The sequence below is a fragment of the Pseudorca crassidens genome, chromosome 8 (assembly GCF_039906515.1).
Source record: "Pseudorca crassidens isolate mPseCra1 chromosome 8, mPseCra1.hap1, whole genome shotgun sequence".
Lineage (NCBI taxonomy): Eukaryota > Metazoa > Chordata > Mammalia > Artiodactyla > Delphinidae > Pseudorca > Pseudorca crassidens.
The window spans coordinates 80574837-80646925 of NC_090303.1; positions in this window are offsets into that span (position 1 = coordinate 80574837).

Genomic DNA, 72089 nt, shown 5'->3' on the forward strand with positions numbered 1-72089 from the left:
TTAAAAACTGTTACTGGCCTTACCTGAAATTATGTGAAAAGGAATTCTCAGAGATGTATGTTTTAAACTAGGTTTTCATATATTTTTCAAACAAGATTTTAAATTATGTAAAACAGATAAAAGCACAGCTGCTCTGGTTAAAGCAGAAGTAGGAACCTCTGGTACTTTCTCTATCAGGCCCTGAGATTCCTCCAGCACCTGACAAGACCGTATAACAGTTTGAAAGTCCCAAAAAACAGGGGACACTTCCAACTCCTAAAATCCCAAATCTATATCAATTTCTTTCAGTAGGAAAAATAACAACATTTGTGAAATATGTTTTTTGATACTTAAAGCAGAAATTTTAACATATAAGTATGTTGACTGAAGGTGTTGACTTTCTGGTAAAATTCTTTAAATTCCAAGAATCATGAAATTTTAATATACTACAATTTGCTAAATATATATTGGACACAATTAAGTAAAGCACACTATTTGGGTCTCCGGAAGACCCAAAGTTAAAGAAATATAAGTGCTGCACTCAAGGAACTTAATTATTCTAGTAGGTTAAAGGAAATCAGTAATAGTAATCAAAGCCATGTTATCTTTCTTGATTTCCTTATTAGAATCTCCCTATTGTTGCACTCTGCCAATATTAATATGCATTTTGTTTTTCCTTGAGTTTTTATGCCAAGGAAAATGCTACAAAAGCCGCTATAACTTTAGGGGAAAAAAAGGTCTTTCTGAAGGTGCCCATCTGTGCTTGAGCCTACCTTATGGCTGGTACCACCTAAGCTGTCCGACCTGTGCTTTTATCACGTATTCCATACAAAGAGGAAGCCCACTCATCAGCACGGCAGAGAGAATAAGAGATCCTAGTATACCATCCACAGATGTTAGCTCTTAAGAACCTTCCTGAAACTTTTATGCTTTACATTAAATTTATACTTGTACTAAAACCCAAAGTTTCTGTCAGTTTTTGTTGGCAAGATAGAATAGTTCTTAAAAAGCTATTTTATGACTTTTTTGTTGTTAAATTCCAGCTTACAGACGCTTGTCTTTAGAGAGACTGTAGCAGTGTCAGTGTACGAAATCCTTTTTTTTTTCCTTTCTCTTTGCCTCAGTCTATATTGATCTAGTCATGGCACACAGGCATTCGACAGGTCACATTTTCCATACGATTTAACCATAGGCTTTTATTATTTATTTTCTCAGCATATTAATACGGGTTTGCTGTCAGATCATTTAATAAATAGATTTTTTGCATCTGTCCATAGGTAATGGAGTGAGGTAGGCCTACACTTGGCAAAGACTGAAATAGGACAGAATGATAAATCTCTCTGCAGCTGGCCCATCTTCTATAGCAAGGTGTTACAGTTCAGTCTACCCTCTAATTCCCCTGTGCTATGGGCAATTTGCATGTATTAAATGGTCCTGATGATTTCCTGTAATTAAGGTGTTGCCATACAATTGAGGAGACATTTTTTGAGGTAACATATGGCTAATTAATGTCTTATTGGTAAGTTCCACTCAGATAATAAAGAACTGAAAGATTTGAATTGTGTGCCTTTGGCTGAATTTACCCCATGAAAAATAACTGATAACGTGTCAATATAGATGCTGGAGAAAATAAATCATACCTTAATGTGATAAATGTGCACAAGATTCCATTTTTTTCAAACAGATACCATGAGTTTTCCTAAAAGTCTTCCTGAGTGTTAGTGAAGTAGACTGCGGACATGGGCGATAGACATTGCCCAGTGAGTGGACTATGGTCTCTAGGTCACCACTGATGAAAACACACAGCAGAACTCCAACCCATGGTACCATCATGGAAAGAGGAAGACAAATAATTTCTGAGTGTGCTTTGCAGAAGACTCTTGGGAATGCTTTTGTGTGACCCTCGCTACACGCAGATACAGCAATGTTCATCAAGGCCAAATATTTTATAATGTCAGCAGGCCACACTAGAGTCAATTCCTATGTGTGTAGGTATAAATAAATAAATATTCAAGTAGTATATCTCTATGTATATACACATATCTAATATGCTTATAATTATTCAAATAGATGCCTGGATCTATAAAATACAATAAAGATGACAGACGCAAGAACTGTTCAGTCCCTCACTAAAAGCCAATTCAACAAAGTCAAACCTCTTTAAAAGAATAATTTATCTTATCACAGTATACAAAATTCATCTTAAAGACTTACATTTTTTCTAAAAGTTGTTTTTGAATAGTATAACTTCTATCTCCATAGAAAGTACAGTTTATTCATTCAATGACATTACTTACTGTGCAGAGAGCACTTTCACATGCAATACGGGATCATAGTAGCCTTTATAAAGAACACAGAGAAGCAAGGCTTTAAAAATAATGCCCCTTACATGTGTGTACTGGGTTGTAATGTAAATTGCAGGTCACAATTAAAAAAAAAAGTTTGGAAGCCAAAAAAATAAATAAATAAAATAAAAATAAAACTAATGCCCCTATAGCTTTGATAAATTGCTTTTCACAACAAACAACCTTGCTGTAATATAAAAGACAAAAATGTTAAAGGTAATATATATTTTTGAATAGCAAGACTTGGCTTAAAGTCTTGCTTGCTTTCATTTTTACATAAAAAGTCTCTAAAAGGGAGTAAAGCATAGGGCTCTGGGACCATGCAGGCTTTCCCGTGAAAGGCCTAGTGCAGCAGGCTTGACCTCAGCCCTGCAAGGGACTTCCTCCTTTCCTCCCTTCCTGCCTCCTAGGTTCAGTGATCTCACCAGCTGTCTTAGGCTCTTTCTGAAACCAGCCGTCTGTCCTCTGTCACTCTCCAGCAGCTGACATGCTACACATATCCAGCAGATATGCTACACAAAGGAAATCAAGGTCATCAGGAACAAGGGTTCCAAAATTAACAAAATCCAACCCCCCCGGGGTGAACAACCCTTAGACATTACCTGAATTGTTTCCTTTATTGAACTTCTCTGTCCTTGACCTTCAATCCTATGTTTACACGCAGGCAATTTTAATATAACTTTTTCAGGTCAACTTAGAATTCTACACGCGTCTTCCAGTGTGAGATTTCAAATATATGTATACACAATTCAAATATGCAATTCAGTTTAATCACTTTTTTTCTCTTTCATCCTAAGACTAAGGCTAAGAATTCATCAAACACATACCCTTGGGACGTTGCTGATGCTGATTCATGTCCCTTTGTGTTCATCCTATACTGTTTTTCAGCGGTCTTAGCAAACAAAATTTTTTAGAAACTGTAAAGGCAGAATTCTAATCCTTTTATTCTAGGCCCTTAGACAACTTATACGCTACTCTATCACACAAAAAAGCACTTCTTGTCTATATTTTCTTTTTCTGGATTCACTCCTCTTTCTTTTCAGCATTCTCAGGATTCCTAGGTCTGAGGAAGCTGTAACTCAGCGCTTGTTCCTCTCACTATTTGGATCGTCTTTATTTTTATTTTTAAATTTTTATTGGATCCTCTTAAGTATGAACTTCCATCAGCTTTTCAGTTAACCCACAGCCCTCATGACCCCCCAGCAGCTTCTCCTGCCTTATATACTCTAGGCTGTTGGGCATTACTCAGCTAAATTATTGTCTATTCTCACTTGTTTTCATTTGATTAATCCCTTTTTATTAGGCCACTTTTCAGAACTGGGAAGGACTCAGGACTAAAGTAGCTGTCAGAGTTGGGTATAGGGCTGGGGAGTGATTAGGGGCAAGGGTAACTCCCTTCTGCATACTCCAGGTGTTGAATTAGAGAGACTAAAGTCGCTCCTGATTAAAATTAGGCTCACCTCCACATCTGCGAACAGGTCTCATCTGCCCATAGATTTCAAATGGCCCTACCTGGGGACCAAAAAAAGGGAAAGGGACAGGAAATGGAGGAGAGCTTGACCTCTGTAATACTAAGTATGTCAAGGGTTTGAGTAAATATGACTTATTATATTATCGAGTGTGAATATGCAAACAAAATCTTGATTGCAGGGCTTCCCTGGTGGCGCAGTGGTTGAGAGTCCGCCTGCTGATGCAGGGGACACGGGTTCGTGCCACGGTCTGGGAAGATCCCACATGCCGCGGAGCGGCTGGGCCCGTGAGCCATGGCCGCTGAGCCTGCGCGTCCCGAGCCTGTGCTCCGCAACGGGGGAGGCCACAGCAGTGAGAGGCCCGCGTACCGCAAAAAAAAAAAAACAAAAATCTTGATTGCATTGAATCAAACAAATATTCTTAAACAAAAACTATCTTAAAACTGTTTCAAAATAAACTGTGTCATTCTCCCTCTGCTTCCAAAAGGGAGAGGAGAAAACAGTAGCGGCCTCATCCAGAAGAATGAATCTTATCTTCCATAATGATGGAGGACACAGGGAAGACAATTTGCTTTGAAATCACTGTTTTAGAGTGTGGATTTTTTTTTTTTTTTTTTTTTTTTTTTTTTTGCGCGGTACGCGGGCCTCTCACTGTTGTGGCCTCTCCCGTTGCGGAGCACAGGGTCCGGACGCGCAGGCTCAGCGGCCATGGCTCACGGGCCCAGCCGCTCCGCGGCATGTGGGATCTTCCCAGACCAGGGCACGAACCCGTGTCCCCTGCATCAGCAGGCGGACTCTCAACCACTGCATCACCAGGGAAGCCCTAGAGTGTGGATTTTTATGATTATTTATGTTTGGTGATGCAAACAGATCAGGATACAATTGCCATTGAAAAGATAGTTTGTTATATTCACAGATCCCAAGAGATGGGGGTGTTGACCTGAAGCAAATAGACTGCCAGGTATTTCTCCAGAAAAAAATGGGTTTATTTGGGATCAGCAGAGAATTGCAATTCAGGGTCTGCAACTATGGCAAGCCATGTGCAAGTCCCCGCACAGCAAAGAAAGGAGAATTCTTTACAGGGAGGAAAAGGAAGTTGGGAGGACTCTAGTAAACAAAGATGGCTTTCCAATGGCTGAGTCCTTGCCAGGAGAGAAGAGGAGTCTTTGTTCTCGTTGGGCTCTGTTATCTCTGCACGGCATGAGAGCTCCGTCTTCTGGTCTCCCAACTCTACTTAATTGAGTTTTCTGTCTGTTAAGTTTTCACAGGGGCATGGCACACCATGGAGGTCGGGGTGCCGGGCACTTGAGGAAACACCAGGCTTACTCAGGAGGCAAAAGAAGTGAGCGGAAAACGTGGGCAAGAGCCTTTATTGTGGTTTCTGTGGGAAGGAATAGGCAAGACAGGGTAATCAAGTTTAGGATTGGCTAATTTGAATAATTTCATTGGGTTTGGGAGCATAGAGCTATCCCTAGTTGTCTGGTACCTGGCCTCAGAGTCAATAGGGAAAGGGGATAGTGGTCTGAAGTATAAGAGGTAGACAGGCACTGGACTGGTTGGTTTGCATCTGGAAGGCACACTTGCAGGCAAGTCCTTTATTATCTCTAGGAATAGCTAATCCTGGGAGGAGCAGCCTCTCCAGAGTCAGCAAGGCCCCAAGATGACAAAGCATCAAAAATACAGAATAAGGGCTTCCCTGGTGGCGCAGTGGTTGAGAGTTCGCCTGCCGATGCAGGGGACACGGGTTCGTGCCCCGGTCCGGGAAGATCCCACATGCCGCGGAGCGGCTGGGCCCGTGAGTCATGGCCGCTGAGCCTGCGCGTCCGGAGCCTGTGCTCTGCGACGGGAGAGGCCACAGCAGTGAGAGGCCAGCATACCACAAAAAAAAAAAAAAAAAAAAAAGCATAAAAAGACATGATGAATACAATCACCCACGGGTCCCGCTGGTCTTTATTTTCCCGAAATCACTTCTGAGCCAAGAGCTTGCTCTGTCTACACCATCCTGGGTAGAGCTTAGGATCTGCTCCTGTTGCTTCTTGTTTTGATGAAAGTTTCTTCAAACTGGACCTCTGTCCTGTGATATTGAGGAGTGGGACCCAGTTTACCATTTCTTGCATCCCACTCCTTCCTCTAAGTGAGTAAACAGACAGATCTTCTAAAACATGTTCTTTCTTTCTGATTAGTGGGAACAGAAGGAAACAAAATAATAAATAAGGGCAAATTACAAGTTCACCAGAAAACTTAAAAACACTTTTCTAATCACTATTGCTGGACTCCATTGGGTTAAGACTAGAAATAGACTTGACCTTTCTCAGCACCTTTTCCTGAGAAACATTTCTTAGTGTTTCTTCTATGTATCAGCCCTGTTTAATTCCTCTAACTCCCATTTTATCCCAGGGTGACTACTCCAGATTTTCTCCTCCACATTCGCTGAGTTGAGTCTATTGAAGCCTCTTTAGGAAGTGAGATAAAGGGAAGCTGTCACTATTGGGGGATACAGTGACCTTCCTAAACAACTCAAAGATATGTATTTGTAGTCCAGAATTATCAGTAAATTCATCTTCCACCTCAATATCTTACATGCTATAGGAAAATTCTTAGAACTCAGGAACCCATGCCTTGTCTTTTGACATCAATGAATCTGACTTATTTCCAAATCAGGGAACTCTCTATGAACCATTTCTGGCAAGAGCTGTGGATCCACTGAAAGCTTCAAAAGGACCAACAGAGCTCCTGGAATGATTCCATGAGCTGTAGGTAGGGGTTGGAGATGCTCCTGAGGGCAGTGCAAGACCACGTCCCCCCTGGTGGAGAAGCAGAAAAGCATTCTCGGGGCTGTGAACACACGTATTGGAGTTTGGGGGTGTTTCTGGTATGTAATGGAAGTTAACCAGCTGTTTGATAGGTTGGGAGCTCTAAGCCTTGAGGAATGGTCAAAAGGACATTGTCTGAAAGCCTAAGTTCAAGAAGCCATTAATTAAGCAGACCTTAATTAAATATCTCCGATTCATCTTTATATCCCCAGTATTCAGATGATGGCTGATGCATCCTGACATGGTTGCATTAAAATGCACAGGAATCCCAGAGGAGAGGGGCTGAGCAAGCTGAGGTATTTCAAAAACGTTCCATCTGACTCCCAGCCGGGTTCCTGTGTATGTATCTTGCTTGTGATTTTTCTGGCTGTACCTATGTGATGCTCCCAAATCTTAGTGACATGACAAAAACAGAAGGGTCATGATTAGGGATCTGTGACTGAAGTTACGTATTGAATGACCTGAAAAAATGATTTGACAGAATATTTCTCCTGAAGAGGGCAAGGCCATTGCTAGGGACAGGACTGCAGTCCCCACAGAATACCTTTTTCTGAAGTTTTCTTGATGGGACATTTCAAAATATACCACTTGCATAATTAACAGATGCCCAGGAATCAATACCGGAGTCATCAGGTTGTTGACTATTTCAGGCAAACCATCATTCTCCTATGTTAGAAAGGCATGCATACTTTTCCATTCCACTGTGTCATTTGCTATGTAGATGTTTGCAAAGGGAGGAGTGAGAGTGCTGTGAAAGTGCTGGGATGGAGTTTGGAAACAACTAATATAGAACAATAATAACCCTTCAAGCCTCAGCTCAAACCCTATAGTTTCTAGGAAACCTTTTATTTCTTTAATTCTTAGAACACTCTCTATGCTCTAAAATACAAGATAATATGTTCTACTTGTAAAACATTGTTCATCTCTTAATTATTTATTTGGGTCCATGACAGAGTTCTGTTCTGTTTGGCACAAGGCTCTCTCCCCCTCTGACCACAAACACATAAATGATCCCGCCACCGCAAAACATACAGGTGTGTTGCTATCATCTGCATTCCTTCCCCACGCTCCACACACACACCTCACATTCCTTACACAGCTCTCTGAACTGTAGGCAATCACCTAGTGGAGAAGCCAATGCTGATTGATTGCTAGGGTTGCCTAGAGTTTCTGTGAAATATGCAATTTTACCGCCACATTTTGTGTCAAAACTAATCATCAGCTAACTTGAATGTTTTTTTTTTTTTTACAAACAACATTGAGTAGTCATATCCTACATGGTCCTGCTGCAATCAGCTCTATCTCATTCTTATTCTGTATTCTCTTGGAGAAAAAGAAAAGAAAAAAATTGTGCTGTCTTTACGTAGAAATAGCTTCTTTTAAGATTATATCATCAGGTATGCCTTGGTTTTTATTTTTAAGGTTAGAACTCAAATTGCTAACACTAATTGGGGCAAGATAGAAATAATCCCCTCACTTTTACTGAAGAATGAAAAACCTTAAAACACAGCAATCTATTCAAGTCTACAAGACTGTAAGCTTCAGAGGCAGCAAGGTAACTCCATGTACAAAGCAAAAATCAAGGTGGGATTCCACAGTAAGGTGACCTGAGGCAGTCAGGGGCCAATATGTGTGAGCATGTATGTAGGAGAGCGAGAGGGGAGCCAGTGTGTGTGTGTGTGTGTGTGTGTGTGTGTGTGTGTGTGTGTGTGTGTGTGTGTGTGTGTGTGTGTGTGTGTGTTGGGGGAAAGTGGAGGCTAAGTAAGAGAATAACCTACTGGTTAGGCGTATAGACTCTGGAGCCAACCTGACAGGGTTTAAATAGCAGTTTGGTCATTTACTATGTGACTTTGGGCTAAACAGAGACAAAATGGTAACTGCTTCCTAAGGCCGGTTTAGGATTGAATGAGTTAGTGTCTGGAAAGCACTTAGAACAGTGCCTGGCAAATGGCAAGCACTCAATAAATGTTAGTCACTGTCCCAAGTACACACATCAGAGGAATACTGTGCATCGAACTCAAACTTCATCTTTTTCAAAGGTAAAAGCGATATTCACCTGCAGTTTGGAGCGTGACTGATAAAGAATGAAGAAACATATTAAAACTAAGCATTACGAAAATGAGAGTTTCTCTAAACTATTGGAAAGGGCTGGCAGTGGACGGTCAGGTTTTTCAGATGCGCTCGGCAGATTGCTCAGTTTCACCCAAACCTCCACCTATTTGAGTTTGCACATCACTAGATGGCAGTGTAAAATGCCCAATAATCTCTAAATAAATTAATTCCATCAGGCATCCAAATACTTCAAAGAGAAAAAATATCCAAAGAATCACATGAAAAATGCTTAAAACCTTTTTATCATTAACGTCTCTGATTAATGATAAATCCATTTAGAGAGGAAGAAGTATTGACTGTTTAAAGACAAAGTATATTTACAAATTTTAAAGATATATCTACATATCTACGCACATTAGAAATTGTAAGTGTGTTTACAAAATGATTTTCATTTAGTTTTTAAATTCAGTCTACGGTTTACTATATTTAGACAATAAAATTCTATCAGCGTTATACATGACATATGAATTCAAAAATAACTTTTTAGTAGCAGCCCTTGAAATGTGTGAGTGGGGCAATGCTGATGAATGGACCCTCTGAGAGTAATAACGACAAGCCTCACACTCTTTTCATAAGGAATATTGCAAATGAATCTTATAAAGTAGGCCCACAAACATGACAACAATCCAGAAGGAGGAGCAATAAAGGCTTACTCCCAACAATGTACAGTATTAAAATAGAAATAGAAACCATTCAGACTTGGGAGAGCATATACTTTGTAATCAAATTCATATTGATCAAATATTGAGGAAAAATGACTTCTGAGGTTTTACTAAGATATTTCCACACTCAAATATAGCCATATCACTAGGGTAATTTTGCATCACACGCTCAGCTGTAGGGTTCCAGACTTAGATGGAAATGATCGTTTCTATAATGATAAACTTCCTTTGGGAGTGTGGATCTAATTTGTTTGCTGATGGTCAGCTCTCCCATCACTTTACCCTAAACTGGACAATATGGTTAGAGCAGGAGCTGTAAACTATTATTGCTTGTCTCCACCACCACCAGATAACGTTTATAACAGGAGAACCCAACATCATGTCAGATAACATGGCATGCCTTCTTCAGCCTTTAATTACCAAAGTGAAACAAGAGTAGAGAAAAGGATTGCCTCCTTGGGTTTTAGAATTACTTTCTTCTCTGAGTTTCTAGGTGCCGATGGGAAAAAATAGCGCTGTGAAATTATAACCGATCATTACAACTAGTCTTTTATCTGATGGATATCCCAACACTGTTTTTCTCCTTTTGTTCTCATGGCAACTGGGAAAGGGTCTATAGTAGAATGTCCTTCTTTTGGGATTTGTCTGATGTTTTCTCTCTTTTTTTTTTTTTTGCGGTACGCGGGCCTCTCACTGTTGTGGCCTCTCCCGTTGCGGAACACAGGCTCCGAACGCGCAGGCTCAGCGGCCATGGCTCACGGGCCCAGCCGCTCCGCGGCATGTGGGATCTTCCCGGACCAGGGCACGAACCCACGTCCCCTGCATTGGCAGGCGGACTCTCAACAACTGCGCCACCAGGGAAGCCCTGATGTTTTCTCTTAATTAGACTGGGCCATTGGTTTGAGGAGGAAGACCACAAAAATAAACTGTCTTAACCATTATATCATATCAGATGCACAAACTACCAACATAATTTATCATTGTTGATGTTAACCTCGATTACCTGGCTGAGGCTATGTTTGTCAGATTTCTCCGCTATAAAGTTACTCTTTTCCCCCTATTTTCTGTATGGTAAGTTTTGGAAGGAAGTCACCATGTGTAACCTGTACTTAAAATGTGGGAAGTTGAGACTTCCCAGGTGGTCCAGTGGTTAAGAATCTGCCTTCCAATGTAGAGGACACAGGTTCAATCCCTGGTCAGGGAAGTAAGATCCCACATGCCGTGGGGCACTAAGCCTGCGTGCTGTAACTACTGACTCCATGCACTCTAGAGCCTGCATGCCACAGCTAGAGAGAAGCCCGCGTGCCACAACGAAAGATCCTGCATGCTGCAGCAAAGATCCCAACTGACACAGCCAAATAAATAAATAAATCTATTTTTAGAAAGGTGGGGAGTTATGCTCCACCTCCTTGAGGGTAGACTTAGCTATATAAATTAGCTGGGACTCTTCTGCCTCATTTATTATTAATTAATTAACTTATTCATTCATTCATTCATTCAACCAATCAATCATTCATGTACATCACTATGGATCCTTATTTTATACTTTGGGTTATAATCCAGTATTCATTTATTTTGTAGCCCAAATTGTTCCAGCTTTGGTCATTTGGGGGTTCTTTCAGTTGGCTGTCCATGACCCCTCAAAAAGTCATCAAAAACCAGGAGAGTCTGAGAAACTATCACCCCCAAGAGAAACCTAAGGAGACATGACTAAATATAATGTGGTATCTTGGATGGAATCTTGGACCAGAAAAAGAGACATTCAGGTACCCTAACTAAGGGGAAAAAAACTAAAGAAATCTGAATAAAGTGTAGACTTTATTTAATAATAATGAATCAGTAATGTTTCATGAATTGTGATAAATGTACCATACTAATGTAAGATATTAATAATAGGAGAATAGATGGTGCTGGGAAAACTGGGTAGCCACATGCAAAAGAATGAAAGTATACCCCATCTTACGGCATACACAAAAACCAACTCAAAATGGATTAAAGATTTGAACGTAAGATGTGAAGCCATAAAACTCCTAGAAGAAAATATAGGGGGTAAGCTCCTTGACACTGGTCTTGGCAATGATTTTTTGGATACGACCCCAAAAAACAAAGGCAACAAAAGAAACAATAAGCAAGTGGGGCTAAATCAAACAAGAAACAAAAGAGAAACAATCAATAAAATAAAATGGCAACCCATGAAATGGGAGAAAATATTTGCAAACCACATATTTGATAAGGCATTAATGTCAAAAATATACAAGGAACTCATAAAATTCAATTGCAAAAACCCCCAAATAACCCACTCAAAAAATGGGCAAAGGACTTGAGTAGACATTTTTTCCAAAGAAGACCTACTAATGGCCAACACATATAGGAAAAGGAGCTCAACATCACTAATCATCAAGGAAATGCTAATCAAAACCACAAGGAGATATCACCTCATACCTCTTAGAAGTCTGTTATCAAAAATATGAGAGATAGCAAATACAGGCAAGGACGTAGAGAAAAGGGAACCTTGTACCCTGTTCGTAGGAATGTAAACTGGTACAGCTACTATGGAGGTTCCTCAAGAACTAAAAATAGAGCTACCATATGATCCAGCAATCCCAGTTCTGGGTATATATCCAAAAGAAACAAAATCACTATCTTGAAGAGATATCTGTACTCCCACATTCACTGCATTATTCACAATAGCCAAAGTAGGGAAACAACCTAATTGTTCATCACTGGATGGATGGATAAAGAAAACGTATTAAATACATTCAATGAAATATTATTCAGCCTTTAAAAAGAAGGAAATCCTGTCATTTGTGACAAGAATGAAACTGGAGGGCAATATGCTAGACAGAGAAATAAGCCAGACAGAGAAAAACAAATACTACATGGTATCACTTATATGGACTCTAAAACAAACAAAGAAAAAACCCCATCAGACTCAGAAACAGAGAGTAGAATGATGGTTGCCAGGTACTGCAGGGTGGGGAAAATAGGGAAATGTTAGTATAAGGGTACAAACTTTACTTATAAGATGAATAAGGTCTGAAGATCTAACATATAACATGGTGACTACAGTTAATAATACTGTATTGTATCATTAAAATTTGCTAAAATTATTGTCACAAAAAATAATAATAAATATCTGAGATGATGGGTGTGTTAATTAACTTCATTTGGGAATTCTTTTACAATTTATATAAAATTATGACATTATACACTGTAAATATATTACAATTTTATTTGTCAATTATACCACATTACGGCAAGGAAGGAAGGAAGGAAGGAAGGAAGGAAGGAAGGGAAAAATAACTTATCCCAAAAGGGCCTGACCTAATCAGGTGAGCCTTTAAAAGGAACTGAGCTGTTCATGAAGAAAGGTTCAAAGCATGAGAGAAATTCTGCTCCTTTGAAGTAAATTGCTATGATGTGAGAGGGCCAGTGAAGGGTGTCAGGCAGCAAGAACCGGAGAGCAGTGTTCAGGAACTGAAATGATTAGGGATGTGATTTGCCATGCCTCCTGTATCTTGTATCTAGATTCCATATATGCTTGAGTCTGTCTCTGGGCTCTTAATTTTGTTCAATTGCTCTATTTCCTTCTCCTTGCACAAATACCACACTTTCTAAATTGTTATAGATTTAAAGCAAGTCTCTGTATCTGTTAGGACAAGTCTATTATTCTTGAATTTTTGCTCTTTTACATGAATTTTAGAATTTGTGTAAACAAATTCACTTTCCACAGTAACTGAGTTTTAGGGAAATTATGTTGGCTATACTGCTGACAATTTTCACCATAGCCATTCTTTTCAATACTTGTAATAAGTGCTTTGTTCCCTACATATGTATCAAATGCAAAAGCAGCTCATTGATTTTTCTACGGATTGCAGATCAGGGTGGCAGAAGCACCAAAACCAGACAAAACCCTTTTTTTCAAGGGTGAGAAAAAATGTAAAATTTTATTTCAAGCGCACCTCCAAAAGGTATGCTTTAGAAACTGTCAGAGATGAAATGAAATGATTTTGCTGATTTTATCCTTTACCTATGAAAAGTTTTTCCAGTTTTGTAATCTTTGGCCCCTGATACTCATTACTCTGCCAAATTGTATGGAAATCACTCATATAAAGGAGATATCAGACCTGACTCCACACCATTTATTCTTGTCTCACAAGATAACTGCCAAGGGGATCACGAGAGTGAGAAAAGATGATAATCTGTGTCCGGAAAAGCACTCCACCTGCTGGTCCAGGGCCCAGGGAAGCAGCTCTGAAAACCCATGACCTTGTTTCTTCATCAACTGTTCACTCCCAAAGGGATTTAAATATTTCTGGCTCTGAAAATACCACAATACAAATGTGTACTCTCTTCCCCTCAATGAGGAAATGCTGAGAGACATAATTAGAGTCCTTACAACTAATTTAAAAATTGCCATATCTAAGTAAGTTTTTCAACAAACGTGCAGCTTTTTTTTTTTTTTTTTTCGGCAGTACACGGGCTTCTCACTGTTGTGGCCTCTCCCGTTGTGGAGCACAGACTCCGGACGCGCAGGCTCAGTGGCCATGGCTCACGGGCCTAGCCGCTCTGCGGCATATGGGGTCTTCCCGGATCGGGGCACAAACCCGTGTCCCCTGTATCGGCAGGCGGACTCTCAACCACTGCGCCACCAGGGAAGCCCAAACATGCATAGTAACTTGACAGTCATTCTTCCCCCGTTTTTCTTCCTTACACCTTGAAGCAAGCATCAACCCTCCCATAACTTGAGAGGGTTAGAATAGTATTTGTTTTGAAGTAACACTGAACATAAGCCGCTAAGCTTCCTAAAATTTAAATGTGGTCCAGGCCACTGGTGGCAGTTTTCCAAATACAGAGAACACTTAGTACTATAACTTTAAACAAAAACTTTAAAATTTTTTCAGCAGATTGTGTTTCAAATTAATTAAACCTTTATCAGCATATGGAAGTTACAAGTTACAGATTCCTTTTCCTTCCGATTCCTTTTCTTATTCATTCTGTTCACACATATTCTTGATGTGAGAGGTGTTAATTTACAATGGTTCTTCATAAATTATCTTTTAGTTATCATTATTTTGAGCCTTGATTACAGCATTTAAATGTTTATTTGATTTTAACAATGTAATACAAAATAGTTCTTTCAAACAGGTTAAAGGGAGTTGCTAGAAATGAGAACTGGTGTCTCCTCTAGGTCAAATGAATTCCCTTGCTGCTGGTACATGTTTAAAACAATAAATCAGTATGCATCAGAGATACAGATTATTCATCCTGTGGTTCTTCTTATTCTGTTTTCATCTTTCATCTAAACCAGCACATTTATGAGATTCTTCTTCACTGGAAACCTTGACATTAGTCAAAATGTTTCAAATAATTTATTTATGGCTGCACTGTGTCTTCGTTGCTGTGCGCGGACTTTCTCTAGTTGCGGCGAGCAGGGGCTACTCTTCATTGCAGTGCGTGGGCTATTCTTTTTGCGGTGTGAGGGTTTCTCATTGCGGTGGCTTCTCTTGTTGCAGAGCACGGGCTCTAGGCGCATGGGCTTCAGTAGTTGTGGCACGCGGGCTTCAGTAGTTGTGGCTCACGGGCTTAGTTGCTCCACAGCCTGTGGGATCTTCCAGGAACAGGGCTCGAACCCATGTCCCCTGCATTGGCAGGCGGATTCTTAACCATTGCGCCACCAGGGAAGTCCCTCAAATCATTTTTTTTTAAAGAAGATAAAATGCTTCTGACTTGTGACAAAGCAATTTTTTTTTTTAAATTGGAAGCTAACTTGCAGTACATTTTTTTTTTTTTTTTTTTTTTTTTTTGCGGTACGCGGGCCTCTCACTGTTGTGGCCTCTCCCGTTGCGGAGCACAGGCTCCAGACGCGCAGGCTCAGCGCCCGTGGCTCACGGGCCCAGCCTCTCCGCGGCATGTGGGATCTTCCTGGACCGGGGCACGAACCCGTGTCCCCTGCATCGGCAGGCGGACTCTCAACCACTGCGCCACCAGGGAAGCCCAGCAGTACATTTTAATGCTACCCCTCTCCCCTCAACTTATCTTGGGCATTATTTTTGTTTCTCTTCAAAATAAGAACTGATTATAGACTTAAGAAAGAATGATTTTGTTATTTACAATAGCCCGGAGATGGAAACAACCTAAGTGTCCATCATCGGATGAATGCATAAAGAAGATGTGGCACATATATACAATGGAATATTACTCAGCCATAAAAAGAAACAAAGTTGAACTATTTGTAATGAGGTGGATGGACCTAGAGTCTGTCATACAGAGTGAAGTAAGTCAGAAAGAGGAAGACAAATACCATATACTAACACATATATATGGAATTTAAGGGGGAAAAATGTCATGAAGAACCTAGGGGTAAGACAGGAATAAAGACACAGACCTACTAGAGAATGGACTTGAGGATATGGGGAGGGGGAAGGGTAAGCTGTGACAAAGCGAGAGAGAGGCATGGATATATAAACACTACCAAATATAAGGTAGATAGCTAGTAGGAAGCAGCTGCATAGCACAGGGAGATCAGCTCGGGGCTTTGTGACTGCCTGGAGGGGTGATATAGGGAGGGTGGGAGGGAGGGAGACGCAAGAGGGAAGAGATATGGGAACATATGTATATGTATAACTGATTCACTTTGTTATAAAGCAGAAACTAACACACCATTGTAAAGCAATTATACTCCAATAAAGATAAAAAAAAAAAAGAAAATGATTTTGCTTTGCTGTGATCTGGTTAAGCGAGTAAGTTTGGTGTAACCTAGTATAGTATTACCTGAACTACTAGGAAGAATAGTTGTTGTTCTTAATTTCAGGAGAAAGACCCTTAGAGACATTCCTCTAATAGAGGCATTGCTTATAATTTGGAATAGGTCATTATTTTTAGAGCAATGGTGCTAAATACAGCCAAACAGTATACCTAGATATTTATTCACTTATTTATTTCATAAGCATTTGCTGACTATCTACAATATTCCAGGCACTTCCTCCTGAAGTTACAAGTTTGAGTATTATAGAGTCTCTGCCCTAAATTTATGAAACAGTACAGGATACTGTGTCCTGGTGAGAGCTCACCAAACTGATATGGAGGAAAGTGTTCTTTTGTAAAATTACCTGTATATAATCATTTTTGTTACTTTGTTTTTATGCATACAAAAATGCTTGAAAACAGTGCAAGTTCCATATATCATTGTGTTTTACATATATAGGGAAATGTTACCAGGTTGTTTTGAATATGATGAAGATATTGTCTTTTTTTTTTTTAACCACAAAAAGTCTAAGCTTTTTGCATGGTTCTGGATGATAAAGTCTTCACATAATCCCTTTCTGGAATTTCATCAATGTCAGCAACATTGTTCTAATACAAGACAAGTTTGGGGTTTTTCTGTACAGCACATCAGTGGGTATAGGATAAAAAATAGAATATTACTTTCTAAAGTTGTCTGGGAATATAAATGTTTTAAAGCAATGATTCAGAAGAAACTTTAAAGCAGCTAATGTAGACACACTTCATGGGAATAACAAAGACTCAACACTGATGTAGCTGTTTTACGGAGAAAGTTATGCTTGTTATCATAGAGAAGAAATGAAGGTCTGGAGGGGATTGGGGCAGAGTCAATAAACATTTACTGATAATACAGTTTTTACTTGATTCTATGTAGCTCAGGGAAGCTCATCTTCCAAAGCAGAAGCCAAATCAGGATGTTACTCACTTGAAAGAGTTAAATCATTTGGTCTCTGTGTCCGCTCCCCTGCAGGAACAATGAGACCTGTCATCTTCCTATGATCGAAGGAGCCCGTGCAGGCTTTAGTGACACCTTGTACATCATAAAATGTTGGCCCACTATGTCCAGATGCAAAATCAACAAGGGATCTTCAGATGAGCCAAGACCGCGTACACGCCATTGGTCGCCAAAGAATGCATGTGTCAAGGTGTCAAACATTTCTGGGTTAGAATCTGGTAGGGCATCATTCTGTGCATGATTTGAAGATGCAAGACGACCATAAGCAGCTTTGAACTTCTGATCCGCTCCTAACAATTTAGCGAGGTGATGGACTAGGGGAACAAAAACAGCCATAACTAACACAATGAAAACATATGCCAGGCACTGCTCTAAGAGCTTTCTGTATCTTAACTGATCTAATCTTTTTTTTTTTTTTTTTTTTTTTTTTTGCGGTACGCGGGCCTCTCACTGTTGTGGCCTCTCCCGTTGCGGAGCACAGGCTCTGGACGCGCAGGCTCAGCGGCCATGGCTCACGGGCCCAGTTGCTCCACAGCATGTGGGATCTTCCTGGACTGGGGCAGGAACCTGTGTCCCCTGCATCGGCAGGCAGACTCTCAACAACTGCGCCACCAGGGAAGCCCATTAACTGATTTAATCTTTAACACAATCCTGTGAGGTTGGTACTATAATTATATCCATTTTATAGATGAGGACACTGAGGCAAAGAAAGGCCTAACTTATGCAAGTCTTGCCTGTGTTACCCAGCTAATAAGTGGGGAAACAGGGAAGCAAACTTAGACAGCCTGCCTCCGGAGTGTGTGTGGTTAACCGCTATACAATGCTGCCTGTTGCACAAAATACCGCTAACATCAATCTGCTTCAAATCTAAAAGTAAACTGTTTACAATTATGGTTTCAGGGAGTAAGGAACAAAAATAGCGGTTGAACAAAAGTATTAGGAAGAGGTAAGGAAGAGAGAGAAGAAGACAGAGAATGAATGAACAAATATATTCTAAAGCCCGGGGCGGGGAGGATACTTTAAACTGTAGAATAATTTTGTTTAACCCTAGAATCCTAGCAAAAAGATGACACATAATGTTTTAAAAAAGGTCATTGAGGCAGGACTTTGAGAAGATAGAGTGTCACAAAAATCAGTGATATGGCATTATAGCTCCAAAAGTTCAGGAATTCTTTATGTTTGGGAACTATATATTTATCTTCTCAATATTTCTTTAAAAGTTAGTACATCTTAAAGTGGATGAGGAAACAAGTTTGCGGCAGAGCGCTTGACTCTAGTGGAGCTGCACTCAGGATCTGTCTTCCCAGTATGCTTGTGAAATTTCCTGCTCTCTTTACTACTGTGTGAACTTTATAATCCAGAGGAAGAAATCAGACCCTCAAATTGTCTTTCTTCATCTGGTGACCTTTTGCTGTGGCCAAATAAAAGCATTTGACTTCTTTGTGATTCCGATTCTCCCTATGTTAAAATGAGGTCAAAGGATCATTCTGTACTTTCTTACCAAAACAACAACAACAACAAAAACCACCTGATGCTTTGAAACATATATTTTGAGACTTTTAAAAGAAAGAGGATAAGAAACCCATGAAAATAACATGATTACTTAGAGATCTTAGAATGATTTAGAGTTGGGAAGTTATTTAAATAATTTTAAGCTTTGAGTTTTATTTCATTAAGTTATATTTTGACACCATTCAACGTATGATGTAATAGAAACTGACATTAAAAAATATGATGTTTTCCAACCCTTCTGCATGAATTAACTTTTGGGGACTGTTTTCACTCTTGGTGACCTGTCTGGGATCTTCCTCTGCTTCTTCAGGGCATTTATACCCTATTCATGCAGTCGAGCCTTTCAAGAGAAACACAAGTCACTTCCTTCAAAGTGGACATATTTCTAATGCCTTGCTTATTCCAGATGTGCTACTGAGGACTTTTCAGAAAGTCATAATGTAGCTTCTCATCCATCCTCCTATTCTCAAGAGTAAAGTTCCTGACAAAACCCCTGCTATATATTGTACATCAGGCTTGAGTGAAAGAAAAAGACCTACACACAACTCTGGCACTTTCAGGTGATAAATGGAGGTGAAATGCATTGCTAGTGAGGAAGACAACCTTTCTCCCTAGATGGGGACCACAGTCCTGCAAGTCCTGTCAGTGAAATCAGGAGTCGTCTCCTTGAGTAAAGGGACAGGGAACTGAGATCAGATTATTCTAGTATGGAAACTATTGACTTAGGGGATGTTGAGAGGTATGGGGAGAATGGATTTATTCAGAACATTCAGACTTTATCAAAGTCAGCAAGCAAAAGGCGAGTCTTCTAGGTAATTCCCTGGTGGTCCAGTGGTTACTACTCTGCACTTCCACCGCAGGGGGCACGGGTTCAATATCTGGTCGGGGAACTAAGATCCCGCATGCTGCGGGTCGCAGCCAAAAAAAAAGCAAAGCAAAAAAAAAAAAAAAAAAAAAAAAAAACGACACAGGGAGTCTTCTAGTGATTTTATTTATTCTGTACTCTTCTTCCTAAATCTTTCTGTTTAACCCCCCACCCTGCGCAGTATATTTTCACTGAACCCACCCACTCCCAAATGCATCAGATACTACAAAGTCCCATGCAGGTTTATTTGTTTTTTAATCTGCTATGATTCTGAGTTTATTTGTTTTTCCTGGAGCTTTCTGTTAACATTTATCTTCATCCTATACTATTTTGCTATTTATATGCAGTCATTTAACCAACTCATGAAGCTTATTCTTTTTCAGTAGATCTCTTCCTCCTTCCTTCTCTTCTTCCTTTCCCCTTTTCTCCTTCCTTTCTTTTCTTCCTTCCTTCCTCCTCTTCTTCCTCCTGTTCCTTTTGAACAAGTGAATTAAACTAAATATCCTTTAGTGAATTAAACCAAATGCCCTTTTGAACAAGTGAATTAAACTAAATATCCTTATCTGTCTGAATGCTTTTCTGAAGTTTTTGTTTCATATACATCACACAAGTTATAGCTTTTTTTGGAATGTAAAAAACAAAGAGTGTTTCTAGGAGGTTAAGACTCAATACTTTTTTGTGGAATAAATAAACCGTGGAAATCACTATATTTCATAGCCGTATCTAAATAACATTCTTTTTAAAATATACTTTTAATTTTTATCTCGTAAGCTTTCATTTGCATTTTTAAAAATTAAATTTAATTAATTAATTAATTTTTATGGCTGCATCAGGTCTTAGTTGCAGCACGCAGGATCGTCGTTGCGGCACACGGGATCTTTTGTTGCGGCGTGCAGGCTTCTTTCTAGTTGTGGTGTGCAGGCTCCAGAGCGTGTGGGCTCTGTAGTTTGTGGCATGCTGGCTCTCTAGTTGAGGGGCACGAGCTCAGTAGATGTGGTGAGCGGGCTTAGTTGCCCTGCAGCATGTGGGATCTTAGTTCCCTGATCAGGGATCAAACCTGCATCCCCTGCATTGGAAGGTGGATTCTTTACCACTGGACCACCAGAGAAATCCCCTAAATACCATACTTGAAAAGGACATCTTTAATTATTTTTAACTTTGTGTATTCGTTAAAAACACTACCTGATTGGAGTTTGAACAGACATGATCAGGGCTGAGATAGTGTAGTCTAGGGATTGAAAGCAGAGGTTTTCAAGTCAGAAAGCCCGAAGTGTAGATCCCTGCCTCTTCATGGATAGCTTGTGTGATCTTTGGTGGATTATTTATCTAATCCCCTGGTTCCTCATCTGTAAATTGAGGATAATAATTCCTGCTTGATAAATTATGCTGGTTAAATAATGCTGGTTAAATAATGTGGGTATTTATGCTGGTTAAATAATGTGGGTAAATTTTTTTGCAGAGTGTCCAGCATGTTACTGTTTATTGTTACACTGTCTTTTTTTTCTTTCTTTTTTTTTTTAGTTACCAACAACAACAAAAAATTAAGATAGTTCTTGTGTTCCCATATACTGGAATGGAGATGGTAGGAATAAATAAACTACAGAACCTATTGAAAGATTTAAAACTTGATGGTTTTCGTGATGGTATTTAAACACTACTATTTAAACACTACAGATGAAGATAGAAGAGAGATGTTAAAGACACAAACCTTACAGGAGTTCAGAAATCATTAAATACTGTAAGATTAGGTGCATAAAGAAAAAGACCTAGGAGTAAAATCCACAATGGTTTTATAAGAAATATTATAAGGAAGGCAAATTAAAAACATAAAAGATTGAAAAAATATGACCTTGTAAGAGTGTGTACGCGTGCATAAATGTAGGGAACAGAGGAAATGATATAAGTAGAGAGGGAGGCTATTAAGGAAATGAAGCAATGGCTATTTAACAATGCTGTAGGAACTATTTGTTTTTCATTTATACGTACAGCCCAGATAACCTTATACACTGAAAAAAAAGTGAAATTTTTTTCATGTGATTTCCCTTTTTAAAAGTTTATCCCACCTTCATATCATCTGTTAGTTTATTTCTAAATGGTCCTGGTCTTGCAGGCTTCTCCCCTATATTCTCATCACTACAACTGACTAACTAGCCCCGCCACATGCCCTCACTTTCGCTCTTCTGGCATCCCAGCCGTTCTGTGAATCTATCATACTTGACAGAACACGTATTCCTTTGCTAAAGGTACTTTCACATAGAATTCCTTCCTTCCACCTAATATTCATATCTAAGTCAACTATGTCTTCTCTGGGATATCCTCTTTAAAAAACGTGTAATTGTACAATTCACTTGTTAGAATCTGTTGTGTATTTATGATTTCTACTTTTATGCTTATCAAATTCCTTTAATTGAATTTTAGGCTTTTTAAGGTAAAGAATCTTATTTGCTGCTTCATTTGTATCTTCTACAGTAAATAGAAGTGGCTCAATAAATTGTTGATTGACCAGCATTTCCCAGTTGCTAACGTCTCCTATTTAGCACTAGTTTTTTAATGATTTACACATAATTATTTGTATTCATACAGCAATTTACCAACACAAAAATATAACCAATACTACTCATATGTACCATATTTTTATTTGCATTAAAAAATCTTTCTTCTAGAGAGGTTTTTTTTTTTTCCTCCAATTTTGGCATTCTTACTCATAGGTCTTCCATTAATGCAAAAGATAATATTTCCTTTTCAACCATGAACACATCCTTTTGCTCATCTAATTAGGTCCTCTTGATTATCCTTTGAGACCTATCATCCATGTCAGGAGTTAAAGAATATTTTGTTCTCATTTATTCTACCAGGATCTCCTTCATTAGTTTAATTTTGGATGTATTCTTGCAGTGAAGCTCTTTGATCTTTGGTCATGACTCATTAAATAGCTCTTCTGAAATGCATCCCTCTTCATCTTATAAGATGACAGCCATTCCAAATCTTACTTATTTTGCAAGATACATTTCAAATGCTCCTTACTTCATGATACAATTCACAATTCGTTGCTCTCTCTCTTGAATTCTTCATCACTCTGATTTCACCTGTACCATTGGACATCACATTTTGCTTTTTATTCATTCAAATTCATTGAGAACCTTTCATTTCTTGGGCACTATATTCTGTCACAAAGACACAAAAATGAATAAAATAGGGTCTCTGGCTTCCAGGATGTTGCAAATGAGTGGGGGGAGATAAAAAATTTTGTGGACAGTTTGGTAATGGTACTACACACAAAATAGTAAAGGAAGCCAGCAGAGGGAAACTTTTTCGGTACTTGGGCCCCAGAAAAGTCTATCCAAGAAGCTGATGTCTAAGCCAAGTCTTTAAAAATGATTGTGGAGTTGGAGAAGGTGAGTAGAAGTATTTTGGATAGTGGATGCTGAGTTGTAACTGGTTGGAGCATAGAGTGAAGAGAATTACATACACTTTGAAGGGTTATTTTTTGTTTTAGTTTTTGTTATTTTGGGTTTTTTTCCCCCCGATTATAGAGTGTGTGTTGAGAGTGGAAAGAAAAAGACTGAAATATACAGGACCTATTTTTTAGAGGGTTTTGTGTGCCAGCAAAGGGGTTGGGTACTACCTGTGGGTAGTGAGGGTTATTGAGTTGTTTTTTTCAGCAGAGAAACGAGACGGTCAGAATTGAATTATGAATCAATTATTATTGAAAATTTGCAAAGAGCAGTATGAGGACACAGTACTGTAGACAGAAGGACTGATTAGGAGGCAGTTGCAGGAGCCCTGTGATGGAGGAGTATTGCCCAGATTATGGTACTGGTAGCTGTAAGGGAGGGAATGAGTTGAGAGATGGAGGATTTAGAATCTGAAGGACTTGTTGATTTATTGTACTGGAGGTGAAAGTTAGGAGGAAATCAAGGATGACTCCCAGGTTTTGAGATTTATAGTCGGTCTTCAATTTGCTAGACCAACATAGAGGATGGTGGAGGGGGGGCAAATGGAGGGAAAGAGAGAGAGATAAAGGATGAAATAGAGACTGTTAACCACAGAATGCTCAGGAGAGTGGATGACAGAAATGCAAAAGAAATAATGAAGAGGCCAGTTCACCAATGAGAGACTTTCTGTTCCCAGGCCCTGGAGAAGGGCCCTTTTGATGTAATACGGTCATATGTTCAGTATAATTTGCAAAGGTGAGATGTTCTAACTGTAATGGATTTAAATTGTTGCTTCTTTCAACTCTCACTTCCCTTTCATCGTATGTCTCCTTTTGTTGAGTGGTGTTGGAGTAGTAGGCACAGAAATGTGAAATTCATTTAGGAAAACATTTAATGTGAGTTTACTGGGATATATTTATATAGCTTACAGTTATTTCCATGTATAACTGAGTTATAGGTTTCCTGGTGCAGGGACGGGTTCCAGGAACACTCCCATCACACACAGTGGACCCATGCATCTTCCTGGCATGGTGACATTGACAGCAAATTACCTTGCTAAGTGTCTTCAGTTCAAAATATATTTCAGATGAGTCATTGTGCAAGAAGACTAACAGCGCATGCACAAAAGAAAATTGATAAAAGTTTTCCCAAAATGGAAAACAATCCTGCATTATGCATATGATATTAACAAAATGAATTATGAAGCTGAAAGGAACTTTCCTATGTTTTCAGTATTAAAAAAAAATACAAACTTCCACCAAATTTGTCCGAGGAAAAACTAAATTATTCTATTTACAGAAAATGTTACAAAGTCACTGAGTTAGGAACAGGTAATCAGAATATGCAACTGTAAAAGTAGAAAAACTAATTATAAAAAGTTTATTAAGCATTTAGTTAATAAAAAATATAAAGTTTCTTTATTTTATGATAGAGTTTTACATAGCTTTTTAAAATTGGTAATTTGTTGTGATTTCTCATCTAAAGAATACTAAATCTGGATCTGCTTTTAAGGTTACTGAAACCAATCAAGGGACTCTGAAATGAAAGTGAGAGACTAGTCTCAACAGGAAAGTTGAAGAAACCCAAAGGTTTGGTTAGACTTACGGTAGTCTGAGATCCAGACTCCCAAATCTTAAATGGACATTGGCCATGAACAAGAGGTACTTTATAGAGATTATGAAGGGACAGATTGGAGTTGCTGAAGGCCTGGGCCACAAAGAATTACACATCCTGTTTGCTTGTGTACGTTCTCATTGCTGGTCTGTGTATTTCCTAGCAAAGGGTAGTACTCTTTTTTGTCTATTCATTGTACCCAACACAGTGCATTACACATAGTAATACATGTTTTTGACTTGACTTCAAAGACATTTTATTTTGTAGTTAGAACTTCATTGCCTCTAAGTAAACATTTTATTGTGCCTTTTTTTTTATATATCATTTAACAACTGAAGCATTTTCCTTTTGAGCACAGAATTCATTTTTGATCTTTCTTTTCTCCTTTTTTTTACAGCTTTTAATTGCTATTTTACTATTTTATTTTTCATATTTGAATAGTTACTTTGTTTTCTAGAATTTGACCTTATACATATAACATGGCCTCACTATACACATGGAGTTTCTTATTTTAATTTTAATATTTTTGAGCCACAACTGAGAACTTGGCACAGAATAAAGTAGAGAGAAAGGTCTAGTTCCTGCCCTTGGGGCTTTGAACTTCATTAAACTGTGTTCACTGCACTGAAGTGGAGTCTGGGCCTCACCTCTGCTGCTTAATACCAGGCCAGGTACGGCTTCTTTCTTCCCCAAGAACGGATGGAGCTCTGTCTATCTTGCAACATCACTGCTAATAACACTGGCCTCTTTCTTTGTTTTTTTTCCCTCACTAACCCTTCTTTTTTTGGGGGTACATCTAGTTAAATAGGTAAAGGTCTGAAAAAAATCATACTAAAGGAGATTAGAGAGAAACAGTTCTGAGTGATAACAGGTCTGAGATATTGTCTGGAGTAAGTAGCTAATGTACAGAAAAGGTGCGTTTGTATTTTGGTCTAAGAATGGTGAAGTCTGCTTACTCAGAATGATAGCAAGGCTTAAGGTAGAAAAGGAGCCCACTATGGTATACAATTAGCTTGAAATTTAATTTTTTTTTAAATAAAGAGCCCCTAAAATTGGGGGTAGGACTTGCATTCATTTTATAGTATAACATAATATGCTTAGAATCACTGTATGGAATGAAGCTTAGGGAGCTTTTAGTAATAATTTAGTAATAAATAGATTTCTGTTATTATGCTGTGTTTGCACATATTGTTTAATCGAATTGACTAATCAATATATTGGGGTGGAGCCAATAAAAGGTTATATTGCCCATTTCCCTCATTTTTTTAAACTCTTGGTAAGTATTTAATTACATTAGATGCTTTGAAATAGTAAAATTATGAGAAACACTCTCAGATACCCGGCTGCTTTGTCTTATTGGTAGCTGTGTGCTGTCACAAATTGAGAGGAATAATTTCTTCCTCTTATTGCACTTGTCCTACTGTGAGGAACATACATCATCAAGTTTCTAATGAAAATAATTTATCTAAGGAAGCATAAATACTAAATTCTAAAAAGTAAAAAGCACCAAACTTTATTTGAAAGCCCAAGTTCACTGCAAATAGCCATTGCTGGTTGTTTAATAAACTCTGCATTGTCTTCTTTGTATAGAAAATTCTGCCTCAAAAAACAAAAATTTTATAGTGACAAAAACTGTGTGGAATTCATATGATGTCAATTAAGTTCACGGGCTGAAATTTTCGTAGGATTATAAGATTTTATAAACTGCAATAAGTAAAACCTTAAAATAAAAAGTCATTATTATCTGACTTATGTACCCAAATTTTGTAAATGACACTATTGCCTAATTAAATCTCTGAGTCTAACCCATGGATCCATTCACCTATTTTAATTTGAACCATCAATGAACACATATACATTTTAAAATTCATTATTCTATGTGTCCTACTGAATCTTTTATAATCAAGTAAACTATGTATAAGAAAATTAACAAATATACCTCAATATAGGAGTATTTTATGTTCTATCTCTCTTCAGATTTCTACCTAGAGAAATATCAAAAAACTCTTTAAATTCAAACCCGTTATATAGCTCAGTGGTTATCAGATCAACTTCCCTATTTTGTTTAATATATTGTGAATTGTTTGATAATATAACGAGTATCACACCTATGTCTGAATAAGTTTAAAAGGAATAAATATATTAGATGAAAACAAATCAAGGAGATGATATGTAAAATAACCATGGAGGCCTGTAGTCAGGGTTAAAAATATCACACTCAGATATTGCACTTAAGGAAGATCTACTCTGATAGAAGTTATTGTAAAGAAGACTTTAGTTGTCTATAAGCTCAGTGTGAACAAAAAATTGTGATTGGATGCTAAAACAAGGTAGTAAACATCAATTTGCTTTCAAGTCACAGTGGTAGGAGGGCAGTATTTGGATCAAAGAAGACAATAGCCCCGTTTTCCTGTCATTCACTGTCACTGTGAACTTATGGACTATTATGTTCAGATGGAGAAGTCTCATCTTGTATTTAAAAGATGGTAAAAAACCTAGAAATTATGAAACATGAGAAATGTTTGAGGGAATTTGGGATGTTCAACCTGGAAAAAATGATAAAAATTTTTAAAGAGGAATTATCTGTATCACTTGTTATTTAGAGGCAAATAGAATCAAAGGACTGATGTCACAAAGACACACATTTCAGCTTCATGCGTAGGTTTACCCAAAGTTAGGGTAAGGAACGGATCTTATAAAGAGGTCGGTTCTCAATCACTAAAAAGCTTTTAAGAATCTAGATGAAGTTCTAGTAAGGATTTCCTTGTGATGAGATTGGACCAGATGACCAGTAACATTGCCATCACTGTTCAGGTTTGGGGACAGTGACTTCCGTAAGCAAATAAGCTGTATTCCTGATCTTCTAATGCAGATTTTCTGAGGTTGTACCCTTGGATTTGTCCTCACCTCAAAGGCAGTAAAATGTGACAGACTTTGTTATAAGAACATTAATTCCATTGAAGTCATTATATTTTAACTTTCTTACCACTTAATTGCCTTAAAGAAGTTTAGGTAACTTGCCTTAAATCACATAGCTAGTAAGTAGCACAGAAATGGGTTTCCATGCAAATCAGTAGAAGAATAAGCTTGTAAGTGATGTAGCGTTACAACTGAAGGTTAGCATGGCTGGGGTTCATCGTTGTTTGAAGACGCCAAAGACTTCCTCTTTCAGTACTCAGAGGTAGCCAGACAGATTTACATTTCACTGAGGCCAACTCCAGAAAGCCAAATTATCAATAAACAATCAGGTGTATGACTGTATATACTTTCTGAAAACATTCACATTAATACTCCCTACTCTTAAGCACTTTGGAAAAAGTTCATTGGTAGCCGTTTTATTTATTTACCAAGAAAAGTCACGGTCATGAGATATGGAAATACAGGAGAATCAATACATTGTCTCTTGCTACACTGTTAGTTCTATATGGTGAATGAGTAAATAAAGAACTGAAGATAGACCAACAAGGAAATCATGGAAGTCCTTGGAGATCATGGAATCTGAAGGAGAGTTAGATAAGTCACACTTTTAATGGCATTACTCTAAGATAGCTGTGCTTTCATTCTGATTGACAAACTGTCTTATATGTATTATCACACTGAAGTTACTTACCAGAAACTCTTGTGGCCAAGTTTCCAATCTTTTCCTTTTAAGTCGTTGACAACCTATGTTCTAACCCATAGTGTTGATAAATTTTAAAGCTCAGAGGACAAATGTATAACCCTAATTTTCTAGTTAGTGAATCTTCCAAGTACTTACCAGAGAATCAAAGTTTGTCTGGCTCCAAAGCCCAATGAAAGTCATGTAAGTCAGGAATAATGTCATTATAAACTATTTGTGATGATTTAAAGACTATTTGCTTTGGGTACAACTATCAATTCTCAAACTAACAATTTCAAGGGGAAAATAGAAACCTCTAAATTGCTAATGTGGCAGTAAGAATAAACTTGGATGATCAGTCCAGGGAATTTAAAAAAAAAAAAAAAAAAGCAGGTCTTTGGGAAGCACCATGAATTATGCTGTTAAATTGTGGCTGGATTCTAATGCAAATCCAGGTTACCCAGGCATAAAAGGCAGTGGCAGTTGGCAAACACTGTGTTATTTATTTTCTAGATAAGCCATCTAACAAACTCTTCTCTCCTCACTGAAATGCACTCACACACCATGGAGAAAAAGAAGTTGGTAGGGATCGAGTGTAACCGTGGGAACTTCTTCTTTGAACTTTAGTAGAATCAAGCAAAAATCAAAGTCCTGTGTAAATTAACAGTTTGCTTGTTTGTCTAAACCAAACAAGAGAGAGATATTCATCTGGTTGCTACGCAGAGAAAGTGGTTACTGAAATGTTTCATGCCCTGCTTGACGAGCCTGTCAGGTGCCTTCTCTGAATCCACTGCCACGAAACACACCAATTTAAACCTCAAAGTTACAGAAATGGAAACATCCTGAAAGTTGTCAGTTATTCCAAATCTCAAAAAGAAAATAAATGGATGGAGAAACCATATTTTACAGGTACATGAGCCAATTAATCAATAGTAGGAATTTTTCCAAAGGCTGGAGGAGAGGAATTTAGAAATATTATCATTTCAAGTCAAAGAACTTCTGCTTTGTATGCTATTCCAAAAAAGAAGAGGGTATTTCTTTTTGCGGTACGCGGGCCTCTCACTGTTGTGGCCTTCCTCGTTGCGGAGCACAGGCTCGGGACGCGCAGGCTCAGAGGCCATGGCTCACGGGCCCAGCCACTCCGCGGCATGTGGGATCTTCCCGGACCGGGACACGAACCCGTGTCCCCTGCATCGGCAGGCGGACTCTCAACCACTGCGCCACCAGGGAAGCCCAAGAGGGTATTTCTTCATCATGGTTTTATTTGTTTAGTAATTAACAGAAGACTTAGGAGGAGTAGTGAGTATAAATCGTAATCCACACTCTTGAAGATGCAAGAAATACCCTATTATTTTCTGTAAATCAAATTAAATCAGATACAAACCTCTATCCAGCCATTTGATGGGAATTTAAGTGAATTGGGGGTTATTCCCCTCTCCTTTCCCCGCTCATAACATAGGGATCCAGAATTATCTGGTACCAGGAGAATAGGCAAATGCCCTTCACATGAGTCTATGACCCAAGTCCACAAGGTCACCAGGAGGTTATAACTGTTCAAGGTCTTTATCACACGGCTAAGCCTGGTATCCAGAATCTTGGTTGGAGCTAAGAATTCCAGTGTCCAGCATTCACCCTTGAGGAAAGGGTGCATAGTCACTCCTTGTAAAGGTTACAGATACTGAAGAAAAACACCACCTGATATATCAAAAAACCAGCAAAAACCAAACACAAATAAATGTATCAGAGCATTATTCTTACAACAGAAGTCTTGCCTAAAATGTCTGCTTGAGGCCGGAATTTTTTAAACTGTTTTTTAACTTTCATTTTGAAATAATTTTAGGTATCAGAGAAGTTGCTACTATATATAAAATAGAAAACTAATAACGTACAGTATAGCACAGGGAACTCTATTCAATACTCTGTAATGGCCTATATGGGAAAAGAATCTAAAAAAGAGTGGATATATGTATAGCTAATTCACATTGCTATACACCTGAAACTAACACAACATTGTAAATCAACTATCTTCCAATAAAATTTTTTTTTAAGTTGTAAAATAGTAATTTTCATATATCCTTCACCCAGCGCCCCCTAATGTTAACATCTTACATATGCACAGTAAAAAGATCAAAACCAGGAAATTAACATTGGTATACTAATATTAACTACAATACAGACCTTATTCAAATACCACCAGGTTTCCACTAATGACCCTTCCCCACCCAGATTCCACATTGCATTTAGTTGTCTTCCTCTCGCCTTAGTCTCTTCCAATCTATGACCATTCTTCAGTCTTTCTTTGTCTTTCAAGACCTTGCAATTTGGAAGAGTATCAGTCAGTTAATTTCTAGAATATCTCTCATCTGTTTTTTTCTGATGTAATTTCATGGGGTTATACATGTTCAGAAAGATCACAGAAGTGATTTTGTGCCCTTCAGAGGGTAATAATGTCAATGTCTTACTACTAGTGACAGGACTAGTGATTTCTTGGCTAAGGTCCTATATGTGTGTCTTGAATTTCTTCCCTGTAAGTTACTGTTTCTTGGGGAGAATATTTGAGGCTACTCAAATATTCAGTTCCCCCTCAAAATTTTATGTACTAATTTAGCATCCATTGGTGGATCATGCCTGCAACAATTATTATTATTTTGCTGTTTGCCTAATGGTAATTTTGTTTTCCTCTTATTCTTTCAACATTTATTAATTGGAATTCTTCAATAGGGAAAAAGATGTCCCTTCTCATTGATTTATTTATTCAATTTATATCAGTATGGACTCGTAGATATTTACATTATTCTATGGGTTATAATCCAATAACATCAGAGGTTCAGAATTTTAAACTGTAATAATACCCTATTTCTTTTTTCTTTGTTTCACAGATTCTCTTTCCTACAATGACTATAGTTGTGTCTAGTTCATTGTAACATGTCTGTTTATTCCATTCTTCTTTTATTGTTTCTGTTGATTTTTCTTCTCAGTCTTAACCATGACTTCTCCTTTTAAAAATTCTGTCTCTAATATTGTGTCATCCTTTATTAAAAACTTGTTATCTTTTCTCTCCTCCCCTCCCCCAGTGTTGTCATTTCCCCCCATCGCCTTCCCTTATTTCTCTTTACTTTTTGTATAGGGGCTGATGGGCAGAGATATTTTGTCCAGTGTGAACAAAGATAAATTGCCTCTTCCCATCTTTTGAAAATAGTCCATTCGGTCTTTTGACTTTCAAGATGAATGTGAGCAAATTAAAGGAGTCATTCTCTATTTTGCCATCAATTTTCAGCAGGCACTGAGTAAGGTGTCTGCTAATGACACAGTAATGGGTTCTACTTCTTTTTGTTGTGTTATTGTGATTGACTTCAGAGAAGGAGTGACAATATTTTTTGAACAATTACTGATTCCATCAGTCTTTGAACTAAAAATAATTTAGAACAACACATATCTTACTGCAAGAAAATTAAAGTAAAATTTTTTCTTTTGTATCTCTGTATGACAGTTGCTTAAATCGCCCTTATACTCTTATAGTTAGATCTACATCAAATATATATATATTCCCTATTCTAACCAGAGGTTATAAATCTGACTTTCTTTTTCGGGTACATCAAAATATATGTCCATGACACATATTTTATTGTGGCTGTAGAAGAGAACTCTTTTTAGGAAAAGAACAGAACCATAAACTCTTTCTGTGTTCCTTGGAAATTTCTAACAAAAGCTTATTCAGAACATTTTTTGTTACTTTGAATTGCTAAAAATATCTTTACAAGGATAGACAATGGGAACTATACTTCAGTGAGACAGCAAGCAGTGAAACATACCTAATTGTACCTATATACTTTAGAGAATGGGCTTAGATCTTTGAAATTCTGAATGGTTCATTATAACCAACAATAACAAGTAGAAAGCAGAGACCTTTCAAACTAAAGATTTTGCAAATTCAGCAGTGGAAAACTTTAAAACTTTGTGTGTCATTTAAAAGTACCTAGATTATTAAATAAAGATAAAACATATACATGCGTCTCAAAAGTATAAATTAATATTTATGTTATTAAACATTAATTAAAATTCCCTACACGTAAAAATCCCGAGGCCATCCATTTAAATACTAACAACCCAGAAAATAAGTGTTCTGAGATTCTTTCTTATTCAAAGAATCATTAATTAAAATTAAAAACAATTTTCATTCCCAAGAGCAGAAATAGGAATATCAAATAATAACCTAAGAAAGAAATGGGAAGGAGGCAAGTTTTAGCTTATGAATATTAATGAAACTCTTTAATAAACATGTGGATGTCATAATCCTGTATAGGAAGACAATATGGCAAAGTTGTGATAGCTACCTCAAGGTAATCTATGCATTTAAACCCATTCCAAGACAAATCTTAAAAGATACTGCTTGAACTTGACAGCTTTCAAATAGCCTACGTAGTATAGATGAGTGATGTTCATTCTTTTAAGTGTAGCTGGAATGCTTTTTCACGTCACCCAAGTTTTTCAATGTATCTTGGTTAAAACTCAGGGGTAAAATTTCAACATAATTTATTTCAAATTTGGTACACCTTACTCAGTAAGATATTTAGAATCATTTTGTAAAGTAGAAGGAGATATTTATACCAATAATGATGATCCTAATTTTATTTTATGTTATAAAATGTTTAATGTTTTCTATCTCCTACTAACAAAAAATAAAACTACATGGCAGTTTCCAGACCGATTACATTTTAGCAGTATAGGATTTTCTCTTTCTCCTTTTTTCAGCATACAGGAAATGTTAGATCATGGTAGCTAATGAACTCAATTGAATTATGTCTGATATTTATATTTGATTCACTTTTAATTACTTCCAAGAGCTGAAGCCCAAAGTTCATTACCCAGGCAGTGGTAGACTGAATTAGTCTGAATGGCATCCATTCTCCATTCCTTCCTGTATCCGTGTCCTTAACCACGCAACTATACCATGTGCTCTCCCTGTGACCCAGCACGATTTCCCACTCCTAGGTTTGGCCCTGCGACCTACTTTGGCCAATAAAATAAGAAAATAGTATGCCAACTTCTAGCCTAAGCCACAAGAGGCTTACGTGTTTGGAAACACTTGCTCTTTTTTGATTCTGCCATCGCCTTGTGAAGGACATGCCCAGGTTAGCCTGCTCATCTTAGAAAAACAAGAGACATGTGCAGAAAAGCTAAGCCACCAACCCTCTGAGCCCAGCCTAGATCAGCCGACTACCAGGAAAATGAAGGAACCTAGTTAAGAAGAGAAGACGAACCCAGTCCAGGCTAGCCTAGATCAGCTGATACTAGAAACAAATGCGAGAAATAAATGTTTATTGTCCTAGGACACTGATGTTGTATGCCTGGTTGCTTTGCTACGGTACTGTACCCTTAGGTAACTGATAAACCGACACAGGTACTGAAGGATTGCCAAGATTTATATTATCCCTTCTGCTTTATAAAGAACTCATAGTTTATAACTAAATATTTCACTAAACTATGACAAATTAAGTAATAAGAAACAGCTTACTGATTTATTATTTTCATAACACATTAATTATTCGTGATTGACATCATTTTAATCCTAATGACTGCCTTTGGCAATCTCCTTATATATAATTTATTTCCTCGAGCCTTTTTATAATAACACTTGAGAAGTGTATTAATACGTTTGTTTGAATTGAAACACGAAGGCAGAATTTTTCTGACAGAATGTGAGTCTGATTAGCTTGGGGATGCTTGGCTGATTAGGCTGTGGGGCAGACATTCCCCACAAATTCAATAGGTTAATTCTGCAATACCAAAATATTGACAAAAATATATTTAAAGCATATAATAAGATCAAAAAGAATTTAATACAAAAATATTGTATTAAAAAGAGTGTAATGAAATAGCATTTTGATTTGTTCTAACCCTTTTGGGTATATTGGGTTAAATAATTCACCACTAAATAAAAGAATAATAGGTATAATTTATAGTCATTTGGTATGTGTTTGTAAAGTTTTTGTTTGTTTGTTTTTTGGTTTACATCCCAGATATTGAGAAAGCATGGACAATGATGACTGGGCAATAAATCATATTTCAAATTATGTACTTTCTAGTTCTTTGCTATTGCCAAGTCAAAATGGGACTTAATTAAAAATTGCTAAAAATAATTTTTGGTGATATATCACTGGGATTTTGGACTTCAAATATGTGTCAAGCAGACTATAATTAAAAATAATTTTTGATGATAGATCACTGTGATTTCTGATATTTAAGGAATTGAGTGACACATCTATGAAAAAGAAATAAAACTTCCTCCCATTCCCCTCTGCTGATTTTTTTGAAAATAATTTCTCGGTGTTCACATCTATAAAATCAAAACAAATCAAAATACAATCCACGCAGGACTCTGTCCCACTCTGCAATTTCTTACACATTCACAGAGATAAGAACTAATTGAAAAAAATACCACTAATCTCAATAAGAAATGTATTTCTAATAAAATTCTACTTTTGACAGTCAGAAATTATATAGCGATATCAATACTATATTTATGATGCACAGTAATAATTGTAATGACTCAAGCCAGAAAAAAATTTAATATTTATAACCCTTTAAAGAATTTTCCACTTTTCATATGTATCTTTTCTTTGCAAAGAATAAAGGAAAGATTATCAATAAAAGTCTTTCAAGAACGAAAAATAAATTATATTAAGATAAAATTTTATTGTTAAACAATGGAATGGAAATATGAGTTCAAGGGGAAATAAAAACCAAAGATGTGAAATTCCTAAATGTCAAAGAACAAATTGTTGATGTATTGTTTTGAATTGTGATATTTGAATTTCACTAGATATTTAGAAGAGTATTATAACCCTATTTTAAAATCAAATGCCATAAATTATATCTATTTAAACTCATTAAGGAAAATCTTAGATGTCAAGTAAAAAATGTTCAAGAGGATACAAAAGTTATTTTAGGCTCTGGGAAGCTCTGCCACTCTGTAAACAAGCATGAGTATGGATAACGCATATGAGATGAATAGGCCAATACTTACAGATAAAACCCTGACACATTATATTTATGGATCGTGGCTAATTTTTTCTGGGCATTTATCATGTTGCAAGTGCTATTCTATCTACATTCAACAACTCATTTAATCTTCACATTACATCATGAGGTAGACACAACTGTTAGCCAATTTTACAGATTAAAACTGGGACTCAGAAGGGCTAATTAATGCACCCATGGTTATATAGTGAGTGAGATTGGCATAAAAACACAGACGGTCTGATTTAGTATCCCACTAAGTTTGGAAACTGCCCCAGCCTTTCCCCTTTTCGCTTTCCTGGTAACCCTTCCTCTTTTCCCGCAAAACTTTCATTAATGCCTTCTACCACTCACTCCACTCTGTACACATAAATAAAAAATAGGAAAGATATATGCTAAAGATTAACACTGATGAGGGGTTATCCAGTGATTTTTATTTTTTTCTTTCTTAATTACTGACATTTTCTAAATTATGAGAAAAAAAATTGTCAGGTTAGCTCATCATTCAGGTTCAGCAAATAGTCATTTCATTTCCCCCAACTCCATGGAGAAGCAAGCATCCCTATCCCATCAGAGCTGGGCTTGGCCAGGGAACTTGCTTAGGCCAGAGGAATGTGGGAAGAACTGATTGAGTGCCAGTCCTAACCCAAGGCTTCAAGAGGCATCTCTCATGTATACCCACTCACCTAGGCGCTCTGACCTCTGCCAGGAGAAGATGTCTCAGGTAACTGTACCCTCCAGCTTGGGTCCACCCACAGAGCGTAGCCAGAAGCAGAGATACCCTGGTCTACCTGTAGAAATGTGAGAAAGAAAGACATGCCAGCTGTATCTTGGGGTCGGATTTTGCACCACAAAACTGGCAGAGAATATGCCTACTGCATTTTAAACTCTCTACTTTATCATGCATCATACACAGTTTCTTTCCTCCCAAAATAACAAACTTATGAACTGCCCCTTTCAGTACTTCGGAGTTTTCAATCATTGACATTACTCATGAATCCCCACTGTTTTTGTTCTGTGAACATCGAATTCATTCATAGGTGTTTATTTATCCACGTAAATTAGATGTTGATACAACAAAGAAGAACTAGAGCTAGAAGTCATTTCCTAAAGCACTTACATTCTGCACTCTTCCTCTGCACAGCCTTGCTGTACCCCATATGGAGAAAGCTGGCTGTGCAACTCCATTCTGTCTGCACTTAAAACAGCCATGGGTTGCGAGGAGAAATCCTGCTGGCAGCAAACAGTGAGGTGCGATTTCAACTTTCTGGCAGTTACATGCACTTGGTTAATGACCTTGCACACTGTGGTTCTGTTTTTCAGTGTGCCTCTAGTAGGAGGGAAATCCAGGCTTTTTTTTTTTAATTTTGATTTGTGATTATAAAACTTTGGAGATTTATCACTTCTCCAACTAGTGTCAGGTGGTCATTTTCCTAAGTGAGACGCAATCCAGATCAGCCTGTCTTTTGTAAGAGTGAGGCATGGCTGTGTGTTTGGGAATGAGAATCAAACTGTAACTGAAGGTTTTTTGTTGTTTGTTTACTCATTATCCTGGCCTGTTTATACAGGGAGTTTCAAAAAAAAAAAAAAAGAACCGAGACACAATGCATCTGAGTTAACCAAAGAAGCCACCCGCAATTCAGACACCAGCAGTCAACTGACTGAGATAGAGGGTGGGGATGACGCAAGGTTGCTAACAGATGGCTTCCTAACAGAGGACTGGCAGGCTGGGCTATGTTCAAGCTTAAGCTCTTAGTCTGTTATTACTCTCATGACGTCCCAGTTTGCTTGACGAAACACCATTGGAGATCATCAATCACTGAGAGAGTCCAGGATAAAGCTTCTAGGAAGTTGCCTCCTGCTCTTCAAAGAGAAGACATTTACCAGGGATTGTTGATTAGAAGGCATTTCAATGGAAAATATTCCTTCTGCAAAGGGAGGCTGTGCCTTTAATTATCTCACTTGGTAGGCAGTCTCTACAGTTAAAAGGTGTGTGTATATATATATATACATATATATATACACACACATATACATGATATATCTGTATCATTAGTGGGGCAAAATTCTAAAGTCAGATTAAAAATAATGATTACAGATTAAAGGAGTAGTTAATGATCATTTACGAGTTCTATAATTTATTATTTTTGACAGAAACAACTTCTTTGAAAGGAAATAACATTAATAAAGCCTTTCAGGTTTGACCTTTTAATGGCAATAAAATTGAGTTATATAAATTCTATTAATGGTAATGGATGATTTCCAGCTAAATCGCTCTCTGACATGATGGAAAACTGCTCATTTCCAGAATCACTTTCTGTAAAGGAATTGTTGAAAATGGTTTAGTTCAGTGAAGTCAGTTAACTGAGATTATCTGTTTTTAAGCTACAACAAAAATAAGTAGAAAAATTGTGATACCGGTCCTGTATTTTGTGATGTAAAAGAACTTCTGAGCAAGGTAATTAACTTCCAAAGGCAAAGGTGTTTTTTTGCAATTCATGTACAGCACAGTGCCTGACAAAAACATTTTCAACAATGTCTTCTTAAACGAAATCTACTAGACCTCTTTAATTTTTCTGTTTATTAGAGAAGTTATTAATTTGATAGCTGATCTCATCCTGTTCTTTATAATTTTTTCTTGAATTTCTAATTTAGAAAGGAAAGAGCATCCATTTTAAAAAAGGAAGGAATTTCTAATATTTAGTGAGGAGTAATCAGATATAAACATCAAGCACAATTCAACTGAGTCCAGAGGCTACCACGATCTCACATTCCCTGTATTCCGAAAATAGGAGAAAAGAGAAAATCATATACTGCTAAAATTTAATCAATCTGGCAACTGGCATGTAGTTTTATTTTTGGTTGGCAGAAGACAGAAAACTTTAAACATTTTATAACATGAAATAACATTAGGATCACCATTAATTGGTATAAATATCTCCTTTTACTTTTCAAAATGGTTCTGAATATCTTGTAGAATAAGGTGTACCAAATTTGAAATAAATTATGTTGAATTTTACCTCTGAGTTTTAACCAAGACACATTGAAAGAGTTGGTGACATGAAAAAAAAGGAAGGAATTTCTAATACTTAGTAGGGAGAGTTACTGTTATATTAAGTAGACATTTGCCTTGGAGGTGAGAAGTTTGCATGAAAGGGGCTGAAACAGAATCACAGCCAAAGCTGTTTGCCCAGATATGAACTCTTGCGGCTGTGAAGAGGGCATAGAGGTCAAAGGCTCAGTCTCCAGACCTGCTCTGTTTTTATTAGATCTATGATGCTGGGCTTATTATTTAAACTTTTAGTTTCAGTTTCTCTGAGCTACCTAAGTCACAGAGTTTTTGTGGAAATGAATTAAGTAATGTTTGTGAAGTGCTTAATGCCATGCTTCAAATAGAGTAATGTTACCCTCTACTGTTTCTAGGGAGGATTCAGAAGTTAACTTTAGATACCAATCTACTGGATATTTCACCTGCAGAATTTAACCTAAGGCCACGAGGTTTGCTACTACTGTTCATCAGCTCATTGCAACAGATGTGTCACTGGTCAGACCCAGTAGGAGATTCTTGACTTGAAAGGGACATGAGGTATTGGACTAAGGTGGGCATTTCCAGGTCTGAGACTTACTCAAAGGTGCTACGAGCTATAAAAATGGCATAGATGATAAATGGGCAACATATTTTGTCTAACTTTGGTTTTATCCTTGTACCTAACATGATGCATATATATATTCTTCTTAGGTGAGAATCTTACAATTACCTGTGCAAACACCTACCAGTCTGATGTCAAGGTTTTTTGTTTTTGTTTTTTTTTTTACATCTTTATTGGAGTATAATTGCTTTACAGTGGTGTGTTAGTAGCTTCCCTCTACTCAAACCAGATTAAAAGCTTTGCCCTCTAGGGCAGGGAACTGGGATACAGACAGGTGTTATAGAACTGCTGTAGGGCTTTTTCAGATTCTGGGACCAAGGTTTCATATTGTGCATGTATTAGGTTCCTCAATACACAGGGGGTTGAAATAGTTAAAAACTAATTGTACAGAAGCAAAAGTAGAGGTTAGAGATTTTAATCGCCTGTCTTTGGTCACTCCCTAAGTGTCTGTCAGTCAGTCAACATTTACTGAGGACTTTCACATATGAGACTTTTCCTGTGGTAGAAAGATAGTATAGATCAAGGCTTCTAGAACTCAGGATCTGTTTCTGGCAGATATCAGAGGTAAATATGATAATTACAGGAAGAAAACTTCCTGGATGTTAGGTTCTCCTGAAAGGGAGCAGGACCCTGTGGTCCTTGCCCTCCCCCACCCCATGTCCTCAGCCTGCCTTTTGTCTGTGGAAAAACTTTAGCGGAAGAATAAGTTTAATCAGAGAAGTGAGAAAATGCAGAAACAAGGGAAAACAGTCAAAGGAGACCAAATAATAATCATCATTAAGCATAGTCAAGGACCTTTAGTTCCTCCTTAAGGATTATAGATAATATTCTGAGCCATCTCCTGTGAGCTGTTCTGCAGATACTGAAGCCCCACCAGGTGAGGATGACTACATGAGGACCAAACTGAAGCCATGACATAAGCTACTCCACTTCACACAATTCCGAGAACTGGCCGCAAAGAAATGGGAACAAACCCTGGAACTAAAGATTGACTGTACTTAAAACAGCCAAGGTGACACTGATCAGACCACCACGTGACTGGTTTCAAGATGACTGTCTGACTGTGCTGTTTTGCTCTCTCCCTCCGCCTACAACCCCGAAACTCTCCTTTAAAAGCCCCTGTCCCCTGAGTAGCCATCGGGAGTTGGTTCTCAGACGGGAGCCCACCCTCTCCCCCAGTAGCCAGCCTCCGACATAAAGTAAGCTTTCCATTCCTACCAACACTTGTCTCTTGAATTGGCTCTCAAGAGGCGAGCAGCTGGACCTGGGTTTGGTAACACTCCCAGTTCTATCCTTCAATCCTGATCACCTTCATTGTTCCGTTAATTATTCTTCATCTATATTGCTGTAGTGCTGTAGGATAACGACATTATCAGTCATTTATTTCTCTTCCTGTGAGCAATTTTTTTTTTTTTTTTTGCGGTACGCGGGCCTCTCACTGTTGTGGCCTCTCCCATTGCGGAGCACAGGCTCCGGACGCGCAGGCTCAGTAGTTGTGGCTCACGGGCCCAGCCGCTCCGCGGCATGTGGGATCCTCCCGGACCGGGGCACGAATCCGTGTCCCCTGCATCGGCAGGCGGACTCTCAACCACTGAGCCACCAGGGAAGCCCCCCTGTGAGCAATTTTTGATAGTAAAGACAATGGGAAGAGTCAGGAAAGCTATGAGGTACCTCGGAGAGAGGAGAGAGGAAAGAGCCTATCACCAAGAGAGGAGAAACAGGCAGTAACACCAGTCAGGGCAGTAGTGTGGCTTATGCCGGGAGATCCAGCGGGTTCTAGTTAATTCCAACTCTGATATGGGGCAAGGTGTTTTCTTTACAACTCCCACTGCTTGTGGGATGGCGTAATGGTACAACCTTTGAAAAATATTTTGGCAGTTTTGCACAAAGTCAAATATACAGTTTCCACATGGCCCAGCCATTCCACTCCTAGGTATTTACATAAGGGAAACGGAAGCATTTGTCTACACGAAGACTTATACATGAATGTTCACAGCAGCTTTTTTTGTAGTAACTAAACACTGAAATGTCCATTTACAGTGAATGGACAAACAAGCTGTGGTACATCCATACCTTGGAATACCACTCAACAATAAAAAGGAATAAAACATTGACAATGAACATCATGAATGAACTACAAAATAATTACGCTGTGTGAAAGAATTCAGACAAACAGAATATTCTATGTGATTTCATTTGTAGAATATTCTATAAAATGCAAACTACCTGTAGTGGCAAAAATATATCAGTGTTTACCTTAAGACGGGAGGACTGGAGAAAGGGTTTACAAAGGGGCGTGAGGAAATGTTTGGATATGATGGATGTGTTCAGTGTCTTGACTGTGACGATGATGATGATGATGTGTATGCGTATTAAAATTTATCAAATTTTGTATATTAAATATATGTCATTTATTATATCTATTCTACCTCAATGGGGCTGTTAAAATATGCTTAAAAAATCTTCAGTGGAACACTTTAATATGGCTGTCATGCCTGCCACCCCACATTTTGCCCTCTAAATTCCAGCTACACTGAAACTCTTTCAGTGACTCATACTGAGGCTCTCAAAACCCAGTGTTTTCTCTCCGTGGAGTGTACCTGCTGCCCACAACCTAGGTCATCCTACTTACCTTCTACTTCTCAGCAAGAGATCATTGCCTTCAGATACTCTTCCCTAGCTCCACAATAATGGATTTGGCCCTCCCTTCTTGGATTTCTCCTTTTATAGCATGTTATTACAATTCATTTAAAATACTGTTTCTTTTCTTTAACACGCCACCAGAATGTAATCTCCAGAGCCAGGTATCACATCTGTTTGATTTACCGCCGTATCCCCCAGCAATTAATCCTATGCCTGACACAGTAGAAACTTGAAAAATATTTGGTGAATGAAGGGACTTATGTATGAAGGGAACGATGTTTTTATAATGAGGACAAGTGTTCTAGGGCACTGGCGGTGGTGCAGGTGGGGACCCAAGACCCTGAGTCCCTGAGGTCCGCACACAGGAGCTTCACTGGGGAGTGTTCTTGGGAACAACACTTGTGAGGAAACAGGGAAACGGGACTGGGCAGAGGGAGAAGTTTAACGGGGACACGTTTGTAGCAGTAACCTCCCTGGTCCCATCGGGCACTTCAGTTGGGGGATGGATCTTCCAGTTGCCCAAAGAGAGGCAAGGGGGCTGGGCCTCTGTATCTCCCATGTCAGTACTCCATGGATTAAGTGAAACCTTCATGAGGCAACTTACTTCTGTCAGGGAAATTTCCAGAAAAGGCTCAGCTGTGAGCCCTCCGCCTCCAACACACACATGCTCTGGGGGATGAGAGTCTTGAATCTGGAAGGGGAACTGGGCCACAGAGGGATGCACCACAGAGGTGACGGGGCAACACACTTCAACAGGAGACAAAGGCTTAGACTTGGCTTATGGGGGCAAACCTCGTGATGGCTTTGGAATCCAAGCGAGTAAAATGTCATGTTCCGAACACTTTTCCTTTTATGAAGCTGCTGCTCTCAGAACTGGTTCTAAAATGCAGCGTAGAAAGCATTAAGTTAACCTTTTCAGCTAAAGAAGATAAACTAGAAGTGTCAAATGACTTGTGATTTAGAGTCTTCTGACAGAAATAAGCATTGGCTTCATAGAGAAGAAAATTCAAGAGATGGCTGTTGAGCTAAGAGGGATGGCATTCAACTGCTACAGGATTTTGTCACTACACAAATAAATTTTAGGAGGTAAAACCTCTGCAGTGGTGACTTAAATGGGAGTATATTTTCCCCCTCGCCTGCAATGCATTTGGATCCTCTGCTTTCTTCTGTGACATCAAGATCACTTCCTAGGAAAAACGTGACTACTTCTACCAGTTTCCACATCCTTCTGTTAAAAACAAAACTTTTTCACAGTTCAGAGCAAAATTTGCTCCATAAATTATTTTCAATTTTTTTTTTTTGTAATTGAAACTGAATTTTTCACAGATGGCAATAAAAATAACCCATTTAAAAAATCTCTTCTTCTAAAAGGGAATACTGGGACACTGTTACCAGTGAAATGGTTTCTGTTTATTTTATTCTGGTTTCATCTCCTTCTGCTATTCGACTCTCAATCTGGCCTTTGCATGGAGAACAGAGGATGCAAAATATGACAGAAGGACAAAGAGTGATCAAATTGTCATTATGATTAAGACAGAAAATTGTAAATCAAACACTTAAGTTTTTTAAAATGAAAGACAATTTTCAATAAGACTTGAATAATAGATTTGTTTGTTCAAAGGTTTTATACTGATTTAAAAACTAGCAGTACATCACAGAGGTTGAGGATAAGTATCTGACAAACCTTATTTACATCCTAGCTCTGCCACTTAGTAATTTTGTGACTTTGGGCAAATACTTAAATTATCTGTCTCAAATTCCTCATCTATAAAAGAGAAAGTAACAGTATTTTTATCGGGTCCTTGCAGGAATAAATTTGGTACTATATATGGAAATAAATTGTAAACTACCGAGAACTATTCATATATAAGGGACCTAGAGACCTAGAAAGGAATCCTGTTCTCTAGATCAGTTACAACCATTCATATCATTTTTAAAAAAACATGTTAAATTATATTTTGTGTACTTAACATTATAAATATAATTAAAGTATTACATATCAATAACATATGAAAATAATGTTTTTCCAAATATTGGTAGGGACATACCCATTAAAAAAGATTTTCTTAGGCAATGAGATTACCATCAGACCTAGCAATAAAGTGCTAACGTGGGCTGTGATATGCATAGACCCTCATTTTATTAAACCAGATATGCATTTGTTAGGGGTACACTCTAATTACTATTCAGGGGTTCTTAACCAGGAGAAGATATTAGAATCACCTCTTGGGCCAATGTAAACATACACAGATCTGGGTCTCCACACCAAGATGCTGTTCAGTGGTTCTTCTGGGTCTTATAAATTGGTCTCCTTAAAAGTCTTCCACCAACTATTCAGATGAGAAATCTTATGCAGGAATGATCACAAAGGAATCATACCTCCTTTTTGCCTTTTACTTCACTCCTGAACTGGAGTTGAGATATTTATCAAACCCAGAATGCCGTGCAGCCATGAGATTCAGGAGAAGTTGGCCACTCCCGTGTCTGTGTGATGGGTTCTCTTTGAACGTCACTTGGGACTCCCTCTTTTAAGGACCCCTACTACTCTCTCTTTCTCCCCCATTTGGTTAATATAGTCTGAAGCATTTTCCTCGCTTGACCTTAAAACTTGATGCTCAAAGTGACGGTCATTAGCATCATCTGGGTGCTTGCTGGAGATGCAGAACTTCAGTCCTACTAGAGAGTGAAGCCAACTTGGAATCTGAAATTTAACAAGATCCTCGGTTGGTTTGTGTGCACATTAAAGTTTGAGAGGCGCTGTGATACAAAGCCAAGTAGAACCCAGAGGAAAGATCATGGAGTGCATGTTATTGAGCAAGAAACTATGTTATTTTGACTCTTTTCATGGAGTGTTTTTCCCCCCAAGGTTTGTTTAATTGGTTGGTTGATTGATTTGGCATCAGAACTAAAAATAGAAGAAAGGGGTTGAAGTTAGGTGAGGCCTTAGGCCAGAGGAGGTAAAGAAGCTCTTGAAACCTGTCATTCATCCCTGGTCTTGAAGGATAGGAGTTTGGAACAGGGCACTTAGTAATGCAGAGTGGGCCGCTGGCTTTGTCCTCTATGTAAGCATCTCCGGGAGCCCTGGTGGGGAGGCGTCAGCTGGCGGACGATTTAGTGATTCACGGTTTCAGCCGTCAGAGGCAGAACCAACGGTAAAAATGGGACTCTGCCTGCATTTGCATTCTTTTTTTATCATTGAGAATGTATTAAACAATAAATCATTTTGCTGTTTTTAATGACAAAAACATTATCACTCTTATCATTAATAAAATGTCCTCTGACATCAGTGATATAGGGGTGTTTCACGGCTCTCCCTTTAACATCAGTGGGTGGGAAGAGAAGAGAGTGTGTCACAGAATCATGTTTAACTGTTTCTAAACTCTTTTTATTTCATTATTTTTAATTCTCAGTTCCTACGCTGTTTAAGGAAATGAAGCAATCCAATATGGTCCTTCTATAGCACCGTTATATGAGTGGATATGTGTACATTTTACCATGTGTAAGTTCCAAGCTAGCTTAAATAAAACCAAATTCTGAAGACAGAATGAGATTAATCCATCTTGGGTCAGATATCTAGTTCTGATCTAATCAGCTATGAGCTGAAGATAGGGGATATATAGTATAAATAAAGATGAGGAAGTCTCACTTCTGTGGGCAGGGTGGCGGTTCCAAAGAAGAGGGGCTGGGAAGATAATCAGTGGGTACCATATATCTACCATCCATCTATCATTATAGATCATCCTAACTAGATTTGGCATCAACAACCACACCAAACAAATGAAGGCTAAATGTAAGTTCATATTGTGAGTCCTGTAACAAGCATGATGAACCTCGTCAAAGGTAGATTTGTACTTATATCCTTTATATGATTCCTGTGAAGGCATTTCTGCTTTGTGGCTATTTGTAGCAGAGCAACCAAAGAAGCTTTATTTTTCTGAAACAATCGTTACACCTTTTGGCCACCATTCTTCTGTAGCTTACTAGTTGCTATGTGAACCTTTCTGCTGCTCAAGAATCCCAGCTGCAAAGATTTCCAATAGTATCCTGCTATGATGTCTCAGGGCTGCATCAGACCCTTTTAAATGTTTGCAGCTGTTCCTTTTCCAAGTGACTACTTCGGAAAAAATACCACATTTGCCCCATATTGGGCCATTTTAACAGAATAGACTGCCTTTTAAAAAAGTCTGTTACCAGATTACTGACATTCTTACATAAAAATGATCATTTTTCTAAATACTTTAGAAATTGACATGCCTATATTTTAATGCCTGTAGCCCTGTTCTCCCAGATGATTCCTACAAAATAGTTGCTGCCCTGTGTGCAATAACATGGCTCTTTGAGATGGGCATGTACTTTGTTTTGCCCCATCTACCTCCACGTTGGAAAAAAGGTTTACACTAATGACCCACATCTTTCACCCTCACTTTCTGGCTAACAACAAAGATTGGCTAAAAATCTAGCTGGATTTAAGGGCTGAGGCTTTTAGCCATGGAGCCAGTAAAGTGACTGACTTCGGCAGTAATTAGAGATGCAACATTCTTGGACAGTAATGTCAGGTGGTTATGACAAGGGTCTCTCCAGGTATTGCAGAGAGTTTAGTCAACAGCCCAATTGGAAATTCTGCCAACTTGGCTACAACAATGCTACAGACATCTTGTCTTCTCGTCGGAAGCCAGAGTTTCCAAGGCTCAGAATGATTCACAAGGACACTCAAATCTAGCTTCTTCTTAGGATCCCTGCTGCTGTTCAGAGTGCAGCATTGTTATTCACCCATCCATTTACTTATTTACCATATTGGGAAAAACATGTAGAATGACATCAGTGATCATAACAGATGAGGATGGAGGGAGAGAGAATAACCCCCAAAGTATATGCTCCCCGACCCCTGTGCTTATTACCCCATGGGCTTCAGAGCTAGTTCTCTGAAGTTACATATACTTAACTTATATTCTAAGAATTGGTCAAATAATATGGCTGATAAATCATCAAGGCAATCAGAGCAAAAGATTCTGAGGAAACGACCAAAATCTCTATTTTTTCATCTGAATTACCAGTTCTCATATATATGAGAAATTTAAGACTGTCACTGATGGTCAAGATCTTTGTTGAAATGCAGATTCCTGAGACAGGAGCTTCTGATTCTGAAGTATCAGGAGTGGGCCCAAGAATCTGTATTTATTGTAAAGTTCCCAAGATGATTCCTATGCAGCCAGACCTACAAACATCCTTTGACTGAAGTTTGGGAATGAGACTATCTAAAATTAATCTGGTTAATTCAGGGTGGCAGAGGGGAAATCAATCAAACAAGTTGTTTAACGAAAGTTTGTACTTCAGGAGATACACTGATTGAATGAATTTCCTTTTTTTAAAATCATCAGTTTTGTTGGCACCATACAAACAAAAAGGAGGGCTTTAAAAAAAAATCTCCTTAAATAAAAATGAGTGAAAAGGCAAATTTGATCAACTGAGTTACGAATGTCAACAACATTTGAAGAAACCCTAAGAATTGTGTCAGACAAAAACAATGATTCTTGCTGTTCCTTCTTTCTGCCTGTTACCTCTAAATAGAAATAAGATTTACTTTATGTCTGCCTTGCTGGAACATAATGGTTACCTTCCTGGATAAGCATCAGAATATACAATCAGTGGCTCAGTGAGACTAATCTTTACAGCAAACTGTCCTTCCCACCAACCTCATGGGATGTTGAAAGAGCAATGTCACAGCTTTGCATATTCCATGGCTCGAGTTGTCAGGGGGTGAGCCGTTAACTGAGGCAGCCAACTGCCTGTGAGTTCGGAGCACTCCTTCTCTCTTTCAGTCTTACCTTTCAAATTTAAAATGTTTGGGTTTTCTCCAGGGAGACGTTTCACTTGACAATATGCCCCAGGAAATCAAAGAAACATGGAGGAAAAGAAGGCAAGCATGAGAGAGTAGACCTTTCCTTCCCTGTCACCCTGGGGTTCTCTAGTGCACGTGATTTTCCCCACCTATGAGAGCTCACCCCCTAGAACTGAAGGGATGGAAGGGATCCTTAAAGAAAGTCACAATGACAATTATGAGTTTTCTTTTAGAGCCATATATGTGTTTAGGATAGATGAGGTGTCAGGAGAGAAACTTGATTTCAGTAGAGCTTCTCAGGAAGATCTCAGTGTATTTTTATCTGGAATGGGGACTAAAATACTGCATGAAGAAAACTAAAGTATAAGAATTTTATCAGGGCTTCCCTCGTGGTGCAGTGGTTGAGAGTCCGCCTGCCGATGCAGGGGACACGGGTTCGTGCCCCGGTCCGGGAAGATCCCACATGCCGCGGAGCGGCTGGGCCCGTGAGCCATGGCCGCTGAGCCTGCGCGTCCAGAGCCTGTGCTCTGCAATGGGAGAGGCCACAACAGTGAGAGGCCCACGTACCGCAAAAAAAAAAAAAAAAAAAAAAAAAAAAGAGTTTTATCAGATAAGGATTTTCACTGGCTTACTGTGAGTACTGTTTCTACTACTTTTATCACTACTACTGGAGGCTAACATTTACTGAGTGACAACCGTCTGCCAAGCAAGGGGCCAGGCGCCAAAAATTTCTCCCCACACCGTCTGACTCTATAAAAATTAGGAAATGAAATCTCATGCAGTGTAAACCCATCAGTGGTTCTTCATATAGCCAGTGGAGGAGTCTGAATTTGAACCCAGATCCATCTTGGCTCCAAAGGCTAAAATCTTCTTGCTTGCCACATACTACTATTTTTCCAAATATAATGATACAGTAAGTGTTATCATTTACTGAATAGCCACCAAGGGCCACACACTTTGCATATATTATTTTATCCTCATCACAAGGAGGAAATTAAAACATAAGTAACTGACTTAAGGCCACATAGGCTGTTATTTGCAGAGATGGGATTTCAATTTCTGTCTATGTACCTCATTTTCTTTTTTCCAACACAGGCTAGGTGTGCTGGAAGCAGAGGTGGGTGTTTGGATTGCTTGCTTTGGAAAATATGTTTCATCAATAACATAAAGTTCATGAAAAAGAAAAACACTCGTCTTTCTATCCTTTCCTTTTGCATCCCTTCTACAATCATATCAAAAAAGACTCTTGTTCTCTCCGATTAACTCTTCTATTTTTGTTAGGAGATGAAGGCAAACTAGTGATGGAAGGGAAAAATAAGAGAGTTTTTGTTTAGCCACAGAAAGGCCAATTTTGTCTTAAAGATATTTAAGCCACCAAACCCCTCCCTTCATGAGCTGAGAATATTAATTTGAATTCCTGCAGAGGAAAAATTAATCGTTTTGTCTATGGGGAGAATGTGGTGTTTCTTGGAACATGTGAATCCTTCCATTAATTTAATGGAAACTCAAAGTGAGGGAAGTATCTGGAAGACACATTCTATGATAGTCATCATAAATCTTGTAAGAAACCAAAGTATAAACTGGACACAAGCACAACTCAAAGTTCTAAGCAGAGTCGAATGATTATTGTCAAGAAAGTGTGGAGACTTCCCTGGTGGCGCAGTGGTTAAGAATCTGCATGCCAATGCAGGGGACACGGGTTCGAGCCCTGGTCCAGGAAGATCCCACATGCCGAGGAGCAACTAAGCCCGTGTGCCACAACTGCTGAGCCTGCACTCTAGAGCCGGCAAGCCACAACTAATGAGCCCGCGTGCCACAACTACTGAAGCCCGTGAGCCTACAGCCCGTGCTCCGCAACAAAAGCCAACGCAATGAGAAGCCCGTGCACCACAGCAAAGACCCAATGCAGCCAAAAATAAATAAATAAATTTAAAAGTAAAAAGAAATTGTGAATTTTGCCTTTTGCTTTGTAGAACTAATTGCGTACTCTGCCTCCGTTAACAAACTGACACAAGGTGGGTTCATCAAAGTGGGTTGCAAAGCAGTGTGTAAATTAACTATGGGGTCTTTCAACATCCAGTGCATTAAAGAAGAAATCTGTGGGAAAATGTTAAAAACTTGTTCAGAAAGTTAACTGAGGCAGCCAACAGTTTAGAGATATCTGCCTGTGGAAAACAAGACGACCATCTGCAGCTTAGTAAATGTGTGGTGGGTGAATTCCAGAGTGATGCTGGGTGAGATTTGCAGGCTGTTCCGTACATATCACCAGTCATAGCTGTGATAGTATTTTTTTCTGTTATAGCAATTCCTTTTTTGATACTCACAGGGCTTATGTCAAGAAAGAAAATGTTCTTCCTTCCTATAGCTCCTCATTAACCTATCTTGTCAGCACATCCTGCTTTCTTGAGATTAAAAAAAAGAATCTAGGGCTTCCCTGGTGGCGCAGTGGTTGGGAGTCCGCCTGCCGATGCAGGGGACACGGGTTCGTGCCCTGGTCCGGGAAGATCCCACATGCCACGGAGCGGCTGGGCCCGTGAGCCATGGCCGCTGAGCCTGCACGTCTGGAGCCTGTGCTCCGCAACGGGAGAGGCCACAACAGTGAGAGGCCCACGTATCGCAAAAAAAAAAAAAAAAAAAAGAATCTAGTAAATTTTTTAAAATGCTAATTTTTGTTTTCCATCCCTATGAAAGAAGAGGAATACAAATTCTTGGCTCTGCTAGGTTTGTTGCCCTGATTATCAAACCACACTTCACATTCCTGTTAACAAAATGACACACTTGGTAAGGGGACCACCTAGCAGCTTCTATTTTGTCCTTGAAATTCCTAAACTCTTAGGAAGAAAAGAAAACACAGCTCCAAACTCAGTTAGGACTGGCTTAGCTTTAAATTCAGTGAATAATTACATTTCTATGTTAGTGGTCTCTTTCTGCCTTCCTCTCTACCCACCCCTCCCTCTACTATATATGTGTGGATGTGTGTGTGTTTGTGGATGTCTGTCTACTCGATGTGGAAGAAGGGGCCATCAATTTTAAAAAAGCTCAAAACCTACCCTTCCTGCTGTCTCCAGGGAGCAATCAAAAAGCAATGGTTCATTTTATCACTCGATAAAAATGTCAGTATATCATACAGGGCACTATATTAAAATATATTGGAATTTCCCATTTTAAAATATGGAGCACATAGTTATTATTCCAGTTTGGAAATTATCCCGTCGTGCGGCCTGGGACACGTCACATACGTATAACATCTACATGCATGCTTGTGTTTGCACCTCCAATGTTCCTCTCTGTGAAGGAGATTGGGCTACTGTTTAAAGCCTGAGTAGAATCACTTATTGTTCAGCTGTAGCCACTCCCCCACCCACTTCTTTGCGAGGAGCATGCTTGTTCTCTTTGTGACCTGCTCCAGCCAATGGAGTTTGAGAGAAGTAACCGTGTGTGCGTTCTGGCAGGAGAGCCTAAATATTAAGAAACATTGTATGTTTTTATTCATGTATCTGGGGTCTTCCAAACTTTGTCATTAGAAGAACATCCCGAAGTAGCTGCAGGCCTAGAATGAGACTCATAAAGCAGACCTGGAAGGACCCACAGCGTGAGGCAGAGGCTCAGAAGTCCCACTGCCAGCAAACAGGCAAAGCCATGCTAGGTGATCTGTAAACAAGAGAACAATGGGAACATATGTATATGTATAACTGATTCACTTTGTTATAAAGCAGAAACGAACACGCCATTGTAAAGCAATTGTACTCCAATAAAGATGTAAAAAAAAAAATTAAAAATTAAAAAACAAATTCTGAAATCCAATGTTAAGGCAGTTATGGCCAATTAAAAATAAATTATATAGACCAAAGATTAACCCCAAACTTTATGTTTTTTGCTCTTAGGTAATTTGTCAGGAATGGAGTAAACTGTGACTGTGTCTAATATCCTCAAATGTAAAATGGGGAGAATAGCAGTACCATTTTATAGTGTTGTTCTCATAGGAATTAAATTAATAATAAAAATGGATGTAAAAGTGTCCTCAAAAAACCAAGAGAACAAATGGTTATCATTTTATGCCACGGGGTTTTGGGGTGTTTTGTTGCCCAGTGTTTAAAGTGGCAGTACAGGAGCAACATACCAGCATAGCTTATAGCATTAATATTCTGTGACTCTAATTCTATGCTTTACTGTGGATTATGCCTATCAACTACTTACTCATCTTAAAAAGGTGTAAGGTTTGCACGTGAATAATAATATGACTTCTTGGTAACTATCAGAGGTTTTGTTTTCCATGTATTTTTCTGTGTGTGCTTATGTAGTCTAGGCTTAATTCAGGGATTTGATATTAATAAACCAACTTCTCTGACAAGCACGTATTAGGAAGTCAGATGAGAAGTTATTTTGGGGGTGGTATCCTCAGCTCTAAAACTCTTTCCATCATGTTCTGACCAAGTTACTTGACTTCTTTAAAAAACTGGAACACATCCTATTTAAATATCTCCATTTTTCCCCTCTGACCTAGCATAGGCACGAAGGACTTGGAAATTTTGACAAATACACTAGTAGCCTCTGAAAAATCATGGTGGCGATTAGAATGGACATATCCACGTTACATCTTTTGCTAGTTTATTTTGTGCATTTAGATGGTTGATGCGGCAGATGATTTTGATGTGAGTAGCTCTCTAGATGACTATCTTGGGGGTACTGACATCTTCTGATTTATGTAGCTGGAAGTGGACCTGCAAGGTAGTAAATTCCACATTAGCATGAGCAAAAGGCAAATTGAGTGATAATCCCTGAACAATGCTGAGAAACTCTCAAATTCTTGCCTTCCGCTGTTAACGCCTCCTGTTCACAGGTCACTTCTTGCACTGCACTGAAAAGTGGCTCTTAAAGCCATATATTTGCACCTGCCTCAAGGAATTAACTTAGCTGCTCTCCTTGTTAGCATACTTTGTACACTTCATTACTTCAGAGACCTTGCTAAAAATGTGACCCTGTGTAGCTGTTGTTGCCTTCTTTGTGAATCGAAAGCTAACCAAGCCTAAGAGCTAGATTAAGTGGCATGGAAATTTAAGAAGACAGCTGGTGCCCTACTCTGAAATGGAAATACTACACTTAGATCTCATGTTTCATTCTTATGCAGTAGAGATATATTAAGCCCCAAGAGGAACAACACAACAGAATTCTTTCAGGCATCAATAATCTTTTTCTTCTATTCTTTAGTCATTGGAAACCTGGCCATAGATTGCAATTGGCCATTATGATAGGTAGGACAAGAAGGAAAATTATCTAACAAGCTACCTCTATCTATCTATCATCTATCTATCTACCTATCTCCTTCCCTCCCAATCTTGCTATCTAGAAACATGGAGGGGGGGGGTAGCTTGTTTATTTTCTGAGATTAGGAACCCCTAATTTAAAAATCAGTCTAGGCTATTATGAATTGAAGATCAGATTTTTCTCTTATTAGTGCTGCTAGTAGGAAAATGCTTTATAGGTTTTTTCTTTGCAAACTGATTATGCTGTGCAGGAAAATAAATTCTTTAAGACTCATCCTCCATGAGCCTAAACCACAGATGACTTTTAAAATGACAAAAATTAGCACAAATGAAAGTGGGCTTTCATACTGGCTATTTTAAATATTCATGAAAAAGGCTGCTAATTTACTTTCGACTACTGTCCACATTTTCTGACATGGATATTTTCTGTCTGAATGCATATTTTACTTCTCAAGAAAGAGAACAGACAGTGGAAGGGAAATAGCATTATCGACTACCTACACCAAGAATTTTGCTCTGAGAACGATGTAGAATTTCTTCATTTAATTTTTTAAGGATTAACATTGCTATCAATCAGGATAATAATTTTATTTACCATTATTACACAACCTTCAAATAGAGAATTTGCATAGCTTTTACTCATCTATATTATATCACTGTAAAACTGGAATGGTGTTATTATTTATTATTTCAAGAAGGAAGACACAGGGTTTTAGGTATCATATCCAAGGCCATATAATATTCAGTGATCGAGACAGGCTTAATACGGTGTCTAGATGTCCCAAGCCATGCTTGGTATGTGGTACCTAAAGAGCTGACTTATTTCCCTATCTAGGAAAATGCTTAGTTTTCTGCTAACTTTCACTTATCGTAGATCTCAGCAGCAATCAGAGTTTAAACTCCATTATATCTCATAATAAAAATAACTGTCATCTCCTTTGCAGTATAACAAAAGTTCTTAGAGCAAAAACAATAATAATAATTTAGGTCTATTCTTCAGGCAAGTTTGAATTTGATTGCCAAAAATATTTCGCCCAACTCCACTGAAGCTATTAACTAGGCCACCCCTATTCTTATGTTTCATAGCACACTTTGTTACTTTTTCATGACTTTAATTTATTATTTGTATATCTAATCAATGTTTATATTCTCTACTGGAAACATAATGAGGTCAGGTATTATCTACCTTAAATAATAAATCCAGTAAATAGCAAAATTTTGTATATATAAAATGTCTTTAAAATGAATAAATCCCATCTTCTGCTAATCTTGGGCCTCTTGTTATTTGTGTATTTGCTTAACAAAACCAGCTGGTCATGTAGGAAGATTCACACTAACAAATATAACCCAAACTGAAATAATGAAAGTCCATGGATTTGATGTAGTTTTCCTGGAAATTCTAGCAGAGCTGGTGCTTAACTCCATTTATGGTGTATTGACATCTGTATTTAATGACCATTAAGTCTCCACCAAATTGATATGGGGGAATGTACCATATAGCCATTGTTACATTTTCCTTCTTGCCTTTGCAAATTTATGACAGTTAACATTCCCTTGGTTTTCTCGGGAAAGACCAAGTTCAAGTCATCACTGCCTTTTCTCATGCATCTGTGAAAGTGTATGTATGTGTGCGACAGGAATAGCTCTCGTCCTGTCCTCAACATTAGTTACAGCCTAGACAAATGCTTCTGATGACTGGGATTTACCTAGATAACCTTCTGAGACCTTAATTTACTCTGTCTATAAGATAGCCTCTTTTGCCAATCAAATAGCAGTCTTCCTGATGGAAGCATTGACACTGACATGAGTTAACTTGCCCAACATTAGACATCTAGGAAGTTGATGAGCTAAGATCAAAATTAGGTTTATCTTATTCCATAGACTTAGCACTGGCTCATTATTTATACAACAAAGGTAATAACAGCGCTTGATTCAGGCCACAAGGATTATATTCATATAGGTCAAGCTCTGAGTACAGTCTTGCTAATTGTAAGTTAAGTAAAATCGATTCTAGCTATATACAACTCTACTGGTCATATGCAGTGCCTGAACCTGAAATAGGACAGCAACATGGGGGGAAGAAAATGGACACTTCATGCCAGTCAGGGATTGTTAACTCTATGTTGTAGGCAAGAAGTAGTTACTCCAGAAAATACAATACCAGTTCTTGCTCACCAAATAATTGGTTATTTTTATTCCTTTGTTTTTTCCCCTCTGATTCCAGCATATTTTAATGTTGGTGTTGTCCATACACTTAGAATGCCTCAAGTAATTAAGGTTGCCACAATAAATTCACTCAAAAACAAAAAAGATGTATTACAATTCTCCTGTGCTCCTCTGAACAGAAGTGAATTGTGTTTGGAGTTGCTGACATACTGGGGATGACTGTGGCTCTCTAGGTGGCTTCTTCATCAGAAGTGGCCTGAAAAGGGTGAAGAATGGTATCCTATTCTTTAGGAACCAACAGAGGCCAGATATGAAACCAGGCAAGAGGGAAGCATAACACCAAAGATGTTCTTATATAATATTCAGATTTAGCAGATGGAATAACAAAATTGAATGGGAAGCCCATTGAGCAAAACCATAGGGCAGGAAGCTGAAGCTGAAGGACAGACCAGTCAAGGGGAGACAGGTCCAGGAAGGTGACACAAGTTGTGGTATACACTGATCCTGAACGATGTCATAAAGGTTTAGAGCCAAACCCAAGTCATCAGAAAAAGAAAAAGTGGGAAAGTGAGAGAGAAGATCAAGTCAGCCAACCAGGCTGTTCACAGAGAAGGGAAAGGCCATTCAATGAGACAATTTTCACTGGCTTTGTCAGGGCTTAAGATTCAAAGGTGTAACTAGTGCTCAAGGGAGAGGGCTTACATCAGATTAAAGTCGTTTAACTACTCTGAGCCACATAGTCAAGAACAAACTTCTCTTTAAAGTAAAAATATTGAAAAAATAAAAAAAAAATATTGGATTTTTTCCAATAAACTAAGAGGATCATCTTTAGTTCTAAATTTCATCATAGAAACAAATGACAATGAAAACATGATGACCCAAAACCTATGGGATGCAGCAAAAGCAGTTCTAAGAAGGAAGTTTACAACAATTCAATCTCACCTCAAGAAACAAGAAAAATCTCAAATAAACAATCTAACCCTACACTTAAAACAACTAGAGAAAGAAGAATAAAGAAAACCCGAAGTCAGTAGAAGGAAAGAAATCATAAAGATCAGTGCAGAAATAAATGAAATAGAAATGAAGAAAACAATAGCAAAGATCAATAAAACTAAAAGCTGGTCCTTTGAGAAGATTAACAAAATTGATAAACACTTAGCCAGACTCATCAAGAAAAAAAGGGAGAGGACATAAATCAATAAAATTAGAAATGAAAAAGGAGAAATCACAACTGACACTGCAGAAATACAAAGGATTATAAGAAACTACTACAAACAACTAAATGCCAATAAAATGGATAACCATGAAGAAATGGACAAATTCTTGGAAAGGTACAATTTTCCAAGACTGAATCAGGAGGAATTAGAAAATATTAACAGATCTATCACAAGTAATGAAATTGAAACCGTAATTAAAAATCTTCCAACAGGGCTTCCCTGGTGGCGCAGTGGTTGAGAGTCCGCCTACCGATGCAGGGGACAAGGGTTCGTGCCCCGGTCCGGGAAGATCCCACATGCCGCGGAGCGGCTGGGCCCGTGAGCCATGGCCGCTGAGCCTGCGCGTCCGGAGCCTGTGCTCCGCAACGGGAGAGGCCACAACAGTGAGAGGCCCGCGTACCGCCAAAAAAAAAAAAAAAAAAAATTTCCAACAAACAAAAGTCCAGGACCAGATGGCTTCACAGGCGAATTCTATCAAACATTTAGAGAAGAGTTAACACTGATCCTTTTCAAAATCCTCCAAAAAATTGCAGAGGGAGAAACACTCCCAAATTCATTCTATGAAGCAACAATCCTCTCTTACCGAAACCAGAAAAAGATATCACAGAAAAAGAAAACTATAGACCCATATCACTGATGAACATAGATGCAAAAATCCTGGAAAAAATACTAGCAAACAGAATCCAACAAGACATTAAAAGGATCATACAACATGATCAAATGGGGTTCATGCCAGGGATGCAAGAATTCTTCAATATATGCAAATCAATCAATGTGATACACCACATCAACAAATTAAGGAATAAAAACCATATGATCATCTCAATAGATGTAGAGAAAGCTTTTGACAAATTTCAACACTGATTTATGATAAAGACTCTCCAGAAAATGGGCAGAGAGGGAAACTACCTCAACATAATAAAGGCCCTATATGACAAACCCACAGCAACCATCATTCTCAATGCTGAAAAACTGAAACCATTTCCTCTAAGATCAGGAACAAGATAAGGATGTCCACTTGCCAGTCTTATTCAACATAGTTTTGGATGTACTAGCCACAGCAATCAGAGAAGAAAAAGAAATAAAAGGAATACAAATTGGAAAAGAAGTAAAATTGTCATTGTTTGCTGATGACATGATACTACACATAGAAAATCCTAAAGATGCCACCAGAAAACTACAAAACTAATCAATGAAATTGGGAAGGTTGCAGGATACAAAATTAATGCACAGAAATCTCTGGCATTCCTCTACACCAAGAATGAAAAATCTGAAAGAGAAATTAAGGAAACACTCCCATTTACCATAGCAACAAAAAGAATAAAATACCTAGGAATAAACCTGCCTAAGGAGGTGAAAGACTTGTCCTCAGAAAACTATAAAACACTGATGAAAGAAATCAAAGGTGACATAAATAGAGGGAGAAATATACCATGTTCTTGGATTGGAAGAATCAATATTGTGAAAATGACTATACTACCCAAAGCAATCTACAGATTCAATGCAATCTGTCTCAAACTAACAATGGGGTTCTTCACAGAATTAGAACAAAAAATTTTGCAATTCATATGGAAACACAAAAGACTCCGAATAACCAAAGCAATATTGAGAAAGAAAACAGAGTTGGAGAAATCAGGCTTCCTGACTTCACACTATACCATAAAGCTACAGTAATCAAGACAGTATGGTACCGGCACAAAAACAGAAATATAGATCAATGGTACAGGATAGAATATGCAGAGATAAACCCACACACATATGGACACCTAATTTACGATAAAAGTGGCAAGAACATACAATGGAGAAAAGGCAGCCTCTTCAATAAGTGGTGCTGGGAAAATGGGACAGCTACACGTAAAAGAATGAAATTCGAACACTCCCTTACACCATACACAAAAATAAACTCCAAATGGATTAAAGACTTAAATGTAAGACAAGACACTATAAAACTCTTAGATGAAAACAGGAAAAACACTCTTTCACATAAACCACAGCAAGATCTTTTTTGACCCACCTTCTAGAGTAATGGAAATAAAAACAAAAATAAACAAATGGGACTTAATTAAACTTAAAAGCTTTTGCACAGCAAAGGAAATCATAAACAATACAAAAAGACAATCCTCAGAATAGGAGAAAATATTTGCAAGTGAAACAAAGGACAAAGTATTAATCTCCAAAATATACAAACAGCTCATGGAGCTCATTATCAAAAAAAGAAACAATCCAGTTAAAAAATGGGTGGAAGACCTAAATAGACATTTCACCAAGGAAGACATATAGATGGCCATGAGGCACATGAAAAGATGCTCAACATCACTAATTAATAGAGAAATGTAAATCAAAACTACAGTGAGGTATCACCTCACGCCAGTCAGAACGGCTATTATCAAAAAATCTAGAAACAATAAATGCTGGAAAGGGTGTGGTGAAAAGGGAACTCTCCTACACTGTTGGTGGAAATGTAAATTGATACAACCACTATGGAAAACAGTATGGAGGTTTCTTAAAAAACTAAAAATAGAACTACCATATGACCCAGCAATCCCATTACTGGGGATATACGCTGAGAAAACCATAATGCAAAAAGAGACATGTACCACAATGTTTATTGCAGCACTATTTACAATAGCCAGGACATGGAACCAACCTAAATGTCCATAGACAGATGAATGGATAAAGAAGATGTGGCACATATATACAATGGAATATTACTCAGCCATAAAAAGAAAATGAAATTGAGTTATTTGTAGGGAGGTGTATGGACCTAGAGTCTGTCATACAGAGTGAAGTAAGTCAGAAAGAGAGAAACAAATACCATACACTAACGCATATATATGGAATCTAAAAAACAAAAGAAAATGGTACTGATGAACCTAGTTGCAGGGCAGGAATAAAGATGTAGACATAGAGAATGAACTTGAAGACACGGGGTGGGAGGGGGAAGCTGGGGTGAAGTGAGAGTAGCATTCACATATATACACTACCGAATGTAAAATAGTTAGCCAGTGGGAAGCAGCAGCATAGCATAGGGAGATCAGCTCGGTGCTTTGTGATGACCGAGAGGGGTGGGATAGGGAGGATGGGAGGGAGGTTCAAGAAGGAGGGGATATGGGGACATATGTATTCATATGGCTGATTCACTTTGTTGTACAACAGAAACTATCATAGTATTGTGAAGCAATTATACTCCAATAAAGATTTATTAAAAAAAAAATTTACCAGAGAAGATATATGGGATGGCAAAGAACTACACCAAAAGTTGCTCAATATCATTAATCATTAGGGAAATGCAAATTTAAATCATAACAAGATATAACTATACACCCACTAAAATGTCTAAAACTAGAAAGACTGACAAGACCTGGTGCTGGTAAAGATGTGGAAAAATTGGAACCCTCATACTGCTGATGGGAATGTAAAATATGACAATCACTTTGGAAAATAATTTTGCAGTTATTTATATAGTTAAATATACATTTGCCCACCATATGACCCTGCCATTCCACTCTTAGGTATTTAGGCAAGAGAAATAAAATTTTATGACTGCACAAATACTTTTACATAAATGTCCTTAGCAGCGTTATTTATAATAGTGAAAACTGGAAATAATGCAAATTTCCATGACACATGATTGGGAAAAACCATTTGTGACATAACTATAAAATGAAATACTACACATAAGATGGAATGTAATAGTGATATATATACACAACAACTTGAATGAATCTCAAAAATATTACGCTGAGCAGAAACCTGACTAAAAAATACAAATACTAAAAAAAAAAAAATACTAAAATATCGTTCTTATGATATTATAGAAAAGCCAAAGCTAATCACTGTGACAAAAGATACATTAGTGGTTCCAGAGTGGGTGTCAGGGCTGGGGTTAGAGGGAAGAAATGGACAGTAGGAGAGCAGGATAATACTTTTGAGGTGATGGATATAGTCTTTATCTTAATTGTTGTGGTAGTTACTCAGGTGTGTACATTATTCTAAATGCATTTAAATGTACATTTGAAATTAATACATTTTATGTAAATTACAGAACAGTAAACTCGATTTTTAAAAATAGTGCTACAACAGGAGAAAGAAGGACAAACTTGATCCCATCCATTCAATCCAGTCTCTACATGAACCAGAGAGATCTCTGAAAAATATGAAAATTGTTTTATGCTTAAAATCCATCAAACACTCTTCACTGTCCTCAGGATAGAGTACCAACATTTTAGCATGGAATACAAGGTCCTTGACTATCTGGCTCCCCCAAAATCTGCTGATTTCACCCTAATTTTCCAGATCACTCTCAGTTCTCTAGACACACTAAACTCTAAGTTACATCCACATCATTGTACATGTTATTCTATCCACCCAGAGCCCTTTTTCTCCTTCTCAAGCCAAGGCTGAATGTTACTTTCTTCCCTATTTGAGCACTGAGCTATGAGGTCTGTGAGTGCCTGACCCACAGTAGCTCCTCAAAAATGTTGAATGAATGAAAACCTAGATATAGGAATTGCGGAGGTCACTGAAAACAAACAGGATGATTTGTTTTTTCCAAAAAAATTTACTAGAAACATTATAATTCCCTGCATGATATTTAGCATTTCAACTTTGGGTTCAACCGAAAATACAGTATTCTGAAAAGTAAAACCAGTAATACTATAATCTCTTGTTTTATCCAAGGTTTAGTTGCATTTTCCAAGTATAATCCTATTTAGTGGGAGTAAGAGTCAGAGGCCCAGCTTTTATGAATATCCTTTATTTAGACAGCAAGAAATACCCCTAGCAACAGACTTGAAATATTCTTCTACCTGGGGTGCAGGGCAGAAGAGCAAGGAGCATCTGGATCATTTTCAAGGCACTTTATGGCTTATGGAGAACTTTTGTGGAGTTATCTTAATCAATAGTTACAAAACCATTGTGATGTAGATAGCCAAGTATTAATTCTTTTTTTTTTTTTTTTGTAAGAGAACTCGAAGACCCAAGGAGGTTAAGTGATTTTCCTATGTACACACTGGAAGACCTAGAAATGGAACTATGGTCTTCTGACTTTCCGTAATTCCATTTTGCTAATAATGACAGAAAAGGAACCATATTAGTAATTTAGGGAGAACTCCTGTGCAGTTTATGAACCTTTAAACCATTTAGCATATAATTTCTTGGGTGGAGATCACCCTACCCCATTCTGGAAAAGACACAAAGGTTGGAGTAATATGTTCTACACTACTTACTGGCTGAGTTGCCTTGGGCAAGCCACTTACACTTGCTAAATACCAGCTTCCTCCTAAGCAAAATTGGGACTATAATAGCAGAGATGCCATAGAATCATTGTGAGAACTCCTGTATATAATGCATGTAAATAAACTATTAAAATATACGTTGCATAAAGTTAGCTTTTGAAATTATAATTGCCTGGTGAGGGGAGTCAGTTACAGTGACCTCTGTAGAACACTGGGTATGAGAAGAAGCTGTAGAAAATCAGGATCACTTTTTTCATGTGAGAGCATTAAGGAATCACTAGATGGGCACTAGATGTGATCAATAGATCTACAGGTGATGAAATCTCAGTCAGATCAGGGAGCTGTGATGGAATAAAATTCCTGGCAGGACAATTTACTGTGAATGCAGAAATGGAGCTCGAAGGAGTTTTTTGAAAGAAATAATTATAATCCTCCCCAAATCAGAGATTTTGACAATTGGCTTTTGCAATCTCTTCGCATATGGCTTCTGTTCTCATTACCTAAACGCCACCAAAGACTGTTGACATTTCATTGTTGTTTTCTTTGTTGCAGAAGAATTGTTTGGTCATTATAGAAAAAAATATACAGGAGTCTCATAATCTCTCTATCCATATATAAAATTAATATTTTTGTATATGTTCTTTCTCTCTTTTGCTCAGATATTTCAAAAATAGAGATTCATGGGCTTCCCTGGTGGCGCAGTGGTTGAGAGTCCGCCTGCCGATGCAGGGGACACGGGTTCATGCCCCGGTCCGGAAAGATCCCACATGCCGCGGAGCAGCTGGGCCCGTGAGCCATGGCCGCTGAGCCTGCGCGTCCAGAGCCTGTGCTCCGCAACAGGAGAGGCCACAACAGTGAGAGGCCCGTGTACCACAAAAAAAAAAAAGAGATTCACCAGTGACTTTAGTCACGAAATTCAAGTGACTTTCTTGAATCTCCAATCTCTCTAAAACTTTAACCCTCCCTTCATTCTTCATAAATTAGTCTTCCTTTGATTTAACGCCTAATAGTAAACTTACCTACTTCTCCAAACTTAAAATTCAATATGTCTTAAAATGAAATATTCTGTCCCAAATACTCTTTTCCTCTCCTGTGTCTTTTTCTTCTGTTAATAGCATCACCTCGTCCTTTTTCCTTTCCCATTGCCTGTATCCAGTTACCAAGTTCTCCACCGCTCTCTCCCACCTCACCTCTCTCCTTTATTTCAGTGGCATTATCTTAGTTGAGGCCCTTGTTACCAAATTCCCTGACATTTGTAAGAAGATTCTCTTTTTACTATTTCCAGGCTCTCATTCCAATTCAGACTGAGCTCCTCAGTCAGATTCACCCTTTACAACATAATTCTGATAATTTTATCTCTATTTAAAACCTGCAATGACCAAGAAAAGCCCTAACTCTTCGGCATGGGCACACCAGGTCCTTACCATCTGGTCTCAGCTGCCTGCTTCACTGCTTTCCACGCATCCCCTTCACTTACTTATTCCCCAGAAAGACCAGACTCCTACATACTTCCTACACGCTCTCCACATGGTCCTACTCCAGGCTTTCTTCCCACTGTTTACTTCGCGTTCAAATCTTGGTTTGCCCCATATCCACATGTTGAAATACTACCTACCTTTCATGGCTCAGACTAAATGATGTCTCTACAAAGGACATTATGATGCTTTCATTTGGAAAATACTCTCATTTTCCTTTGTCTCCCTGTGGTGAGTTCTTGCTAACTTTCTATAGAACTTGTCCCTTTCTATTTTGCATCACAAATAATTAAGTGCATGAAGTCCATCTGGACACACTGAGGAAAGTTGTTTCTTTACATGTGAATCCTCCATAATGTACAGTAACTTGTTCATGGTCAGGATTCATTAAACACTCACTGAATGAATGAATGAATATCTGACTTGAGCTGATGTGGAGTTAATAATTAGACTATGTCTATGATTTTCATAATCAGAACATCTTAATTTCAATATGCTTAGTAATAAAGGAAAAAAGACAAGTGTGTATTTCAGTGTTGATGTAGTATTTCTGCTACAGATGAGCATGTATTTCTGCTCTATTATAGTAGATCTAATAAGGAAATGCATAAAAGATAAGAGGATAGGCTATTAATACCAAGAGTCTTTGGAGAAGAGTTCTCTGCTTTATTTCATTAGTGATATCAGTGAGAAATTATGCAAAGGATGTGTTGATGAGAATTAGTCTCTACAGGGTTATCCCGAAGCACTTTTACATCACGATATTGTAGAGACTGTATAAAGACTGTACCAGTTATATAACAAGAAATGAGTCTCTGTTAAAGCCATTATCCACGAAGCATAAACTGCCTTGCATTATGACGGCATTAGACTAAAACTTCATTTGGAAGGATTTTGTGGCCAACATGTTTTCAGGTGTGAAAGCTCTGTATTCCTAATATTTTTTGACCCTATTTCTAGGTAAGGTTTTGAGTCAATAGATAGATGAGCTCCCTAAAATATAACCTGAACTTTGGAGTATAAAAGCATTTACTCTAAGGATTATGCAAGCAATAATTAATAAGCTGGTTTAATACTGAAAAATACAAGAATATGAAGTCTTACAGTTGTTTTTCAAATTCCCAAAGCTGTGAGCTGAGAATACAGGGCAGCAATAAGCGTTCTAATATCTGGCAATTCCCCTACCACTCCTGGTCCTTCATTGCAATCGATTGATGAAATGACATATGTTCTAACTCTTACTTCTCTCCTGTCTCTTCACATATCGGCAGGCTTTCTATATTGATGAAGTTGCTATGGAATCAGCATGAGTTCTGGGCTTCAAGGATATGTATGGGATAGAAGAGGGAGAACTGTCTGAATATATATCACACTAAATAAAAATGTTTTTACTGGGAAACTTTTCTAGGAACCCAACAGAAGAAATAGTCATAGGCTAAAGATAATTTTAACAGGAAGTGACTTCTATCTCAGTCTTTTACTTTTTTTCCTATATAATTTACCCTAGGATTCCATGTGCTTTGATTGTTGTCAGAGTGAACTTCTTAATAAAGAGCCCCTTTGGCTATATTGGCTGACATTTTCTAAAACCTCATGAATTGGCATTTTATTCTAACAAGGATATAATAAACATTTAAATTTCTTTAAGGTCATGGAATAGAATTTAGGCATTTGGATTAAAATTATGCTGCTAGAATCTTGCATGTCTTGAAAAAAATTTAAAAGCAAAACCAATGTTCTAAAGTAATCCAATGTTTAATAATTCTGCATCAATTTATTTTCACTTCTAGCGGCTTTGGAGATTTGATTTTAATCAAGATGATGCTTATGAATATTTGGAAAAGAAATACAATAACACTCTGATATAATCACGATCATTTCTATATCCCAAATAGCCCATCTGGCCAGAAAGAAAATGGCAGAATCTGTAAGGCAGTGTGTAGGGTTGCTTCATGCTAAGCTTAGCACTGTTGGAATCTATTACAGGTCGTAAGCCAAATAAATACAAAAGCGGATTGAAGCCTCTTTTGTCTAACACTGGTCAAGATTAATCTTGTTAATATGCCAGTTTCTGAATGAATATCATATAAAAGTTTAAAGGTCCACATACTCACTTGTAACCAGGGAAATGTAATGTAAAAATGTCATGTTTTATTCACCAAAAGATGAAAACGAATGAGAAAAGAATGAAGATATCTGATTTTGGCAAGAGTGCAGAAAAATTATATTCCCAGGAATCTTTGGCAGTAGACTAAATTGATATGGCCCATTTGGAATTTTTTAAAAAGGTATAAACATTTAAAATGTATTCCCTGTAAGCAGGAAATTCCATATCTGTAATCTTACCCTGCTGAAATATGTGCTAAAAGAGTAGGATTAATAACGAACATTGATTGAGTGCTCTGTATTCTCCAGCATTGTTCTAAGTGCTTTACAAACATTAGCTCATTTTATTATCACCATAACTCCATGGGGTACATACTATTATTATCAAGAAACTGAGGCCCAGAGCAATGAACTGTGTGCTCAAGGGCATACAGTAGTGGAGTCAAGACTCCAACACTGGACCCAGCATTCTTTAACCATTACATCTCATTGCTTCTCTCGGTAGAGCTACATGTGTTGCACATGGCACAAAAGGCTACTCATTGCAGCACTATTTGTAATAGAAAAAAATTGGAACCATCAACAGGAAAATTATTAAATGAATTACAGGTATTTCCAACACTTTAAACTTCTGCCGAACTTCCCTCTGACACAAACCTATAGAAATGCTTGAAATATATATATATATGTATATATATATTTTTTTTACTTTAGGTGCCAATGGTTGTGTTTATCTTATGTGTCAGCCCTTGCTGCATTATTATCAGTGGTCTCCACATGGTATGGTTCTTGTTTTGTTCATTTGTTTTCTTTTTCCTCTCTCCTCTTTCCTCTGTTTCTTCGTCCCTCTCCATGCATTTGTTGCACAGACTGTAGTTGGTGTGTTCTTACAAAAGATGGATTGTTGTTCGTATGCGTATTTTAATGCATGCAAAAGAACTATGTTATATATCTTGTTGTGATTTCTACTTTATTCACCTAGCAAATATTTTCAAGATGTATCCAAGTCACTGTGTATATAATTAATCTGTTGCTTGTACTGATGCATGTACTACAAGGTGAGCAGCAACACAGTTTAGCATCTACTCCTCTCGTGGTGGATGCCTGATTGGTGCAATTTCCCGCCAACAAAAATAGCACCCTGCTGAGCTTTCTCACACATGTCTTCTTTCGGATCCACTGAGCATTTCTTTGGACTGTACACACAGGAACAGAACTGTTGGGTCTCACAGAGTAGGTGCAAACTTATTGTACAATAACTAAGTACTGCCAGACTGTTCTGTAGAACACCTCCACCAATGTTCTCCTTCAGCAGAAGTACATGAATATTTATAAGGCCTCATACCCCACCCACACCTGCCATTATCCAATGTTCTTATTTTTGTCAGTCTAATAGCAGTTACATGATACCTCACTGTTTTAGTTTCATCCTGAAAATCAAATTAAACATATCTAAACTTTAAAAAGTAGAAACAGGAAACTTGGTGGTACAAAAAATAAAAGGGGAGCCCAAAGTCAATGCTGACATTCTGTTGCCCCATCATAAATTGGATGCATCTATAGGCCCACTCCTACATAAAGATACGACCTTGAGTTTCACGAGATTCTTGCATACAGCTGAGATCCTGTGTCCTAGTTTGAGTTTTTCCAGAAGCAGGATGTGAGACAAAAATTTAAGTGCAAATAGTGTACGTAATATAGAAGTGGAAGGCAGGCATTATAGGACACATTAATTAGCCAGCCATTATGGTGTACAACTGAGGATTAAATCTGCAGGGAAACACATATGTTAGAATGATCCCACCCAAAGGGCAAGGGACTGGGAAATATATACACAAACGACAGCAAATTATTGATTGAGAGCTGCTCCTTCTAGAAGTGTTAACTCCTCTGCACTTCAGGGCTGCCTGTGTAATAGGCATGGAGATGCAGATACAGTCATTGAAGTCAGCAAGAATAAGATGCATAGGACACTGATACAATCTCCTTGCACCACTCTGATTCGTTAGACCCAACATTGAGTTTCCTCCATTCTCTCATTGCTTCTTCCAAGCGCCATCCAGTTACAATTTCTCAAAATAAATTTACAACAGGTTTAGTGAGGAGAGTTATAGTTGATCCTAAGGCCATGACTGATAGACATTATCTACCTTTTCTACCATTCATTCAAGACTTTCCTACCACTTGGCTAGCGCTTGTGTTCATTACCATTGCCAGCCCCATGGAGTAACCTGGACCTTCCTGCCTGAGTGGTTGAGGACCAAGTTACCTTGGTTTTGTCAGGCTAGAGTTGCTGCAATTTCCCCTTTAAGATTGTGACTGGAAAAGGGAAGCACCAGAAAGAATTTTCTGAGTTCCAGATCCACGTATGCCTTCCTGTCCCTATTATGAGCAGCAAAGCTACCTCCTCACGATAATCAGAGTGGATTACCTCTGCCAGGAGAGCAGTTCCTTTCTTTTTCTGTGTGTCTGTTGTGTTGAAGAGCTCAAAATGACAGGCAGAAGCCATAACATTAGGTTTAATGAAACCTTTACTATGTCTTCTGGGACAATCATTACTCTTCTGGGAACAAAGACCCCAGTAGAGTCTGAACTTATCGGGGAGGGGATAGGAAGTAAAAGTTCCCCAAGTGAGCAGGGTCACTCCTATGCCCATTGTTGGGTCCTAGATCTATATAGTGGTAGAGTGAATACTATATAATTACCACTGGTTAAAAGTGTAAATTTTATCTTGATAAATTAAAGCTGTTTATACCCTATGACCAGTGATTCTGGATGATGAGGTATTACAAACCCTAGGATATGTTTACAAGAGACCCAAGATACTCATTGCAGCATGGCCTGTATTAGCGAAAGATTGGAAATAATATGAAAGAAAAGTGATAACAGCAGTATCATGAAAGTCCTTACTTCCCCAATCTTGGTTTTTAACTTCTTCTATTATTACCAATTCCTGCCATAAAAGATTTATGTAAGAATTTGATACATTGGTTGTAAAATCCCTAGCATAGTGCTTGGAGAACAGTAGGCACTCAATAAATAGTAGGTTTTTTAAGTTTTTTGTTATTACCTAGAATGACAATATACTCTGTGACTGAAAACACACAAAAAAACAGAAGTGAATTTAAAATAATAAAAGAATCAGAGATCTTATGTTCCTTGTGAGAATTTCTAGCTCCCTCCAAGAGCCGTGTTTCATTTATCATATACTCAACTTAGAATTAGATGTGGGGAAAACCTGAGATGATTAGATGTCCCCTATTTATTAGGGCTCAGTGTAGTTTTAAGTTGTATAGCCTAGGAAATTTGCAGAGTTGAAGCTTGTGTGATTGGGTGTGAACTTTGTTCATTATGCAGGTGCCGGAGGATGCTTTTTTTTTTTTTTAACATCTTTTTTGGGGTATAATTGCTTTACAATGGTGTGTTAGTTTCTGCTTTATAACAAAGTGAATCAGTTATACATATACATATGTTCCCATATCTCTTCCCTCTTGCGTCTCCCTCCCTCCCACCCTCCCTATCCCACCCCTCTAGGCGGTCACAAAGCACCGAGCCGATATCCCTGTGCTATGCAGCTGCTTCCCACTAGCTATCTACCTTACGTTTGTTAGTGTGTATATGTCCATGACTCTCCTTCTTTTAATGCAAAGCAGAGAGAGGCTCCAAGGTTCCCTGTGCCTGTGGAGGCTTGAGTCTCTTGCTAGGAAGAGCAGTACAACACAAATGAGGTTTCCAGCTGGTGGCTGAAAAACAATCCCTTGAGCGGATTCTCAGGAGGAAGCTTTACTGATGACTGAGTAGGGTGTACCTGAGACAGAGGAAAAAGGCTTTGGAAACAGAAATTTAGGAAGCCTCATTATAGTCAACTGAAGCTGTGACTTTAATCAACAAAGTCTGAAAGCCTCTGACCACGGACATTTTAGTGCTTGACCTTTCTGGGGTGACCAAAACGGCCTTTTAAAGACCACCAATTTCTAATAAATCCCCAGACAATTCCTTTTCCATCCTTAATGTCCACCCTGGTATTCCTATTTGTAAAGCCCCACTCCCTAAAATTACTTTTCTGATGACCCCATCCTCATTTATATTTTACAACGGACTATATCCAGGATTATTCCTAAGTATTCACTGGTTTTAGTTGGTTAATGGACTCCACAGTAAATCCGTGACTAAAAATAGCTCTCCCCTCGAATGCCGGCCGAGGCAAAATGTGAGTCTTTCTTTATCATGACCAGTCTTATAGAGACATTTATTTTTATTATCTCAAAATTGGTCTGTCCTCTTCTGCTCTCTCATGACAGTTCTTTAACCACCGACACTGGCAAGATATAGAAAAAGATGCTTCTCAGGAAGACAGACTTAGCGCCGGTGCCATGAAACCAATAGGCCAGGATTATAGGATAGGAGGAAATACTTTTCTTTTGCTTGCTTATCTATATTTCATTGGTTGTTCTCACAACACATGTATAAATATTATAAAAAGAAAAAATAGCCTTTTGAAAGTATTTCCAAGATAAACTGCTTCTTTCCTTCACAATTCAGTCTATCATAAAATAAAGAGCAATCTCATATTTTAAAATTTCTCTGCTGTTTTCAGCTCCTGATTGGTTATATTTCAAAACAACAAAAGATGGAATTCCTTTCTTCAGATATCACTTCCAAATAATTCAATTATCCTCACTTCTGGTTGTTGTGACATGATGTTGATAAACGCCAACCACATATTAATACTTTAGCATTGTCCACAATACAACAAAAACCTGAGGGATGCAAAGTTTTAGCATAACAAATCAAATCATCTGTGCACAATTACTAAAAAAACACTACCTGGTTGGTGGGATATTTCACTATCTAGTAATGATTTTGATTTTGTAGATAGAGATCTCTTTCTATGCTTTAGGGGGAAGAACTGGCTTATGGTAATCTAAATACTGAAAACTGAATAATAAGTATTTTAATTTTTGAAAGTACCAATACCTCCGTTGTCATCAAAAAAGTGTGATAAAGTCTTCTATATACAATAAAAATTATTTATGGTGTTTCTCTCATCAAAGGGCATTTCTGTATCTTTCTGTGACAATTATCTAAGTCTGTATTTAAGTACCTGACAATTAAAATAAAAACTATTAAGATGATAATTTATACTTTTCTCTATTTCTTTTTTCTTTACCACTTATTTATTTCCAAGTAACCCTATCATTATGAAAGAAACAAATGATGAAATTTATTATGTTTCAAGGTTCCCAGAGGAGGGAAGCCTTCAACTGAAACCAGAGAATTCATAGCAAATACATGAGAAGGTACACTTAATGTAGAGGTCTGCAATTGCTCAGAGAGCTTGGTTAAATAAATATGATTTATTTATTTATAAATATAAATATGAAGGCATATTTAAAGAATTAAGAATCTCTAAAGAATTAAGATCTTAGCAAATTTCACCAGATGCACGATAGAACCTAGTCATCCACTTTAAATTGGGAGCTTTTAACTCTACTCAGTCTGTAAAACATTCAACACGGTGCCATGTGTACAGACATTCCTTTAAAAAATACGTTTCAATGGTGACAGTTAACATTATTTTTAGTTTTGCATAACAGCTGCAGACTATAATTAAGGCAACTAAAATTTGTAGATGACATTAGCCCTTGATAATACAATATTTTATATTTGTCGCACAACCTGTTGTTCAGAGTCCAGAGCCTGCACTCAGGACTCTTCATGTATTAGTGGGATTTGGGTTAATACTATTTCCAGGAATTATTCCTAGTAGCACATGCGAGCTGCAATATCCAGGAATCAACGTCTAAAGGTTTAGAGGCCCTGCTGGAGAGATTCTTTCCCTGGATACTTCTTGCATTACTGTATTTCCCAGATGATTAATTTCACACTCTTCCAAGAGCTGCTGTTGCTGTAATCTCTTCCGATCTATTTCTTTTTTTCCGATCTATTTTTGATCATCACTTCATTGACTTTTTAACTGGAATGTTTTAAATCCCCATGACAGCTATACCATAGTATCTTTTTCATAACCCTGCCGACTTCTCATAAAATTTTAAAAGTCTTCCATTGGTGGATATTTCAGAATCATTGAAAATGGAAAGAGAATAGAATACAATTGACTCAAAAAGAAAGTACAGTCTTTAGTGAAACAATGTGAATTGTTGGAATTAGAGATCTGTTAAGAACATTAATAATCAGAAAATGGATAGGAGGGGAGAAAGAAAGACAAAAACTAGGGAAGAAAAAATGGAGGGAAAAAGCCCTAAAAGTGGCTTTGGGAAATGCTTAAAAGAGCAAAATGAAGGCTATTCAGACTCAGAGTAAGTGGTTCTGGTTCCAGGTGCATCTTCCAATCTCACCTGGTCAAATCCAAGGACATCAATTCACCTCTCCCAATGCTCCGACTCCTCTAATCTAATGCAAAATAAGTCTGTTGGGAAAAATAACCTTCAAGGTTTCTTCCAACTTCAATATTTTTGTGGAAAAGGTAAATGATTAAACACCAAAAACAGATCATATCTTTTAAGACTTGCCTCCTTGGTAACAGCATGAAATTCATTTTTTGCCTTCTATACAATCATGTCACTTAAAACATTATATGTCAAAGGCAAATTCATCTAACACCCTAGGGATATTTTCTGTCTGTTCTCTTTTTTAGTGATATTCTGTGTTCACTGGAATTTGGATTTTTTTTCCCTTTTAATCTACTTTTCTTTGAACTCAGACACTCGACTTGATGTTTCTGCTGTTCTCCAGAGTAAGAGAACTGTAGGGAAGTTTATGTTGAGTAACAGAGAGAATCTAAAGCCTTAGAGGCCCCATGGAAGAACATTCTCGCTGGATACTTCTTGCTTTACTTTACTTTTTCTAGAAGACTAAGACCTCAAATTCTATTCACCACTGACTACTCTTTCTAAAACTAGGCTTATGCTGAAGACACGAAACCTCAATTACAGTTCTTAACCACTTTTGTCACAAGTCCTTGATTCCACAAAAGCTTCTTCTTGCAAGTAATTTTCTCTATGACTTTTCTTCACACTCAAATAAGCATTGTCAATGAAAGATCTTGTTCTTCCAATTTTCTGCCAAATCCTTCACTTTATCTAATTGCTTGTGGATATTTGACAGGCTTGCTACTATGAAGTGATACAGCAATAAAAAAAAAAAGAATAATATATAAATCATCATTCCTCAGGCCCCACTAATATCTTAACTTCCAGCCACCAGGCAGTCTTTTGAGATGGATAAAGTTTGAGAAGTAGGCAAATATAGTCTTCATTGAAGCTTCCAGCCCCTTACAGAAGCCCTTTTTATGGATGGTGTGGCCG